The sequence below is a fragment of the Atractosteus spatula genome, chromosome 3 (assembly GCF_055471065.1).
Source record: "Atractosteus spatula isolate fAtrSpa1 chromosome 3, fAtrSpa1.hap1, whole genome shotgun sequence".
Classification (NCBI taxonomy): Eukaryota; Metazoa; Chordata; class Actinopteri; order Semionotiformes; family Lepisosteidae; genus Atractosteus; species Atractosteus spatula.
The window spans coordinates 23,860,389-23,932,477 of record NC_142708.1 but is presented as its reverse complement, the minus strand read 5'-3'; the positions used below and the strand labels follow the sequence as shown (position 1 = coordinate 23,932,477).

At 35.7% G+C, this 72,089-nt stretch overlaps 1 protein-coding gene across 2 annotated transcripts; it reads left to right on the top strand.

Annotated features, from left to right (window-relative positions):
• The first annotated feature begins 15,422 nt into the window (after positions 1 to 15,422).
• Positions 15,423 to 65,322, top strand: znf608 (zinc finger protein 608). Of its 2 annotated transcripts, XM_088912002.1 has the most exons (10): positions 16,583 to 16,980; positions 17,442 to 18,408; positions 36,686 to 36,938; positions 55,558 to 55,645; positions 57,116 to 59,552; positions 60,781 to 61,195; positions 61,967 to 62,121; positions 63,049 to 63,199; positions 63,970 to 64,051; positions 64,421 to 65,322. In XM_088912002.1, exons 2-10 carry the CDS (start codon positions 17,605 to 17,607, stop codon positions 64,425 to 64,427), a joined length of 4,392 nt encoding a protein of 1,463 aa, XP_088768128.1. In that variant the 5' UTR covers positions 16,583 to 16,980; positions 17,442 to 17,604; the 3' UTR covers positions 64,428 to 65,322. The 2 variants fall into 2 exon arrangements, with proteins under 2 accessions (XP_088768130.1, XP_088768128.1); XM_088912004.1 differs by lacking the exons at positions 16,583 to 16,980; positions 17,442 to 18,408 and adding an exon at positions 15,423 to 15,583.
• The last annotated feature ends 6,767 nt before the right edge of the window (positions 65,323 to 72,089 follow it).

Here is a 72,089-nt window from a genome sequence, read left to right as displayed (position 1 = left end):
AAAAGCAGCGAGATTCAGCAACTGCAGTTGTTAATTTGACATGCTTTCCAACTAGAAGATGTGTCGAGTCATATAGTGTGACATCAGCTTAAGTGGCATTTAGTTTTGTAATTTTAATATAATTACTATACAGCACTAGTGTGGTCTTTATATGCATCCTTTTCAGTTTATATTTTTTTTAAATGCAGACTAAATATAGTATCTATCTGTAATTTTTCTCAGTGCTCTATAGAGTGCATTAGCAAACATTAGCTAACAAGTGAGCTTTGCATTTTGAGAGTGATTATTCTGTACAATAGTGCTCTTTTTACTTTTTAACAAACATTCTAATAGTGCTTTTAATAATTTAAAACTCTATGTGTGGTGAGTCAAATGTTTTTAAACCTTTTGCTTTAGGAAGACAGTGACATATGAGTGTATTAGCTTCAGGTTACATTACCAGAGGTGAAAGCAGAATATAAATAGATCTTGTCAAAGACCAAACCTTTGTTGTGATAAATCCTTTCATTAGTAGACTTTTTCATAGAAAGTAATATGTATATTTTACCTTACAAGGAAACTACAGTGTAAGCCCTTTTGATACTAATGTATTGATATGGTCAATTAAAAATAGTGCTTTTATTCCAACATGTTCTAAAACTGAAAGTTTTTTATTAATATTTGGCTTAATTTGATGAATATTTGTTCAAAGTTAACACTGCTAGGTAGGAGGCAGTAATATTTAAGTATGCCTCAGTTTGATTCAGGTTTAGTAAAACATCAACCTAATATTTTTATTGTTGGATATATGTCATAAAAAGTGTCAAAGCGCAATAAAAAAACATTTTAAAGTAACATATTATAAGATGTAATAATTAACCTAGGATAATCCCTTCTCTCTTTAAAACTTAAAAAAAAACTTTAAAACTTTGTTTTGGAGATTTAGACACTGTACTGAAATAGCTCTTTTTAATGTAGTTAATAATTTGCTGATGACTTCTGACTCTGAGTCATTTAATATTCTTCTCCGTATAGACTTAAAAGCTACTTTTGATACATACTATCTACCATAATATCTTACAAGAGCACATAGATATTTTTCTAATCAACACTCGTACTTCCATTCACTTATTTAATTCTCATTTGCCTGACAGCAGCCAATTCACAATTCTTGGCTGTTATTGTATTTACTTTTATCCAATTTATTCTGGGTGTTCCACAGGGTTCTATGTTGATTCCTGGTCAAAATATTTGCCCACATGAAGTTTGTATTCACTATTCTTGATTAAATTCAGATTTTCTTGTAAACTAAATCAGATACTACTACTGCTATTCCTGGACTGTGTAAGTTACCGTACCTGCCTGATGTTAAAAAAGGAATTCAACTGAACTTTCTTAAACTAAACTGTGACAACACTGAGGTTATGCTTATTGGCTGCAAATATAAGGTTTACAAAGATACAGTGTTAGTCCTGTGTTGTCATGTGAAGCTTGTGTGAGGATCATTTTAGAGTTATCTTTTTTTCACAATATCCATAACATTGCGTGGTTAACATCTTTAATTTGCCTGATGGTGAAATATGAATCAATCCCTTTATTTAATTATTTTTTATCAAGTCTAATCTTAATTTACTCAAGATTATAAAGATTAGACTATTGTAATACCTTACCTACAAGGGTATCTTCTAAGGTACTAGATACAGAAGGCATGGTTATGTCCAGTATGCTGTATGCTAACTAAACATATCATTTATCCGTAGGTAGTTCTCACAGACCCTGCTCCCTGAGAGATTTACATTGGACTTAAGACTTTACTAGTGACGTATACCTTTTTGGTAATTATGCTGACATACAGCATTCCCTGTATAATTTTGAAATACACCAAAGCTTTTTCACTGATGGCAGTCCCTTCTAAATCTAGCTGTTACTAGTTGCAGGAAGACAGAGACTGATTGTTTGTATAGTTTGTGTATTGTATTGATTCAGCCTATTGAGGGTAAACACAGATTTCTTCTGTCTCTTTAAGACAGCTGACAAACCTCCTGATAACAAAGGAGCTACTTAGGTTCTTAATTACACAACTGTTAAACACTGTCTACTGATAAAGGAGAAAAGTGATAGTTTTGAACATGTATGCTTGTCCAGTTCTTTAGGATCTTTCAGAACCACAATGAAAAAAATACAGCTTGGCTATTCAATATTTTGCAACCAAAATCTCAGAAACAATATCAGAGATGTTGAATTAGGTGTGGTAAATCCATGTCATTCCTAACATGCCAAGGTTTATTTAAAAAATGTCATAGAACAATCAAAAAATAATGAAGACATGTATCTCCAAGTAGAATCATATATATTCCTTATTATTCTGCAATGTTTTCGTTACAATGAACTACAATTAATTGCGGTCATCAGAAAGATTGCATTTGTCTTATGTTAATGATCAGTCAGAAATTACATTTTCACTTGTATTTGGATTCAATTCTATATATTATTGGGTTGTTCCTTCAATATTGCTATATAAATGCAATTATTATCTTTGTTGGTGTTAATTAGCTTACATGTCGCAATAAATTATTCTTACAGAGAAAATACCAAATGGCATTGTACAAATGTGGTCAAGATTTTTCTTGCCAAACATATTCTATATTCTAACCTATTTTAGGAAACCTATGCCTTTATAAGTTCTGCCTCCACAGCCTGATACGATATACCCATGTCTTGAACACATAACAACCTCATAACATTAGAAAGGTTAGAAACATGAAAAAGCCATTTAGCCCATCTTGTTCCACTCCACTAATTATCCCAGCCTTGTTAGAGTTCTTTCCACTTACTGTTATTCTGTTTTCTGCTCATTAACCAACTCTCAATTCATGCATTTATATTAGCATGGATTCCCACAGCTCTTATTTTTTGTGGAATGTTACCAAACTCCTTTTTCTAGATCTTAATACATAAAATACTAAAGCTGCTCTTTCTAAATCCATGTTAAATCCATATTATCTCCGATAATGTTATTACCATACATGTAATCTCCTATTTTAGCTCTTAATAAATTTCCCTAACTTTTTAGGAAATAGCTATTGATAGGCCTGTAGTTTCATGGTTCATTTTTTTTCCCACTCATTTTTTACCACATGTAACAATCATATGACAAAGTGGCATGTTTTTTTTTTCTTTTTCCTTAGTCATTGTTTCATGATGTTTTATTTTTAAACAACAATTTACCAAGTAAATTGCAACAGGGTGGTTTAGTCTATCCACTTTTGACAGTACCACTGTAGTTCTCAATACCTGGTGTGGCTGTGTGACAAAAATAATAGTAACTTTATCTATTCACAGTTCCAAAAAAAGCAGTGCAGTATTACAGTAATATCAAAAACAAGAAAAACAATGGGATGTTGTATTTTGGGTTGATTTGATACAAGCACAGACAATTCAGAGAGAATCAAAATCTCATTGAAATCCTTAAGCAACAGTGCATAATCGACAAAGTTCCACTAAGGTAGAGCTGGGCTTTGATTTCTCTTAGTTCTCTGGCAAACAAGGATTTCTGTAAGTTCTTGTGCTGCTGCAGGCCAGCAGTGACATCAGTGAAAATCACACTGCTCCTTCAGTTAGTACTGACTCTCCTGTTAGGCCTGTGGAGCTAGCAATAGGTCAACAAAGGAATATCTCAGCAGGTTAGCATGCTGGTGGAGTATGTCTGCTTGTCTGAATGTCTCCCAGACAAGTGCAGGAATAGCTGCTACAGAGCTTAGTCTTGGAAATAATTGCTAGTTGCAAATTGGGTGAGTGTATAAAAAGAACAGTTATTACCGTCTAAGCTTTAGGCAGAAGCACTACTCACCTGAAGATTGATCTCATCAGATTTCAGAAGCAGATTTTAGCTGCAGGACCAGTAGGTACACTCTTTTTTCTGAACCTGAATTTCCTAATGCCCAATGTTGGTGGCAGATTAGAGATACTGTGCTGTACTCCCAAGGCAGGATTTGAAAAATTAAGGGTATAAACCCTGGTCTCTTGGTTAAATTTCACTCTGGGCCCAAAAAATAAAAAAACATATGATCATAATATCATTTTTTAAAATTATGTTAATTAATGACAACATATTTATTTGAAATTCAAGTGCCTTATATTCAATGTACAGTATGTATGCAAGTCTTCGCTGATCACAACAGTCTTAATTTTAGTGGACATTTATTACAGGGTACATTTCCTGGAAAATGTTCTGTTAGTCTGTAATCACAATCTGTCAATGAGTGCCCTTTTCAGTTCTTAACCTCTGTTCTTTAGAGTTTTTAGATAATAATGTGACCTTGAAACCTCAAATGGAATTTTCTAGGCTTTGGAGGACAGAAAAAAAAATGAAACTATGAATAACAATTTGATCATCCTCCATACTCAGAGAGGTTAATTAAACCTTCCTCTCCACAAAGTATCAAGGAACTGTTCTTTTTAGCACTGACCCAGTGGAATCTATTGCATTCACAATTCTTCCAGCTTTGCTATGAGACTCAATTCCCTGGCAATTAACTGCTATCAGCTGAAGCATCAGAACTGCTGGAGACTTTCTCATCTAACAATCTTGACAGTTTTCATTTACTAAAGTTCTTGCAAAGCTCCTGGTTATTTACTTATCCAACAGAAGCATTAAATTATGTAGAAGCAATATAATCAAAAGGTGGCTTGCTCTATATCGATAGACTGCATTACAATGCAACTTATATATATACTGTATATCAGTCTATCTATTTTAGATTTGTGTATCAATAGCGTTTGTATCAATATGAGTCGGAAAACTTAAATTATGTGGTTATTTCAAAACAAAAACACAAGATGTTCTTTTACTGAAACAGTTTTTAGGAAATTCAAAATTTAATGTGTATGTAAAATACACCTTCTGAAGTCATGCACATCTGTGTTATGTTATAAAACAATAGTGAAAATAGTAAAAAAGGAAAAAAACACACCAGCTGTAAAACATTCTTTTCATAAGGCTGATCAAACTGATAATTGTACCCCAAGCAAACAAGTTATTCTTCTTGAGATTTTGGAAGATAGTCTCTATGTCTTTTCATTTTTGTTTTCTGTGTTTATAGAACCTGAATTGTTTCCAGAACTAACAGCAACATCCAGGAAGTAGCCAATTTCCAAAACAGAAATAAATTTAAACTTATAACTGAAATATAAACAAGCAGGTAACATGTAAGTCCTCATTTTTACTGCTGGCAGTCACTTGGACTTCATTCTAATCTTGGATAAAATCAAAATATTCTCATGGATCAAAATCATCTTTCAAACACTAGCAGTGCAGTGACCCACGGATGAACTTGTATTTTGCATTTGAGCATATAAATTCATTCGCCCTCAGTCTTTACAGTTCTGTAATGCATATCCATCCAAATAATTCCTTTTCAATGGAATAAAAAAGAAAGATCTGTTATCTTTAGCAGAGATTGTGATGTACTACAAGCAAAAGGAACTGAATGGTATTCTGACACTGTTTATAGCCCTTTTTTTTCATGGTGTAACATCCACGGAGACACATTCTCACGCAGATCAAGGAGGCCTTTTATACATTCCTCTGTACCCTTTTCTATAATTTTGCTTCAAGGGCAAGAGGAATCCTGCTGTAAAAGGAGAGCAATTCTCACAGGAAATACAGCAGATTTTAAACTATGACAGACTGTTGCCTTAAACAAGAACATTTCATTTTCATACACTGCACCAAGTTTTTGTACAGGCTTTAGGCTAGCAACAAATGTGAAAAAAAAAATCAAATAAATTCAACTTTTCTAGAGCAGAAACACAAGAGGGGTCCATTTACCAACTATTTTCTGTGGGGTAAATGGGAAATAAGTGTTGTGTTTATGGAAGTATTCCTCTTAACAGAAGGAAAAGCCACCAACCTAAGCCATTTATAAAAGGACTCGGGATGAATGAAACGAGTAGGAGTGTTTTCTTTTGCTTTTAACATGCTTTTGAGCACAGATAAGAAAAGGTCAAACAGCAGAATAAAGATTGCACATCTGTTTACCTGATATGGAAGAAAAAAAGACATGCAAATTTAAATGGCAGCACAGAATGGGGAGAAGAGTCTTACATACATGACAAAACCAGACAAAAGAAGGTGAGTCTTTATCTCTAAAAACATTCATCAGTTACTGTGATGAGTAAAAATATCCACAGAAATCTGTCAGATTCTTTTCAAAGATGAAACATACACAGATTAGCATAAATAATTGCACTCTATTTTTATATCTATGAAAAAGAGAGACCAAAAAATACGTATTGCAGATGAGACACCTTGAATACGTCTATGGTAACTGTAGAGTCAATCCCTTCTCTGCAGGCACTGACTGGTTCACTGGGTCTTGTTGACCCAGCTGCAAGTGAAATTGCTAGAGCCCACTGGTCTGTTTAGCCTGTGGTTTTAGTGTGAGAAAATATCTTTGCGAAAACATAAAGACTTTAAGAAAAATAATGTAAAATTAGATTTGTAAATTAAGATAATCATAATTTATGAATCAGAGTGGTCTACAGAGTACCCTTAGCAGTTTATATTTTTGTTACTGTACATTCATCTGAAATATAACATTTCATAAAAGTCAAGACAAGACAACATAATTACATTGGCAATATAATTTAGGATTTTAGGGCATTACCTATCCATCTGTACATTACCAAAAAGCCTCTAATGTACAAAATATATAACATTTAAGAATTATTAAAGCTATTTTAAAGATAAGTGGATGTTTATGCATTTTTATTTTTAATATAAAAAATAATTAGCAACGATACCTGCACATCAAACAGCATAAACACAACCTATGCTTCTAAAAACCATCTCTGTCATAAACAAAAACTGATATATTCTCTCTAACCCTTTTTTGTGTGCAATCTGTCATTGCAAACAGTCTGGCAGTTGACCAGCTCTTTTCAGAGAGCAATCCTATAAAACAAAAGCCCATTAAACACTCTCCTTGTCACAGAATCAGATTTCCACTTCAGCTCATTGGGGTGAAAGCTACTACAAAGTTTCTGTCTGAAAAACCACCTATTTTTCCAATCAATGTGAATTGTATAAGTAAAACAGAACTAGGGAATAAGTAACTCAATAAAAATACTTTTTTTTCTTTAGTAACGCATTCTGATTCTTTTTATTGCACCACTGAAGTGTTTTCTGACACTAACTTCATTAATATATCAAAATTATAAGAGTAAATAATCACATTTTGTAAAAAATGATTCTCTTTTTTGGGTTGACAAAACGTAGCGATCATGATTTCTAATTAAAATGGTTTGCTAGTAGAAATCCTATTTTCTGCTCTGCTCATTCTTTGCAATTCCATCAGAGTTACAAAACAATGTAAAAAGAACAGGGGTAATTTTTCTGAGCTTAAATGGTGTTGCTGTTTTCTCCAAGACAATTATAATGCATTCTTATGTATCCACAGGGGAAAAGACATTATGTGAAACTGCTAAAATTTGAAGGTCATATTGCATGTGTTGGAGACTTTCAAAAGGTCTCTTTCTTGTCTGCCTTGTTTGTTATCCTGAAGATTATTATGTCTGCTTCAGAAACATCTGTGAAAAACGTAATTCTGTGCCAAGTGCTGTAACAATAGTACATGAGTGCTTTATGAGTAATAGTGGCTTTGAAACTGTTTCCCATTCCCCCAGTGGAATTGTCCCTTGATTTTGTATTATTTCAGTCAGGCTTTGCCTTTCAAATGTTTAAACAGCATTTTCAAAACTGAACACCATCAGTAAAAAATGATTGGTTTGTCAAACAGTACCTATTAATGCAAGTTGCAGGTGTTCTTTTCTATTAAAACTATAAAGATTCTTGAGTAAAAAAAAGGAAAAGAAAGATAAAAAACATGATTTAGGAATATTTGTAATGTTTGAATGTCTTCTTTGACAACAGTATTTGAGATTACATGCAATTTGGGTTGAAGTTTAAATAATGCTGCATTTTGAGGCAAATAAAAAGAAACAACAACAAAAGGCTTTATAGTCCTGGAAAATAGGTGGTCCTTGAATACAAGTTGTTCCAGGATAAAAAAGCATGAGTTAAACAACCTTAAAACGAGCAGAGACTATAATGCTTTGATTATATAACAATGACAAGAAAAAAGGAAGAAGACACACTTGAAATCACCTCTGCTTGTCTGTTCCTAGGAAGGGGGAATGAATACTTGCATTCTCAATTTGCACTTCAGCACTACCTCAATATTGCAGAACTGTGCAGTACATGTCATCGTGAATTCTATTTTACTTTAAGGTTAGCTTTTAGTCATATTTTTCTCATTGTACCTACAACTGATTATGATTACCTGAAACATTTTTTTTTAAATATTCTTTTTGGTTTGGTCACTAAGTTTAATGTTTCTTCTAAAAAAATCCAGTTTCTTGTGATTTTACTTTAACTGACTTTATTAAAACCCTTGGAGAGCAGCATTGCCTTTTGAAACGATTTCTGCCATTTCTGTTAGTACCACTGCCATTTCTCTTCCATTCCAGAAACACAGTGTTCGGATTCTGCGCATTAATAAATTCTTTACACACTCTTGCGGTTTGGGTCTTGTGAGCATTGAAAATCTCAAATATCTTAATTTTTAGCTTACAGCATTATGTTCAATACAGTTTTCTCACATACTGTCTACATCTGTCTGTATCATGTATGTATTTGAGACTATTCAATAAATTGTACTTCAGGAAAACAAATACAAAAAAATAAATATTTGACTTTCTGTATCTTTCTAGGGCATAACATCATAAATACAAGCTGCATAAAGCTAGTTATTAAAACCAATATACATTTGCCGCAAACCGCACAAGTGGACTTATATATTGAAAGTAATGTTTTGGCTGGGATATTTCACCCATGGAGTAATTTAGGTTTATATAAATGTATTTGGAGTATTCTTAATGCAAAATTAATTCATCGGTGATTAAACTAATAATCATGTTTATGCACAGCATAAACCAAACTAATGAGCTTTGCTTATGTGAGGTGCTACACGCCTTATATCTTATTTGTACAGCTTCACTGGCTTCCCATAGCCCTACATTTCCAATGTGTCATCTCCCTTGCAGGGAAACATGCCTCTTAATCTCCCTGATTATTTTCAAACATTGCTATACTTTGCAACAAAAATGAAAAAAAAAAGACTTTTTTATCTCCTTAGCTCTTTCTTCTCCCAAGTCTTTGCCAAAGCTGATGTGAAATGTAATTGCTCTTTCGACCTCTATCTTCACTCTCTCCAGCTCTGAGGAAGAGCTGCACTGGTTGATTATTGAAGGAATGAAAGGCACTATGACCTTGTCGACCAAACGCCTTGCTGCTTTCAATGTTGCCCATTATGCTGAAGGCAGCCAGCTCCTAAAAAGACTGGAATCTACAGGATAGCTGCTGTCTGGGAAAGCTGCCAAGCAGAGGCTTCATCATCAGCAATTTAGAAACAGCCAAACTGCCTGGGCAGCTAAGGAAACAGAAAAGTATATCAAAACACTGTCAGTACAGAAAATGAAAGTGCTTTCAGTGTAGATCACATAATGCAGCACCACAGTGCTGCAGGAACATGTTGTTTCCAGAGTATATAAAGCTGAAACAACAAACAAATGCTGCAGAGTAAAAACTGATTTTAGCACCTTTGAATTACGATTGGTTCACATGTGCTATTCCTGTATACAAGGGTTTTGGATGTATAATTAAGTAAATGGCAGTCGTCGGGAAGCACTAATGTTCATAAAAATGCTTCTAATTAGTAAAATAATACAGTGAAATACCACAACCATCCAGTTGCTAGGATTCTATTAATATATGACTGTTTTGGGTTGTATTATTGAAGTTTTTGATGATCTCCTTTTTTTCTTTTATTTTAATGTAAAATAAATAAAATGACATGGATAATGATTTAGCAGATGGGATTTTTTTCCCTCTCACTCCATTTTTTAATTGTATATCTTGTCCCCAAAAGCAATGCAAAGCAATAAGCCGCCTAAATTGTTAAGCTCGTTTACATCCCTCCTTCTCCCATTCAGTTGCAAACAAGTTAATTTGTTGTTGCATAATCAAGCAAATGAGTGATGGCAATTGTGTAAGGTCAGTAGGGGATAGAAGCAGAGACCTTACGTACTTTTTCAGTATATATCTTGCATATTTCAGTTTCAAGCTGATTTTTTTTTGTAGCTGAGGTCTTGCTGTCTGCCACATTCAATATGCACATTTTTCAGTGATAACTGATTTTCCATGACAGATAAATACATTTTTCTTTAGAATGGTGAACACTACTCTTTCTTCTAATCACTAAACAACGGAGGACTATTTATCTAGAAGACTGACATTATGCAGGTAGATTTACAACAATAAATCAAAAGGATTAGTCTGCCTTTTTCATGTTGAACACGAATACAATCATACTTTGAGCAAAGACATGCTTTATAAATATTTTCCGCATTACTTCTTCTGCATACAGACCTTCATAATCTGCAATACAATTGTTTATATTATTTATGATTTATTTGTGATAAATTCATATTATTGTAAATGAATAATACAATATTACGTTTCCTTTGGCAGACAGCTATATCATAGTAGAGCACAATGCTTTTCTAAAAATATCTAGAAAGAGCATTTTGTTCACTAATGTTGATTATACATCAAATGTATTCTTTTGAAATATAACATTTTTATTTGCCAAAGGCCTTTAATAGAATAATATATGTCTGTGTTTTCAAGACCCTGAAATAAAAAAAAAAATCTCACTTCATGTAACATTAATTACTTTGCCAATGTTCAGCTAAGGTCATTGCCACATTCTTTGCAGCATTAAGTCGAGTCAGTATTAATCACGTACATTAGGCTCTGCAAGGAGAGCACGTGAAATGGATCCTAAATTAGACACTGCTCGAGAGGAAGAATTAAAGACATCTCTTCCAGTGCAGGCATAATTCATAAGACACATACACCAGCCTGAATTCTTTTTTTTAAATAATCATTTGGAGTGTTGGTTTTTTTTTGGTATAGGCTAACCATCCTGTAATTTTGTTCATATTTGCACTCAGTCATTCATGCAGCTAGAACAACAAGGACAGACTGTTTAAACATCTGAAATTGGAATATAACATAAATCCTTCTCATGAGGAAACCCCTTCACAACTCACTTCTTCCTACAACCCACAAGAGTCACTTCATAAAGCCTTTTTAACCTATTGAACAGATGGTATCCCACACAGACATCATTGCAATATACTTAGTCATTGTATTTTCACTTTCTTTACAGTTTTATACTAAGGGTTGTAATCAGCACAAAGAATTAAAGCTGCAAACATGGCCTGAAATACATCCAGCTTTTTATCATGCAAGGCATGTACTTTAGTCTTTCATTGAGCAGCAAAAGACTGATCTGTACTGTCTCTGAACGCCTGAGCACATCTAACATGCTCTCTGAATGCTGTCTTCAACACTGAAAAAGAACAGCCTTTGTTATCTTTTTCATCTCTCTGCTAATGGAAAACAAACAGATAAATCAGACTACTGGCTCTTAGAAGATCTGAGGTTTGTGATCAATTGGTATTCAAAATACAATTTTTAAGGAATAAAATGACTTTTCATATTGAGAATGCAGGCAAAGCCGTAGGCAAAGAAAAATCTTTCACCAATTACAGGCGTGTCAAATTCCCATCGGGAAGGGCATTGTCACAGAAGAATTGAGACCATTAGATTTATTTTTTTCTAATCTTTTGTCTCAGCATATATGATAGCCTGATGCCTGCTATTTATGGTTGTCATTCCTTCAAATGAAAAGTAAATTCTCTTTTCTTCTGTATAGAACAAATCAAAGAAATATGATTACCACAACAATTACACTGATGTATGCATAGAAAAGAGAAACAAAAAAGGAAAGAGACTTTTACTGTGGCGCAAGTTAGAACACAGTAATTTAAAATGATAATTTACTGATACTTATTCAACTGTCTTTTGTGTGCCAGCAACTAAAAATAAAAATGATATAAATGATACATTTGATATTTAATAGTGTCAGTCTCATAAGCTGAGCAGATAGCTTTACAAATGCCTCACAAGAAAAAACAAATATTACATTTTAAGTGTAATCACAAATCTTCAATATCTATTAAAACATCTTTGATTAAAGATTTTATCAGAAATCAATTGACTATATACAATTATGACCCTGCTTTACAACATAAACGATAGACTCACATATTAAATGTCAGAGAAATAAAAATCCAAGGTACCTAAATGCAAGCTTTGACTTATGCTACTTCATTACGTGAAGGAACACCAATAACATAACCCTAACATCCTAAATACAGCCTGAAGTAATAAAATCTGCAATGGGGTACACTTTATCTATTTTATGGATTATGAATTCAACATCAACCATATTCTTCACATAACAGTTATTTACAGGTGCCATTATCCCGTGGCCTTTTGGGACATCTGTGAATTTAAATCTCCTTTAACAAACACTCCAGCACGTCTTCCCAAGGCTTTTTCTAGACTTCCTCGTGTAAATAATACTTGAATATATTTCAGACATAAAAAATGGAACAGAACTGCTATGTACTATTAATCGCAGAATTTGGAATACTATTTTAGCTTTCTTATTGTTCATGCATTGAGGCGTCTGAACTGTGAAATAACATTGTTGTTTAAATGAAAACTACATGGTTAAACCTCACAAAAAGAACCTCCCTCGCTCAAAAGCTCTGTACAGTACAGTTCGACCATCATGCTGCTCAGCTTCGTTCAAGGCAGTGAAAGAATTAAAAATCGAACTGACCTTGAAGCACAAACCCTTTGGCACGGCTCCCACATAAGACAATTATCTGTCCGTCATGAAAGTGACGGTAACAATGCCACATCCTTTAAACGGGATACTGCACGTAGGCTAGGATTTGACGCTGTAAATTACAGTTTTATGTGACGCCCTTCGCCCCGATTTCATTAGAGGTGTTTTTAGCAAACGTTATGCAAAATGCCTTATTTGTATACATGCGGTATATTCTGTAGACAGCATATGGATCAGTTCAAGTAGCCTTTATAAACTGCCGTATATACTTATGGATTTTATATAATCAACGTGAAAATGTTTTAATTGGTTGAATCGGTTTTTAAGAAAAATAAGAATCGTTATTAAAACCTGTGTCCAGTATCTCCATTATAATGTTGCTTCTGACCTTGTGTCACTGTGCAGTTCTGACAGGATGATTCAAAATGGTGTAAAATAAACTTTCCACCAAATTTTGTCACGATCTTTAGACACACTCATAAAAAAGTTACGTTTAGAACTCAAATAATCCTACTGGTTTGGGACATTTTTTAGAATATTTCTAATTGTTTTGTAAAATTGTGTTTCAAAACAAAGGCAACCGTAACATTAACATTGCACGACCTCTGTCTGATTTTAATAACATAGGGAATTTTGGGAAGTCCAAGACACGGTAAAGGTACAGAGAAAAGGAGATGGCAGTTTTTTTTTCAATGACACACTCATTCCTTTCGACACTGTCCTTTCAGTCTACACAGCATTCCAGTCCAGCTGTTAGCCAATCACAGTGCGTAAAGACATATTTCCATAATGGTGATTGGCTGAACTGCTCAGGGCAGTTGGGAAGCGCAGCGAGGTGTAGCACGCCAAACCCAAGATTCCAAAAATAATTTTAAAAATCTAAGATTTGTCTGTAATCACGCATGAGTGTAAGTTTATAAGACCGTCTTTGTCGGACCGTGACATCGAGGAAAAGATGAAAATTAGTCCAGTAGGCAAATTATTAAACAAACCAGTTTATTGTTTGTACATAAACGGCTTGAATCGTTTAAACTTTCTTTAGTGTTCAAAGGTCTACCTTTAGGGGACTGAGTTTAATAATGACTCGTTTATATTTGGATTCCAGTAACCTAAGCAACCGTAAAATTAAAACGGCAGTTTAGTTTAAAGAATTATTTAAATTTATCTGTGTTGTGTTTTTTATGTATATGTAGAATGATTATATTTGCAATAGATCTGTTTGATTATTTAAAGGTAACCCAGCCTCAATAATACAAACATGAAAAAAATAATAACAGATAAATTGAAATCGCAGAGATTGAAACAGACTTGTTAACCCGCCAGAAACAGGGATTGTTCACAGGGTAATAATAGATCAGACGAGCAGTTCCCAGCCTTAACCGCCTTAGTGTCTTTTAAAGCCCTTCCCCCCACCAGCAGGGCTAATAGTCTCTGTTGCTGTAACAACACTGTTTCTGTTAGATGCTGTAGTCTATTTAGCAGGAACCCTGCACGCCAAACGACCTTTAAACCAAAATGATATGCTCGAATAGGAGACAGTTAATTGATCAGTCACAGAGTGTCTCAGATATGTAAATATGTGTATTTTGTATAGATGTTGCAGTGGAAGGCAATAGTTCTGTGGCTATCGCAATGAATTATTATTTTTTGTGTCTCAACGGGGAGGCAGTAACACTAATAAGGACGTCTTCATTGACGATGCAGAGAATTGCTTTTCAGTTTTTGTCACAGCTCGGGTCTGTAGAATTTGAGGGGGTTTAAAGGATGAAGATTTCTAGAGGTGGAACACAACCCTGCATAGCACGTGCTCTTTTTGACCCACGATTCCCCGAAGGGAGGGCTGTTTTAATGATATATAATATCGATCGCAAAACTGGGTGACATGCTCTGTGCTATCTGTATTCCGCAGTGAATGCAAACAATTGGCTCTATAAACAAATTCGTCTTTTCTCACCGTCACAGATCATGTTAAGTGTGCAGCGTGGGGGAGGGGCAACACAAATACAAGTTATTTTACATTACTGTGCTCTCCTCTGCTAGCGGTTTCATCGTTAATTTGCCGAAAGACAGTTTCACTGGGTTTCTTTCTAGATAACGTCATGTTTCAGTGCCTATTATGTTCTTATTAAGTTATCCCCCCCAGTTGTAGTTCACGTTCCCCTCGTGTGAAATTCGTGTCTAATTTCGACTATTTCATTTAATAGAAAAATGACAGTGAAGGAGACCAAGAAACGTGGCTTCAGGGAGATTTTATTGTCTCGTTATTCCATAAGTTATTTGTGATATGAGCTGACAAGCTAGAATGTTTCAATATCTTACCATTAACGTTTTCAAAATTAGTTTATGTTTTGCACGTCGTGCATTGTGTGTGTTATTTGGTTATGATTAATATGCATCAGTATTTGAAAGAAAGTGCACAAATGGCAAAGTTGTATGGGTTGTGCTCTGCTTGCTTGTTCACTTCTGTATGTGAAAAACGCTTTCTTTCTAGCAGAGGAGAATCTGTTGACCAATAGGAGGTCTAGGTTCCATAAAAGCATGGATCTCATTGGCTGGGACTAGAAGGGCATTGGGAACAAAGAAAAGTCCCTTCAGGTAGAAGCTGAGCTTTTTCTCAGTTTGCATTTCTGTCTTTGGCAGACGTAGCCAGCGTGTGGGATTTTTTGGGGGGTAAATGGCTGACGTGTGTAATTTAAAACACTTGGACTAAACAGCTTTGTGTGATTAAACTTTCAATGAAGCCAGGCGGAAAAGACACACCCGATCCAATGCAGATCGTAAGTATGATTGTGTGGACAGCTCTGTCCACTTTCGACAAGGCTAGTGTTAAATGATTTGATATTCAATTACTCTTGGTCAGGTGAAATCTACAGCCGCAAACATATTAGTGTTCACTTTAATCGCACAGCTATTCCCGAGGTGTGAAGTCAGTGCGTTTGCATTTTTTTTTCAGTTACACTAACATCTTTTTAAAAACATAGTTTCAGTCACACTTTGCAAAAACAAGTTAAAAAAAAAACGTGTACTGAAAAGGGTAACCAGTATATAAAAGGTGTTGGCATGTAGTTTAACTAGAAAACAGGTTTCTCAATAAACATATTGTAAAGAGTGCAACGTGAATATTTTTATCTTCTGTGTTCCGTGAAACACATTAAATGTTTAAGTGGGGGCCTTAACATTATCTTAATGTGTGTGAGAAACAGCTCAGCCGGAAAAAAAAATGTTGTCAGCAATCGGCAACCAGTTGAGCCCTATATTCTCACGTGATACTAAGGCATGAACTGTAACAAAATAGCTGCTTTTAGATGGTTGGTTGAAGTCTTCCCTACTCCCATCCCCCACCCAATCCGTCCAACACACCACTCTGCTTCCATCAACAATTCATTACAGCTTTTAGCTGGATAGCGCAAGCTAATTAAAACTAGTGAGAGATCTCCTAAGCTGAGCACATTTAACAGTCTGATTGGTAAACATTGAGAATGTGTGCTGCCTACACATTATCCATTGTATCTTTTTCATCAACATTTTAACGAAGATACTACAGAATCCTGTAAAGAGGGGTGCTTTGTGATCTAATGTAAAAATCTTGAGTGACTCCACCGTATTAGGGATTTTTTTTAGTATTCCCAAGAAAGCGTTTAAAAAACCTATTTGGGGTAGCAGTCGAAAAGGGAAAGGAAGCGGTGCCAAATCCAGACATGCATTAAACTCCACTCCAGATTTTTCACCCCCTTCATTTTTCTCGGTAATTTATCCCAGGGTTAGCAAAATTCTGTCTTGTTACAAGCGGCTGCCTGTAGGTTTGTTTCATGGTATCATTACCACGTACTGATCTGGATTGCTGTGAAGTCTTGGATTGAAGGCGGAATGTGAAGTTTGAAAACTTTGTACCTTTGGTGCTTTCTTGCCTATTTTTCTTCAGCAGAAGGACTTAATTCTTGATAACCTTGTTTGGTTGTAATTTATGGTTTTCGTTTTTGCTGCTGTAAAGTACGTGGATCTTATTACAGTTGCCATGAGGAATATTATTAACTGAAGAATTAAATCTGACGGTGGCATTTTACAGCAGTTTGGTTTGGCTATGATGTATTTTAACAGTATGTGGCAGTGTCTGTGAGAGATCTTTTTACGAGTTATTAACCCTTACTTGGAGAAATGATTTGAAGGATTAAAGGTAAGGACTAACAACATCTCTTGGTATGGATTTAATTTGATTTTAATTAGTTTTGTGGTCCTCAGTTATGATAGTTTAAATAGATACTGTAAGAAGCAGTTAATTGCTTGACCCGCCTTGGATTATGCAATAAAAGTGTTTTAAACAGACTTGAATTAACGCACGTATGACAAGGTGTTCTTTCCTTTCTGCTTAAAATAAAACATAAACTTAAATAGTCTAAGATCTAATTGAATGCGACAATGGGATTGTCGAACCTGTGTGGTTAACGTGTTGTGTTTTTTGCTTTTATGTAAACCTCACTAGTTTACAATGCATAACTGGTGGTTTAGAAGGTTAGGGTTTAAGAAGAATGTAACGCTAATATGACAGAAGCAGAGCTTTAGCGCATTCATTAAGTCCGCTAATAGCATAAATTACTGACTATGGCCATACAACTTTTTTCCTTGCTTTTGCCACAGGATGTGATGGATCTGAACATAAGGGTGTAGAGCTAAGGATTTCACTGTAAAATTAAAGGCAAACACAAAGACGGGTTAGATACGCAAGGGAACAACGAATGTCCTCTCATCTTCAAGTCGGGGGATTTCATCCACGTTTTCTGTCCGAGATCTTACCTTCAGGATGTCAGTGAATAGTTCCACAGGTGGAAAAAGTGTGGATCCAAACGCAGTTGATACGTATGACAGTGGTGATGATTGGGAGATTGGAGTTGGAAATTTGATCATTGACTTGGACGCTGATTTGGAAAAAGACAGACAGAAATTGGAGATGAATAATTCTACGAATAACGCCAGTTCTAAGGATTGTGGGGGTCTGACATCCAGTGGTGCTAACGCAACATCAGCCTTATCGGATGGCTTAAAATTTACATCTGTTCAGCCCCCTATTCCCCAGGGGAATTCCAACAAGGAGACTGGTAAATCCAAAGTGAAGAGGAGCAAAACTTCTAAGGATACTAATAAATCTCTCTCCTCGGCAGCATTGTATGGGATTCCCGAGATCAGCGGTGGTAAAAGGCAGGAAGTTCAAGGACGCCCTGGAGAGGCATCTGGCATGAATTCAGCACTGGGCCAAGCTGTTAGTAACCCAAACACTAGTAATTCAATTGCTTCATGTGCAAAAGGCAAAGAGGAAAAAAATGGCAAAAATCAGAGCAGAGGGTCTAAAAGGGATAAGGATGCAAGCAGAGCCAGGAAAGAGAAGCATGATATTGGACATGCAAACACAAATGCCAGTTGCACCACTGGCCACCTTTATGGATTTGGGGCCAAAGGGAGTCCATACCATTGTGGGAACGTCGGGGTGGGAGACATTAACAAAAGTGGTTTGGATTCAGGAATAATGGGGAACTCTATTGTTGTAAAGAAGGAAGAGAACGACGAGGAGGAGACCCACAGACCAGCAAAGAAATTGAAAACTGAAAAGGTATGACTTAATTTTAAGATTTCGTTTTTATTTTATCCCAGACGAGTCGTGTCTCTGAATATATCAGTTGATTTTATAGTTGGAAATTGCCCCCAAGGTTTTATTTTTTTCCTGTTTGTTTTCTAAATCATGCTTGTAATGGCTCTCTCTTTGGCTTCTTGAGGTTACATGACTTATTTGAAGAATAGACCTGTGGGAAATTGAGCTCCTTCTCCTCCAGGTGCTTGTTAGTAGGGAGCTACATTCTGTAGATGGTAATCACAGATTGTTAAGAGCCCGCTGCGGCAACACAGGTTCCATAGTAAAATGTTTATTAAATGGAGCGGTTCTGTTTGTACAACAGCCGGGAGTATGAACAGCTACTAAGGAATGACATTGTTATTGTAATCGCCCCTGATTTCCTTGTGTGTGTGTCAAGAGAGGGAGGGTGCAGGGGTTGTTCCTAATAAGACTGTTAAGAATTCACACAACCTTTCCTGTGTAAGAAATATGTGATAATTAAGTTTCAAGAAAAACAAGATGCTGACTATAATTACAAATCTTGTACTCATCTTAGGTAAATCCTGACAGACGCTGTGTTGCTAAGTAAGGTTTCTCAAGAGGTAATGACCTATTGTTTGTTGAGTAGTTAGAGGTCAAATGGACACAACTGTAAGAGAAGCTAGATTGTTCAGTGATTATAAATAGGTTTTTGGTTTCCAGTAGCTGAATGAGAAACTACTGGATTCTTTTTTAAATTTCAAACATTTTTTTCTTTTCAGTGGTATCTTCATTTAGGAGCTTACATAGGTCAATATTCATGTAATTATTAATAATTTTACCTGGATTTTATTTGCTTTGATATTTCTGCAAGGGGTAAGTTTTTACCAACTGGAAAAGCAGGAGACCTAAAATAAAATTAATATAAATGTTCCATCACATCCAATTTTTAAAATCAATAAGTAGCAGTTAAATGTATTAAAAGTCACATACTGAATTTAAATGTTACTTTGCTCCTGAAGAACACACTGCAGACTGGAAGCTCTTTAACCAGTGAGATAAATGGCCTTAATCTGGCCATTACAATGACCAGGACTTAAAATTCAGTGTTATTTGATTGAATTCACTGGATACTTAGAATGTGGGAGGTACTGCCCTTGTGCATCCTCTTAGTCTTTTAATCTTTCAGCCAAATGTTCACATTCAACAATTTTGTTTAACTGGCAGTCTGTACATTTCAGTGTCTCAAAGACTGGTGTCATGGCAACAGAGATTAGTATGCGGTGTGGTTTCCTCCATGTTAGATTATATTGAAATCATTATTTTTAAATAGCAAATAATGTAATTCAATAAACCCTGGGACGCTATCTGATTTGTATTCCTTATAGAGGATCTATGGAGAAAAGCATTCATTTTAATATATGATTACAAATGGAAACTCATCTATGAAGTTAATCATAATGAAAAATGTATATAGATGTATTGCTTGCATTCCAAAGTAAGTGAGATTGTGAATTTGCTATTAAAGTTATGCTTTCTTCTTGCACATCTATATTTGGCCTCCTTACACTTTCCACAGTGCAGCAAGGCATGTTAAACATGATAAATTGGAGCATAAGAAAGCCTATTAAATATCCTGACTGTGTTTCTGCAGGCTACTTTATGCAGTAACCACAAGTATGTTGTAAAATACTTACCACTCCCTTAATGTGTGGGTCAAGTTAAAACAGTCTATAATTCTAAGCTGTTTGTGCTATATTCATATGGGCCATTTTTGTGGTTAAACTGTTTCTGGCATGTCTGAATAAGTAGAGCTCAAAAAGCTAAATAACCACTCCTACATATTTTCAATTTTTAGTTGTTTTTGGTATAGAATTACATAATAAATTTTGTCAACATTTAGCTTTTCAAAACTCAAGGAATAGTTTAAGAAGATTCATAAATTGACTCTGATTACATTTTTGCTTTACATGCCTTGACGACACCATAAGACACATTGATACGCCAACAAGAAAAGAATGATTTTAAGTACAACTGTCTGCCATTTCATGTACTTCTGCTTAAACATGAAACCAAAAAATAATCCTGTGTATTTTTTTTATTTCGTGTTAGCAAAGTGTGTTAAAGTGGTACATAGCCGATTTTAAAAGCAGTGCATTCCTTTAATTCCAAACTGCTAAAATATGTTAGCTGTGTATCATATATGAGGAAGATTTGTAGGCTCATAGGAAATTCATCCATTGTGTCATTAAGATCTGATGTGTTTCACACTTGAAAGTGTGTTGAATTTATCCATGTACTGTCCAAAGTTAATTTTCTCTGGATTTTGTTTTTGTTAGCTTTGTTTTACTAAAATTTATAAATTTAATAAAATGATGTCTTACGGTTTTACTACCGTTTCAAAACAGTTCAATAAAAATATGTAGAGCTGATTTTCTTTAGCATTTAATAGCCATGAAAGGAAAAAAATGTACTTTCTACTAAAAGGCTAAACAACTAAAGTAGTTGTGCCCTCAGGTCAGTGAAAGCTTTCTGGGTGAATGCTGTTGACCTTCCTAGTGTGCATGACCAGACATGTGATTGAACTTCTGTTCATGGATGACCTAATTTTAAGACATGTTTTTGGTCACCAGTTATGGTTAATATACCTCACAAAAGGTGTTTTTATTTAATATTCTGCTCTCACTCTAAAGTTAATCCAGTTAGGTAAGATTCAAACAGAAGACCTCATGCGCTTCTTAAAATTGCATTCCTTTGTCAGCACATTAACAGCTGAATTCTTAATGGGTTTCTAAGTGGACGTCTTTGTTGAGCAACCAAGGGACAACACAGATGCTGTTGAGGTCAAACATATGCTGCTTAAACTGTGTTGTAGAAAATGTGTTCTGGTTTGCTCTAAAGTCCTGGAACAGTCTGCTCAGTTTTTTTTAAGTGGTCCTATACTTTTCTTCCCCCAAAGTACTATGAAGATTAAAATAATAAGACGACCCTGCCAATTAGTTTGTTTTGTCTGCTTGCTTTTTTGGAGGTTATTGTGCCTAGTGCATCTTCTGTAGAGTAGTTATTTTAGTTTTTTTTAAAATTTGCATTTGTCAAATGTCAGTCTTTATATCTTTGCTGTCATTAAAGGATAAATCATTCTCGTTCTTCAGGAATACCATACACAGAATTACACAGGCATAGATTTTAGGCTGTGTTTGTTTAAGATTTCTATCGTGTCTCTGGCCTATTTAAAATACAATTCCATGTTTTTAGAGTAGAGCTCCTGCTTTAATTTGTTGTTCTATACAACAATAATATAAACCTCTGTTTTGATAAAGTTGTCAAAATTCAGTTATTGGCATGGCGGCATGCACTGTGTTAATCGGTTAGCTTGTTGGTTGCTGATTCTGAGAATTTGATAAGACATCATCCGGCCTTTGTCCAGGGCTTTTATTGAGGCTAATGACTGGTCTTGTGCTGCCTTGAGATAAATGACATTATCTCTTGAGTGGGCTGACAGGAAACAGACATGTTAATGGTAAAGCTCCAGGGAAGACCTACTGCAGTTGAGATGAAGGGGGGGAACAACAACAAAAACCTTGGCTTGCAATCACTAAGGCATGATGCATTCTTGTATTTCCCAGGAGGGTCATGAACATTATAACTAGCATGTGGGGTACATAGTCTGGAAACCTGCTATTTGCATGTAGGTTTCAAGTAGTATGGTTTTATTTTTAAGACTGTAGTTTTCGTAACCTTAAACCCTATTGTAAATGTTGTAGAGAACTGCAATAGCTAGGTTTTTGAACTGTAGTTCTATTTTCATTCTTTAATTTAAGCTCTCTGAGAATGAGTTTTGTATTTTAAACTTATTTAGCAAGGGAACAGCCAGATGTAAATCAACCATAGGAAGTTAAACTTGAACTAAAATATTGGGTAGTCTCATGCGAAGGCTTTTGGGTTCACAATAGAAGTGCCATTTTGTAAAGCACTGAAATAACAGAAATGTGTGCTTCTTCTGTTCACCCTAGTATAGCTCATGTTAACACCCAAGACAATCAGCAACTGTTTCTAGCAGCCTTTAAGTTACTGCAAAGGCTTCAGATTTTCTTTTTTACGCTGAGACACACCCATCAGTTTAAACACAGGATTCTTATCAGCTGGAGTTTTTAAATAAGACAGATCTTTCAAAATGATCCCTCTTGATATAATAAGTGACAATTTTTAAATGTAAGTGCACTGAAATTGCCGCTGTGTTTATAACATAGGATGCTTTGTATGGCCTGCAGTTACATAAAATGTTCATCTGTCCTTTCTCTTTAATTCATGCTAAATGGACTTGGCAAATAAAACAAAGCGTTTGCATGAGAAAAAAGAGTTGTAAAACTATTTGGACATTCATGTGAACATCACAGTGTAGATTGACAGACAATAGGGCTGTTTGTCATGTATTTAGAAGCTGAAAAGAGCTTGAGGTAGAGAGACAATTCTCCCACGTAATGTATGGATTTTTTTTTAGAGTTTAAATACAGACACTTAGCTAAAAGAGGAAATAGTACATTAATTATAAATTTCTTTGTAAAAGCTGACATTCAAAGAAAAACATAAAAACAAGTCAGCGCCTTTGTAGTGGCTTTTATGGTTTTAAAATCTGATATGGAGGCTATGTGCGGGTATATTATTACGATCAAAAAGATGGCTCAGAGCCACAGGGGTATGCTTTTACTTAACAGAACTTAGAAGGTTTTCTTTTTTCCTTCTTTTCTTCAGATTTCCCCGGTGGCCTTGTTTTTATTGAAAAGGAAATATAAGGAGACCTGGTGGCAATTTAGTGCTTTCCCATGACACTCTGAAATAATAGCAGTCTTTGGTTGTTGTGCACTTGCGCTGTTGTACACTCTGACTCAACCCTTGCCTTGAAAAGAAAAAAAAGGATACATCTTTTATAGCATAAAGCATAATAGAAATGCACTTGAACTCATTGCATTCCAATTTACATTTTCAGGTGCCTTCTTTTAATAATAGATCTACTTTCTTTTTATTTTTTGTGTCATTAATCTTTATTGGGTTCACAACCTGAATTTTGCCGTTAATTTTTCCTTTCTGTTCGGAAAATTGGCGGTACCTGCCATCCTAGACTTCCAGATTTATTGGGTTTTTTTTATTCCCTAATGTAACATCAGAAGCCGTACTTTAAATAATTAATCTAAAACATGTAACTTGGCTGGTATCAAGAGACATCACAGGGATTGGTGTGTTTATATATCCTGGCCATGTTTTTGGAAGTTACAAAATGTGATTAGATTTTGTTGCTGTTGTTTGCTATTTTTAAGTGTGGAAGTCTTCCACTCCTGTAATTTTACAAACAGAAGTGGTTAGCAGCCTTCAGCTGGATAACTGTCAGTGTGCTTGTTCACTGCCCAGAATGCCCTGCCACCCTTTCCCAAGATGCCACAGCAGATGTCAGACAATTGAGTACAGCTGCTTCCATTACACCATCAATATTTTTTTCACAATCTGTTTCCTCAACTTAAAAAAAAAAAGATTCATAAACCTATATCTCTATATCGTCTTGGAAGGTGTCCGTCTCTGAATTATTTCTTATTTTTAATGACCTTTGTTACACACATTCAGATTAAAAAAAACAGCTAAAATGCAATTTTATACTGTGTGCTTGAATTGATTCCCAGTGCTTTTCATTCTGACAGCCTAGCTTTTTCCTCTCTCTTTGCAAAGCACACTGTTTCTAAAAATATTTTTATAGCTTAGTTGCGTTATTCCTGATATGCAACTATGAAAGCTGCTTGCCCTTGTGGAAGTACATTTATTTTAATCTAGTTCCCATTTATTGCCTTGAGCATTGTAAATCTGTCAGTTCTACCCAGCATTTTTTGCCTCTTTATTTGCTCCATTTTCTGCTCTTGACATCATTCCCCTGAGGCAGAATCCTAATCTGCTTTCAATTAGTTGCAAAACTAGAACGACTAAAATGGAGTTGAAAATTAGTTAATGCTGATATAACAATTAATGAAGTTTTCCACTTGCTATCATTCAATGTATGTTAGGATTTTTAATAATTCATTTAGCATCTACCAGTCTTAAATCTAAAGTGATTAAAGTATCAGTGTGTCTTTGCAGTATAACTGTCATATTGTGCCTCTTAAAGGAATTGTTTGCCTTGGTCTATGTTGCACACTTATGACTGACATTGTTTTTTTTTTTGCTTTAAAGTTTTTAATAGTAATGGAGCAACACCTAAGAGCAGGTTTAATTTACTAATAGGTTTAATGCTGCAGTAGCTCTTATCCAATTCTGCAGATTGATGCTGTAAGCCAAAACCTGGCTACAACAGGAGAATTGAATGTAATTAAAAAGTAAATGGTTGCAGTTGATCTTAAAAAGCTCATTGTCAGGAACACAGGGTCACTAAAAAGCCAAACTCAATGCATGATGGCAAATAGACCTTGACAGAACCAATTACTGAGGAGGTGCCTTTACACATTTCCCAGATTTTATAACTGTGTCATTGCTTCAGCCATTATATTTTAAACTGTCACCTCTTTCTATTTTAATATCGAAGGGAGTAATATAAAATATTTTAAATTCAATACAATCATTTAGTCGGTGTAGTCGAACATTCACATTTTCAATTCCAGTTAGCTCAACTCTGCATAAACAGTTTTAAGACGGCCACATTGTTCTTGGTGAAAAGATTCCATGGCCATGATAAACCAAGGTATCAGCTAACATTCTAATTTAAATGCAATTAAACAAGATACTGCTACAAGATTTTCAGTTGGAACCTGGCCGAGGAAGGAAAACAGTAGGTCAACATGTTAAATTCAAGAATAATTTTTAACTGATATCACAGTACAATATATTGAAAAATATATTGCAAGTACATAGAAAGATTGCATTTCTGTTTTTTTCATGCCAGAGAATTCATTTAGCATATACCTGACAATGCAAGCTGCTTGTTAACTGTTGGGTGCAAATCTTATTGATTATATTGGTGCATTTGTTTGGGGACACAAACATAGTAAATCTAATGATATGTGCCTCTTCTTGCCCCCTTTTATAAATGGGGCTTACTGTGCATTCAGGAAGTGTTTGAAGAGACAGATTAAAGAAAGATGTGTGTGTAAATCAGCCTTTGTTTGAGTGTGCTAATTAGTGATCCATGCTAATGGTTATTGCACAATTGAACAGTTTAATTTTGGGCTTTTTGCTTTCCAAGGCCATTGACCAGCATTAAAATAAAATACATTTGAAATCCAAATTTCTTGACCCTTTCGGCAAGGCATGTGCATAAGGAGGTGGTAGAGACTATGACTGCATTCTATTGTATTAAAATCTAGAGTTGTGTCTTAAATGACATGTTTGGTGCTTCTATATTGTCTTGCATTCTCTGAATAAAATGATCACATAATGTATGTGTGAATGTATGAAAATTTCTCTTCTAACAATAGGTGACCTGACTACATACATACATGTACTATTAAAATGTATATCTGTAAGACCCTTTAGAGTAAGAAAAATGTGGAAATATTGATTGCATACTTGTTGTTTGTGCCTGAGGACTCACTGGATTAAAGTTGGGAGAGTCAAAGCTTGCAAGTCTGTATGAAGACACTTGATACTGTGGTTTCAGATGTTGTAGTACATGGTAAAAAGACATCAGGCCTGTAACATAAGTGGATGTACAGCTCTAAGGAGATGTTAAGCTAATTACTTGCTTCCAGAATTTTTTAAAAATGTTCTTTTGAGGACTGAGTTTCGAGCACATTTGTAAAAATTGTATGGTCTTTTCAAGAGTCTTCTCTTCAGCAAAGGAGTCTTAAGTCACTGTATTAGTTAATCCTGTTTTTTTCTACTAGACCTAAAATTAATGTTTGTCCTTCTGTGTGGGAAATATAGATAACCTTCAATAAAACTTGTCCACCATTTCCCTTGTGAAGTGAGTTTGAGTTTATGATACATCTTGATTATTCCACAGGAGAGTAATGACAGTTCTCATTTTAGTTTGCTCCAAGAGTGTATGCGTTATTTGGTTTAGCAAGTGTTTGCTGTGGTGGATGTGGTTCCAAATCTGTGTTAGGCAGCATTTGCTTTCTCAGCTTACCCACAAGGTCTGTGACTAATCTAGTCACTGTGAGGATTTTGTCCATATGTTGGCTTTAATCATGGAAATATGATCTTAGTGTGGGCCGTAGCAAAGCAAGACATTTATCAGCTGTGTTGGTTGGGAAGGGGGAGGAGGTGGTTAATGGCAGTTCCATTAATAGGCTTTTATTGTTTGGAGATGTAGGATAGTGTCGTGGTATTTGTATGGAAATCGATTTTGCTTAACCTCTTCATGTGGAGTAGGCATCTTCTTTTCCGCATTCAAGTGTCTGTTTTAAACCGAAAGATATTTTTGGATATTGAGATCTGCCCCTTTTAAATGGAATTAAACTTTCCGGTCTTCTTTGAAAAAATTCCAAGAGCTTTGGAAATTTACACTTTTGAATTGAATAGTTTGTTTTTTCCTCATAGGCCTGATCAAGACACTTTGGAAGAAATGGAAAAAACATGAGTACGGCAGTGGCTGTATTACACTGACGAGCTTTCTCACTGCACTTTTCTATTATTATTCCATTTGATGTGCACTACTAGAACAGAGGATAGGCTGTTAATCTTTTGGGACCACAAGGGCCCTTGGCACTTACCTATAATTGATGTGCTCTGATGGCTGCTTGCATACTAGAAATGTTGAGGTGAGGGGCACAGTCTTCTAAGTTTCCTTTGTAATACCTTGGTAAAATTGCTTCTTATTCATTCATGTTTCCTCAATAAAGATTTACATTTTCAGCAGCCTACTTTAAGTGAACGCAATTGTAGTCTGAACTGCCATATATGCATCTGAACTGAAAATCAGTACATTTCTTCTTGATAGAGAACCTTAAGAGTACAGAATATTTTATTTTCAGATACAATTGAGAGAGGTAAGTTCAATGCAAAATGCAAAAAGCAAACTCATGGGTGTTGCCGTATTGAAAAAAAATATTCCATGATCACAACTGCTTTCAGAAAGTTGAATCTACATAACTTCTGCAACTTATTTTTAGCTTGCGTAACACTTTTTAACCCAGCTGGAAATCTCAACTGGTTGCATCTCCAACATGTTTTCGGTTGTGCTGTCTATTAAAGAATACTAGCTCCTTTTAGCTATTTCTTTCTTTGTTGTCAACAATACAGCACAGATGTCATCAATAAATATACAACAGATTATAATGTTTACTTAATGGAATTATATTTCAGTTCCATAATATTGCCATCATGAGGTTTATTAGATACAATGCTCATGCTGTGCGCTGATGGCAGAAACTCTGGAATTCCAATTCATATCTTTTTTTTGTAATAATGTTATATGAGATCAAAGAACTATTTGTACTTATCAACAATAAGTTTCAAGTCATCCATCTTTGAAATGTTTCTGGAGATAAACGTTTCCCTTCAATTAAACAAGATCTGGCACATGGTTTTTCACCTCATTGTTTGCTTTGCCCATGACCTCATCAATGTCTCATTCACTTTTGCCACAGGCTTTGAAATGACAGCACTGGGGAAACTAGTGGTATTTGGGATGTCCAGCACTTGTGCAATCATCCTATAGTTCTTTGGAGACTAATGAACCTATGGGAAACCAAAAAGTAGATATTTTTCAATAATGCAATCTACATTTAAAAAAGACATGAACTGTATATTGTAAATTTACTTAATGCACACAGAAGCACATTAATAGACTTGAAGAAAAAGATATAGGGCGCAGAGCTTCGCTCTTTGTGGCTCTGATGACACAGTGCACACACTGAAAGTGTAGACTCAATGGACCTGGAACAGAAGAGGCAGATGGATGTCTGACATGTAAAAAACTGTCAATAACATGGTGTAGATTCTTATTAATAACAATTGGGTGCTGAGATGATCTCAGACCCAGTTAAAACGGAATACACCGTTATATACCACACAGTGAGCAAATATGAAGTTCCTGGCTACGTCTACAGTTGTATTCAAGTAAAAACAGATCATTTTATAAAATTCCTAACAATTAAAACTTTAATGATTGGTCACTTATTGTTGATATACTTAGGTTCTGGATCATCCCGTATTCCTAAAAGAATACGCTAGATTTGCTCTAGCGAATATATTTGGATAGATATTTGGCAAACATCTTGATCCTGGTAGGTTATGTTTTCCTCTTTACAAAATGATATCGAAACCAAAAAGTAGTGAGGATTTTGTAATATACAAGAATTCACAAAATATAGTTACTTTCAGAAGGACTCAGACCCATCCTATGTTGTCCCATTTTGTGAAGTAACATTTATTTTTTTTCCCAATTTCTCAATATGAAGACATGTAAGGCTAAGGAAGTGTTTGACATTTGCTTTGGCAGATTTGCTCAAGCCCTCTCAAGTTGCTTGGTGATTGCTTATGGACAACCGTTTTCACATCTTTCAATAGAATTCAAGTCAGGATATTGACTTGGTTGCTCAGGGATGTATTTCTAAGCCACTGTACTATGGCTTTGGTCTTGTACTTTTGATCATTGTCCTGCTGAAAGGTGTCTTAAGTTTTTGTCTAAATTTTATATCTGAAGCAGGTTTTAGTCTAAGATTTTTCATGTCTTTGCTCCATCTATGTTACCATCAGTCTTAACAAGCTTTTCAATCCCTGTTGAAGAGAAACTGCCACCAGTATGTTTGACAGTAGGGATGATTTTGACTTGAGTGATGCACTATGTTGGGTTTGCTTCAGATCTAATACCTTGAATTTCATAAAAATATACACTTTTTCTTATCAGACCACAAAGCCTTCTGCCATATGTTTACTATATCATTTAGTTGCTTTTTTGCAAACCCCATGTAGAATTTGTGATGTTTTTTTTCAGTTCTATACATGTCCCCTTTCAGGAGTAACTATGATATGGTGCCTTATGGACATTTTCTCCCATCTCACCCACTGAATTCTGTAACTCTTTCAAAGTCACTGTTGTCCTTGCATCCTTAAGCAATTTCCTCCTTGCCCAGCTGCTCCATTTAGAGGGAAAGCCTAATCTAGGCACTTCCACTACTCAATTTCACCATGCACAAAGAGATATTATTAAGAGTGTTTGAAATGTTTTATATGCTTTTCCTGATCAGTGGCTTTATATAACTTTATACCTAAGTTGTTTAGAAACCTCCATGGTCTTTATGATTGAATCACTACCTGACTGAAGAACCTTACAGAGTTAGAAGTAAAGGTTTATTCCATGCTGAAGAGAGGCTCCATTGCCAAAACTTTGTGCCTTCAGGTCGTTGTGTAACTTTTTTTTCAGCATGGAATAAACTTTTACTTGTTCCTTTGCAGCCTAAGCATGTTGATGCAGCTACCTATGTGAACTTCTTACAGAGATAGATGTATTTTTTTCTGAAAACAAATGACCCACTATTATTATACAGATAGAGGCCATTCAAAAAATTGTGTGGCTCGTTAAGTAAATGTTGTGCACCCACATTATATCAGGTTTGCCACATCAATTGAATACTTATGTAAACTTGGTTTTTCAATTTTTTTCATATAATCTAATTTTCCTTTTTATTCTTTTAACGTGTTGCGTAGGTAGTGTATGTATCAGATATAAATTGCTTCTTCAAAGTGTTAAGACTGCAAGTTTTAAAGTGACAAAATGTGAACATGTTTGCAATGTGATTAACTGTATATGCAATGTTACAATATCATTCAGATCTCATGTTCCATCATGAGAATGCTGCTTATTTCTAGTAAGAATTATTTCAAGGTCTATCTCAGATGTGTGGGGTGTAAAACAGAACTATACCTTGGACAGGAAAACAGTCCATCATAGTACAGGATTAGATAAGTTCCATTAAATTCTATATAGTTCAAGTACGTATTTATAAGCATTACAGATTACTTTTACCAGGAGCCTACAGGGTTTGCATAAGGATATAGGAAAGGATACGAAGAGAGGAGGCCATTTAGCATGAAGTTTGGTTGGTTGTTGGTAGCTGACTAATCCAAAAATATCATGTAGACATTTCTTGAGAAAGCAATGGTATCAACTTCAACAATATTGGCTGGTTAGCTTTTTCCCCTTCAATCCTTTCTGTGAAGTGCCTCCTGTTTTCATTTATAATGCATTACCATGTAGTTTTCACTTACGTCCTCTGGTTCATGTGTCACTGCTGATTCTGAAGAAGTCTGGATTGACTTTGATGATTTTGAAAACTTGAATTGGATTCCCTCGTAGTTTTTTTGTGGCTTTAAGTTTGTGGCTTAAAGGTTTCAGTTCTTTTAGCCTATCTGTGTAGGGCAGTCCTTTAATCTTGAGAACATATCTGGTTGCACTTCTCTGGATTAATTCCAGAGCAGCAGTATCTTTTTTGTAGTGGGGTGACCAAAATTGGACAGTATTTAAAATAAGGTATTATTAGTGCCTTGCTAACTTTTGCCTCTTTAAATTTAAATCTTTGCATTTACTTAGGTTGTAATACTCTGTGTTTCTGTTTCCTATGCTGTCTAGAAGATTAAAACAATACATCAATATTTATACCAAATTCCTTTTCAGGGGTTTTTCCATGAAAATTAATCCCCAAATTTTAACCAATCAATATTTGTTTTTAGTACCTCCATGTAATGCTTTGCACTTATCTACATTAAACATCGACTGCTATCTGTTTATCTTAAATGGTTCTAGTACTTGTAAAACCTCTGCCACAGCTATGCTAATACTGTTTGATACAGAGTCAAGCTTTCCTGATGTTCACAGTAGATGGTAAATTTGTGGGATTTTGTAAAATATTTTCTGAACCTTTCTTTTTATTGTATTGGTATAGTTCATATCAGAGTAACTGTGGCAGTAATTGAGACTTGTTTATATAAAATCCAGGGGTATACTTATGTTACATGTTCAAGTAAAAACAGATTGTGGTAAAATACCAACATACATTTTTGAAGTAGATGTGCATTCTATTTTGCATTTAAATACCTAGAAATGTAACGTTATCTTTGTATTGTATTGACTAATTCAGTACATACAGCATACAGTCATCCCCACAACACCAGAAACCACTTTATGAAGTTTGGAAATGAGGAAGGGCCAGATGGGGTACATACTTTAGACGCAAAGATGGCCAGGAATACCAGCTGCATGGAACGACAGTCCATTGCAAAGCACAGAAACTGACAATTTAGAGACCTCGGTTAATCTGGGTAGCATGTTTTTGGGAGGGAGACGCTTTCAAACCCCACATAACAGCCACCCTAGGCCAGAATCAAACTTATGACCTTGGGTTGCATGCCATTGAGCCACCCATACATTGTACCCACTGTAGAAATAATTTTTTTAGACCAAAATAACTGCCAGGCTTAAATGAATCATTGCTATGTGAACCACATGTCCACACATGACCGTATAATGTTTATTTATAGAAAACATACATAGTCATGTAATATCCTCTCAGCCTGAACTTTTAAAGGGCTACATCCAGGCCAAAATTGCTATCATTAAAATTAAATAATTCTAGCTAGCTGTTTTTTTTGTAACTTTAATGTACTATGTGAGTTATGTTTGTTTCCACCTACAGGAAAAATAAATTTGAACATGTTCCAAATGGTTCTGGAGTGGTGCAGTTTTGAATGTTGTTCAACATGAATTCTAGCTCTTCCAGATGGGATTCATGTAGCATCTAGATCATTGTGTATGATGCTGTGTATGTGCTGAAGTCTAAACTGCTTCAGCAAACATAAGAATAACTTAAATGCTTTTATCATGGGACCCTGAGGTAATGAAAACACTCTCCAATCCATGGGCATGACCATATAGCAACAAATGCTGAGTGTAGGAATTTGGAAAGCCCTTCTATCAAAGGAGCTAATACCACTGCAATTCAAATAATATTATTTTTAAAATACTTTAAGAATGTTATAAAAATATTGCCAAAAACAGAAGTGGTCAATATAGTAAAACTACATTCTCAGAGTTTTTACCGTCTATATTGAGATATTGACAGTATTTGCCTGCACTGCAGTGCATCAGTATCTTGGCATTTTCAAAGTGTGTTTGCAAGCAATTATCATCACCATCATCTGCAGTTACTCATAATGAAACAAGCTTGATCAGTTCTCGAGAAAGATCTTTCCCCTTGCTCACCGGTGTTATACTGCATTCCCTGGGTAATCGCCATCTGTGTGATCAGTTCCAGGTTATTTTCAATTAGTAAGCACCTCCATCTGCCCTAAAGCCACGCAAAAGAATTTTCAAGAATCTGATGAGCCCAATTTAACCAGTGTATTTTCTGGGTCTATGTTAATCTTTGTCCAGATCAATTTGAGGCAATCTTCATGAAGCCATGAATGGTCTATACCAAAAGGAATTCATTTGTATTTTGTGCTGCACTACATTTTAAACAAGATGAGCTTTGTTCTTTGTGTAGCACTGTGGGGAATAGAGAAAGTAAACAGTCTGCATATTTCCCATGTTTATGTATGGTATTTTCACTCGGTGGTCACAGGTGTCATGGATTCCATAATTTTCATAGTGTCTGTGATTTTTGTTCAGGTTGAAACTTTTGTGAAATGTCAGTGGTATTCACTCCATTAATTTCTGATGTAAAGCTATTAATCTGTATCAGTGCTAATTTAAAACAAAATCAGTTTAATACAGTATTTCACAAATCAGCAAGACAAATTATATATGTTTTGGACTCACTTACCTTTAACGGCTGCTAAAATGAAACTAACCTTGTTCTAACCCCTTTACTTTACCATCTGTCATGAAGGCTGTTGGCAGTTGACAAAATTGACAAAATTACTTCAAAATTCAAATTTGCTTCAAATGACCAAGCTCAGCAATGGTACATAACCTGTACAAAAGAAATTTGTGAGAGAAAGAAATTGGCAGGGACAGCGGTGTAGTTTTTGTCCTTTACACATAATATTGCAAGGAATGTGAATTTTAGTTATCTTACTTTTTACTGTTCTAAAACACAGCTATGTAAAAATAAGACATGTATATTAATTATCCTCACCCTTTAACAGCTCTGCAAGTTTTATAGGCAACTTGAACCTCTCAACAACTAAACACCTAGATAGAGTGGTAATTAAGGCCATTGGAGTCAATGATTGATGTAATTATCCTTCCTTCCATATTTCTATACCACTTTTCTTGAAGAATTCCTAAGTGTTTTGTATATAGGAGAAACCAACTTCATCTACCACTGAAGTGCAGTACCCACCTGGATTACATGGCAACTATTATGGGCCAGCAGTCCCACTAACAGAAGATCAGGTGGAGAAGAGACTTAAATATTTTACCAGTTGAATTAACAGGGAATTTTAGGTAACCTAGATTGTATAAACCCAGAGTGGAATTTTGCTGTAAAAATGGTGTTAATGCCCATATTCAAACCCAGCAGTTTAACTGCTGCTGTTAAGGGTGCAATGAGCCTGTGTTTTTATGTATCAAATCATTAAATCTTTTAAAATAAGAGGCAGAACATTTGTGAAGGCCAATTTCTGGCTTATTCACATACAATAACATTAAAGTGCTGTGTGTAAAAATATAGACTACAGATGAATGTGCAAAACATCCGATTGTATCATGTTTTGTTAATAGATTAATTTTTTTTTGGCATTAGCCTAACCGGTGATGTTTAAAGGTGATACCTCTGTTCCTGGTCACCATTTATTCATTGTATACCATTATTTCATTGTAATCATTTACTATGCTCTTATGGTTAGATATGTCATAGGGCACTGTTATTGTTAGACTGACCTTGATAGTATCGGTGTTCAGTGACTTGACTGCAAAACTTACAGATGACTACAAGGGGTCTTTATAACCGTCTCTGGTTCAAACTATAGCCTTAGAGATGCTATTTGCCAACTAATTGTCCACTTTGGTTAACAGTCCTACACATAAAGATCTCCTAGGGATGAAGAGTTGTACGGCCTAAAGGGCTTTTATTTGGTAAAGGTTCTTTGAACTAAAATAGGTCTTCTCTTAATTTTTTAAAGTTTTAATTTAAGTTATTGTGTAACAGTTATAAAACAAAGGCACTGGTTATTTTGTTATATGTAATATTAATGCCAATGCTGTCATCTATTTAGTCTTTCAAACAATAAATAAAAACAGCTGTTGAAGTGGTCAGATGGTATGTGTTCACAAGACTCCCGGGATTGAGGTTTTTTGGCTACAGCTACCTGGCACACTCTAATTTGCCAGTAATACAGCTAATTCTGCGCTGTTCAGCAGGATTTTAGAGGATAAGAGGATACTGTCTGGATTATTTTAAGAGCATAGACTGATGGGGGGGGGGGGGGGGGAGGTATTTTTCTTTATCTATTCAATATGGCTTATTTGTATAAAAACAGACATGCTAATTAAAATAGCTGTCCTTTTCTCCAAAGATAAGATGTATTATTTGTAATTTGCATTTGTCTAGATTACAAAATCCATTAGTACAGAGTCAGTTGTTTTAAGACTGTTACTGGATTTAATATTTTCTTTTACTTTTAGGATTATAAAAATATGCCTAAATTTGGAGTGCTTGTTGCATCAGTGTAGTTTTTATTATAGTTTTTGGACCTCTTCAATACTGATTCACACATCATACAAAGCTGTGACATCTGGAAAAATGGGGTTGAAATGAGTAAAGTTTGGTTTTGGGAGTCATCTCTTTAAATTTAATGCGATAAAAAATATTTTTCAGCCATTTAATGTTATTATTTCTTTTTGATCTTGGATTAATAGATACAGTAAATGCTTTATTTGAGGCCATTAGAAAAGTAGTTAATGAATGACCAACTGTTTTTGACTCCCGTTTTAGTGTCACTGCCAGCTGTTAGACTTGTGTGCTTTTTTTTCTGCTGCTGCCTTGTTTTTCTTCAAATAATGGTCTGAATTAATATATTTTCTACTATTTAAGTTAAATGGTAGAATAAATAAACATAAAATAGCATATTTCTTTCTTTATACAAAATCTGTAATATTTAAGTAAATATACATTTAAGTCCTACATCCTCAGATCATTTTTCATGTAACATTATTCCTCATTCCTTGACCTTGCATAGCTCTTTTTTAATCTTCGCTTTGGAATTTTGTATGTGAGTTGATGAATTTTACTGATTGTTTTCTCATTTTGCTATCTCGATCTTCCAGAATGTCTGCTGGTTTGAACTCTTTAAGATGGGTTATTCGTCTGATAATGCTTGCATAATTAGTCCTTTGCAAATTGATTAATGTGGAAATCTCTTGGCTGCTTTAAAAAAGGGGCTGTTGTGATATTTTTGAGTTGTTTTTTTGCTGTAGTCAATTATACTGCATTGTATTTGTAAAAAAAAAAAGATGGCTTTCTCTTCAGGTGCCAGCTAGGTGACTAAATAAGGAAAAAATATAGGACCATTCACATTTCCGGTGCTACTATTTTTATACTTCAGTTTGGCTCCTGGATTTGTGCATTATATATGATTTTAAATTAAATTGTTTGTCTTTATATTTGCCGTTTAAAACAGCTGATTTTTATAAAGAGTGTTTTTGACCTACAATGCCCTGTGATCATTTTCATCTCCTAGTTTGGATCATTTACAAAGATTTCATATTTGTGCATTTTCTTGCCTCTTCTGCTTATTCACCAGGACAGTAAAGAGCCTCTAAAGCCAACAGCCGCGCTAAATAAATCGCAGCGGGTTTACTGCTTCAACAGCACTTGTCAGTGTTGAATAATGAGCTTTGCATTATTAGTCCTCTGTCAAGCTGGAGGCATCTATACTTTTTAATTAAGGAAAAAAAAGAAACTTGCCAAGAATGACAAGGTGAACAGTTATTTCCAGTGTGGTATTTACACATTAGGCATAGTTAGGCAGTATGAACTCTTAATGGTCCTAGTTGATCATGTGCAGGACTTGGTTAGAGCATGGTCAACAATAGTGAGAAAAGAAAGAAAGTTTTAATAAAAGCTCTTGGATGCATGTTTGGTTCGGCACAACAGCATAAGCTGTGTTTATTATTAAATGGTAATTCTGGCTGATTAGTAAAAATGTAAGTCATTGGAGTGTTTTTAAATGTGTGTATATATATATATGTTTAATGTTCTTGGTAGTGGTTTTGTAAAAGAAAATGCAAAACTAAAGTTGAAAAGTGTTTTGGAATATATACTGTCTTGAAGTTGGAGACACTTCCAAGTGTTCATTGGTGGGTTTGAAGCAGTTTTAGTTCACCTGCTATTTGCTGTACCAAGAATAATCAGTATTCTTTTTTTTCTTTTTTCAGGTGGATCCTTTGTTTACAGTGCCTGCACCCCCTCCACCAATTACTACAAGCATACAACCACAGATTCTGCCTTCCTTCTTCCCTCCAACATCAAACATTTCTGCTCCCACTGAGCAACTGTTAGTGAGAACTCGATCAGTGGGAGTTAACACTTGTGAGGTGGGAGTTGTAACTGAACCAGAATGCCTTGGACCTTGTGAACCTGGGACTAGCGTGAATCTGGAGGGCATTGTGTGGCACGAGACCGAAGAAGGTAAGTTTTGTCCTCTTGTGAAGACACATGCAAATGTTATTGCTGGGATGGATAATTCTTTCATGAAAATTTCTATTGTTGGTCTTCCCAATGTAATGCTTTGCTTACTGAATTGCTTTGTAATTTGTGTACATTACACCCGTTATGTACTGTAGCTCTAAATTGAGAGACCAGGCAAAATTACATGTTGGGAATATTTAGCTAAAGTGCAAAAAAATAAAGGGTTATACACAATTATACCTAATTGTTATTTGTGAACTACCTTAAAAATTGACCTAAGTGATCAGTCTTCAAATGCATATTGCATAGAAATGTGTTAAATTGCATTTACGGGGAGTGAACAAAACAGTGGAAACACCAAGCAATATTTTGAATATTTTTTTTAATTAAAAAGGAGATGGCCACCCTTTGCCTTCAGAACCGCTTCATTCCTTCTTGGAATACTGTTATACTAGTTTTGAACTCTCTTTCTAGTGGAATATTGGACCGTTCTTCAAGAAACCAAGCTTCAAGTTCTTTAAGAGTCGAAGGAGGTGGAAATCTGTCCCACACTCCGTTCCAGAATTTCCCATAAAGGTTCAGTGCTCTTGAGATCTTGTGATTGAGAATACCACGGTAGATGGAGAACAGGCAGTGTGGCTTGAAGGCTTTCTTTGGCTATCTCCAAACATAAACCTGTTCAGATTTTTCCAGATAGGAAAAAGAATTAAAGACAACTCATGAGACATTACTTTCTTCCACTACTCAGAAGTCCAGGTGTATTGGACTGGGTTAGAAATGGTTTCTGAATGGCAGCCCTGACATAGATTGAGTTCTGTTGGAATTTCTGTGGCTGTTGTTTTGTGTTTTTAGCAACTATCCTTATCAAGTGTATGTTTATCCCTGTTGGTGAGCTTTTACCTGCGACCACTGTTCTTCTTTTCTGATGCTATTTTCCCTTGTTTGCCGACACTGTTCCCATTGACACATAATGTATAATTATAATAAATAAATAATGTTGCCTTTTCTGTGACAGATGTACCTGTGATTCGGGCCTGAACTATTTCAGCTCTTTCAGTGTCTGTTAGGTCTCATGTTGTTTTAGAAACTTGCATTTTAAATTATTAGTTTGAAGACATCTCTTCTAGATTAATCATATTGGTCATTAGTATTGAAATTAATGTGAAACATGAGTAGAATCCTTTTTAATTGAGGTTTTTCATTAGGTGTTTCCATTATTTTGTCCACCCCTGTATGTGCTATTAAGACTATATATAACCTGTTCCTACACCTGTGATAGATCCTTACTTAATAATTTGGAATGCACTTAAAAAGGGTATTTATCTTCTTTATTGGTTCAGGACTGTTCGTGCTAGGATTTTTCTTGCTCCAACAATTTGTTAGAGTTTAGTTGCATAATGCATGTTCACTAAGGGTATTATACCCTATTGTAAATAACTTACTAGTGTTCTATGTTTTAAGATTATGGCAGTGATGGAGTGGGATCCAAAAAACTATTTAATATTGCGTTTGTGAATTTTTGCCAACATTGGTTTTTCTACCATCCTAGACTTCTAATCCTAGAAGTCTTTGTGTTGAGTACTGCTAAGCTGCTGTTTATTGAAATGTTTAACGAGCTTTGGAATGTGTGTGTGTGTGATGGGGTCTTATGTGGTAGAATGAAAGAACGTTCAGTGGCTTTTGGTTGTAGCTCATTGAGAACAAGCTGATCTTTTGACCCCAAGCACATTTTCTGCCTGACTGGCAACATTGCCTAGCACTTGGATTGGTTTACAATTTATAATATTTATCCATCTTCGTCCATCTTCTTTATGGATAACAGTAAATTATTAGTTTTGTTTTTAAAAGATGCAGCTCACAGTTTCGTTAACCCTAGCCACTTTTTTTGCTCTGTCTTTTGCAAGTACTTTGAAATATGCAGCATTGGCTACTCAAAGCATGGAGATAATTCCTCCGAGTTCACAAGACTTAATCTCTTCAAATAAAATATAAAAGCAAGAGAAAAAGGGAAGTGATACAGTATTGAAACATATGACAAATTGTACAATCTGAGCATTTTAAAAATGCAATTCAGATAAAAAAAATCTAAGAACCCATTGTTATGATTGTTATTAACTATCTTTACAATTGTTTGTGAGTGGCAATTGTGGATGTATAGCAAAGCTACTGTATCTACTGTATATAAAAATGAATACTGTAAACTGTCTTCAGCTACTACGACCTCCCAATTTATTTATATCCTAAAGCATAAGTATAAAGACATTATACATAGTGTCCTGCTAAAAAATAAACTCATATTGTGATCTAAATGTTACTGCCCCAAGCGAATGCATGTATGTCGTAAATAATTATAGTTCAGAAAGCACAAGAGTCCCATTTATTCACACACACTATTTTAGTAATGTTAAAATATTTTTTTAATTGTTAATATTTTGTAAATTCTCCCCTGGAACATGTTATGCATACAAGACGCCTCTTATAGTTTGCCAAGAGGTTCCGGCACTTGTGATGGGGGAATTCGTGACCATTCTTCAAGGAAGAATTCCTATAGTCCTTCATGTAAACATCATTAAATGGTTTTTTACATGTTGTGTTCTGAAGTTGCCAGTTTGTGTTGGGAGATATCTAGCTACCTTCGGATTTTTGATTGTCTCCCAAACGACTTGGTGGCAAGATACACTTCTCTCAACCCAGTCAGAAAGAGGACAGTGATTACAGTGAGAAGATTACAGTTGTAGAAAGTGGTAGATTCATATTTTGTAAATTGTTTAATTAGCCATTCCCCAGCTTTTGAACGTCAATTACCATTTTCCTGTAGTTTTAGGAGAACTCTGACTTTAACCACTTGTGGTACCTCCTTTTACACCCGAGGGATACCTTTGAGCGTGTATAAAGTACTTCCAAAGAGCAGAATGTTATTGTTGATTTTAATGTAAAATAATACTTGGAGATATGTATGTGACCCTCATATTTCCAGGAATTAAGTAAATTTATGATAAGTACGAATTTGTTCTGTGCAGTGTTCAAATTCTTTTGAGCAAAACACAGTATCCAATCGATTAACTTATTGCGTCGTCTGAATTTTTTTTATCCTCTTTCATTCAGTAGGGGTTAATACGTGTGTATGTCACCATATACATGTTCCTTCAATAGGATTTGCCTCAGGAAAGAGTGGGGGCAGTTGGATGTTGATGGAATAAATGCATAAAAACTGTTGTCATGTTTAGACTATGATCTATAATGTAGATTTAATCTTCCCTTTGATTTTTTAACTACTTTTCATCCACCATCCATTTTCAGATTTTTCTGTATAAACACAAAATGTGGAAAGTAATGTGCATACGTCATGTAGATGTTAACAAGGTATTCTGAACTCTAAAAAGCATGGTGCCTAAAGCATGCATTTTATCAAGCAGATCATGTCACATTTGAGACCTTTCTACTTCTGCAATAGCAACTTACACAGCTTGCTTAGGGAGTATTGGGCCACTGGGCAAATGCATGTGGAAGTTGTCACTCATAATGCATTACGGATTGCCTCAGGAGTTGAAATGAAAGCTGATTTTTTTTAAAGGTTTATACCCATAATAAACATCTTGGTTTCCTATTGCTTTGCTTTATGACTAAACTCTTAAATTGGTTATACTGACAAAAACGTAATTGTACAAAGCACAGCTATACTTTGACATGTTTAAGAAGCAAAACCCTGGGCTCTGGTGTCTTTTGTTGTCTAGAAACAGCTGCTGTTTTAGCCTTCTGTTTTATGCCTGTCCTTGTATTCATTGTGTCCTGCCTTACGTGCTCAGATTGACATTATTATTAATGCCACATTAGTGTAATTTGCTCATATGATTGCATTATAGCTAAATGAGCGGTGATGTGAAAATGGTAAGCTCTCTGTTTATAGCACAGGGTTTAAATCCTCAGCTAGCTGCTGCTGAGACAGAATACTTGATGAATTAGTGCAGAAAATTGAGCCCTTTTCTCCCCCCATTGAAATGCCCCACATCCCTCACCTGCCTTTTTTTGGTAATGCAATTGTGCAACCTTAAGGCATACATATAGTACAGATAATTAAATCTCTTTTCCCCCCCAATCATTATGTAAAATGCAGTTTTAGACAGAAAAAAAAAAGAAATACAACATCTCACCCTTTGTTGACTCATTTTTTTTTATCTGACAGCTACACTGTCACATTTTAAGATTACACATTTACAGTAATGATTTGAACTGAAGCCAGTGTACTGCTCTTAAATGAGGTAAGAAATGCCTTCATTCAAATGCAGGATGTAGATTGGAGTTTAAGCCTTGGCGAGCCAGGCATAGTTTGATGAATAAAGGGACTGACAGTGCTATGTGTGAATCTGCATGAAACGCAGCAATCCTACATTACAAACATCCTCCCAGCAGAACAGAGTGCTATTTTGGGTCCCGAGAGCTTCTTTCAACATGCACAGTAGAGTTATTCCTTGTGTAAATAAATATTGGCAAACTGAGGAGGAGGTGGTTTTGACTGAAGCACACTGCACAAGTGCTTGCAGAATTTGAAGCAGTTTGCTGCAGTGAAGACGGGGGGGAGGGGCACTGCTGGGAACATATTGTACAGTGTGCATGTGCAACTTTAGATTTTTCTACAGCAAAGCTCATAATGCTTAGAGGCACAATGTATTAGTCAAATCTGCCATTACTTTGGTGCTTTTTATGGAAGCATTTAACTGTAATTTAAAAGGAGGAGACATGATGTTATTAGTTGCAATATTATTTTATCACAGTCACAGTTTTTTCAAGAGAAATCACTAGCTAGTACAGTAATAAATTCGTTTTTTTTAATCAAAAGCTCATTTTTGGAAATCCCCTTCTTTGCGTTTTAGTTTCCAAAACAAGTAAATAAGAATACATTGGGAACCCTGACTACATGTACCGTTACATAGCTTAATTAAAAAAGGTAAAACAAAGGCTCATGAAAAAGCGGCTTAAATAAAAACAACTGTGAATATGAAGGGGTGGAATGGCCCCAGGCTCAGCGTTTGCCTTCGATATAAAGTAGAAGACTTTGTTTTAATGGATACAGCAGTATTTTAATTAACTTCAGTGTTGCTACGGTAACCTTTTTCGGTTGCTTTCAAAATAAAATATGGAGTACAAAGCAACAGCAGTAAAAGCAAGTATTTTTTCTTATGAATTTAAATAATGTCTGTAGTTTTTTAATAAACTAATTTGCCAGTTTGGTATTTGTATTCAGACTTCTTTATCCATAGCTTTCTTTGTCTCCCACTGAAAGGTGCAAAAATACTGGGAAGATAGGTTGGCTGAGAAAAGTGGCTAGTACATTGTTCAGGCTGTTTAATATTGAATGTCTAGGGTTCTAGATATGTACTGCTTAGTATGAGCCTGAAAACCAGACATATTGTTCATAGACTATTTTTTTGGTATTAACTAGTTTAGTGAATCTTAAAATGATTATGCATTGCTCCATTGCAGACCGAGTAAACGTTTATTTTGCAACTGTGACTGTTCTTTTTACATCTTAAAGGAGATTTCAAGGATGAAAAACAGGAAAGCCTTAATTTAATTTCTTATGTTATCTGATGAATGTCTTGTTTTTTAGCAAGTTTTCTGTCGATGGATTTTTTTTTAGCAAAACAGGGACTTTCACAGCAGCAGGAAAGTTGGGAATCATAAAAGCTGGAGGTTGTGGAGTAAAAGTGTTAAAAGATTGCCAGTCTGTGTTTGAATATGCAGTAAAACCCTAGGGACTCCTGGTGAAAGATTCATTGAAATGTAGATAACGTAGCCAGCAAATGAAATGGCAAATGGTTGGAGGGGTCATCTGCAGGATGAGGTCAATTACACTCTCCAGGCTGTTTTCAAGGATTTTCTTCATGCTTTGTCCAGGGAAGCTGGTCACTAGAATTCCATAGTTTGCATATTGTTTAAGCGTATTTGTAACATGAAAATTGAAAATCTTTTTGTAATGAAATGGAATGGAAGCCTAATGTGTATTTACTTGTCCCTGGTATAATATATTATATAATAGGATTTATGACTATAGTTTCACAACTGAGACTTTTATCCCAGTAAAATTTAATTTCTGATGCAGTTGGCTTTTGTTCTTATGCATTGTCGGGGGTTAAGAGATCTTTTTTTCTTGCATAAGACATGTGTTTTATACTTTTACGATGTGACAAATGATCTTAAAGATTTTAAGGTGAAGTACTTTGATATTTCAGCAGGTTTACTATATTGTAGTATAAAAAGTTCCATGCCCTTGTCATTTTATCTGAAGCTTGTTATGATGTTAGTAAATGTATTCTGTGTTTAAAAGTGACTTTATACATGGCTTAGTTGTAAAGCATTTCTGTATGAAGCAGAATCTTTTAAGCCAGCACAGAAATAGGATATGAGCAATTTGTTTGGCATGTTCCATCTGTTCTGAATCAGTCTGTTTTCTAGGAGAGGCCTGTGTAAGAAGTAATTATATTCTAAAATTGATTGTTACATTTGACTAAAGCCTTTAAATAAACTGTTAAAGTGTGTCTTGGTAGTGGTGGAGTAAGAATATTAAAGTAATGAAATACGTGTGACACATTGTTTAGAAAGTATATCTAACCCCTTTCCATACTAGGTACTGTATACTTACTAGGTAACACAGCACAAAAAATGCTTCTTGTGTAACAATCACATTACACTCCTCACAGTGACCCTAATGGAATTTTCATTTACATACTATAAATCTAGAAAAATGTTGATCTTAAATTTAGCACTGCAAAGAATGAACTATTTTAATAATGGATGTTTTTTTGTTACTTTTCAGTAGTTATGGCATAAAGAACAGACATTTTTTAGTTTTATACACTGTAGCAGAGATAGTTTTAGGTTTTTGCTTCTGTAAGCATGGGTTTCTGTGTTTTTTTCTAGATGTATTGTGATGTCTGAACATTATTTGCTTAAGGGGTAAAGGTAAAGCTGGAGATTGACAAAAATGCTGTGCCAGTCTAGACAAGAAAGTGACAGGAAATAAGCTGGAGAAAATGTTTTTGTATCCCTGAGGTGCTGCCTTTGAAGCATGCAGCAAGACAAGCCTTTGTGCAAAACAGCCTCTATTTGGACAAGAACTGCAGTGTGTTGCAGGAAAAGCTGTTAATTTGTTTTTTGCTTCTGGGAGTGTTCAGGGTTTCTTTTTCTGTGCTGGTAGTTCAATAAAATTGTTTTTCCTTCCTTTCAATCTTTGATATGTGGGTGTGGTGTTTAGATTGTGTTAAACTATGTTAAATTTCTCCCAACAAAGTGATACCCTTTCATTATCAAAATGTTGCTTATTCCTGGTAAGGGTTGTAGCAACCTCAGGCCTTTCCTGGAATTACAGGGAGCAAAAGGGCACAGAACTACATCTTCGCTGAGGTGCCTGTCCATTGCATGTCTCTGTATCCTGCAAACACATAGGGATAATTTAGAGACACCATTTAACTTAGCCCCCATGTCTTCGGAATGTGGGAGGAGCACTCAGAGAAAACCCATGTGAACATGTGAAGAATATGATAACATGTGAAGAATATGATACAGAAGGTGCGATTGTTGGGGATCGAACACTGCACCCAAGAGCTGTGAGGCAATAGTGCTAACTGCCAAGACAGTGCCACCCAGGGCGATATCCATTACAGCAAATTCCTTTCATAGAAAAATGTTTCCTTCAAACTTCAAACCGTGCAATCCACTTTGTGACTCAAACAGGAGTGTTCATTGCTTATTTTTTGTGTATTTACATTAGTTGGCAAGTTCTCAACACATTAAATTGTTTCTCAAACTTTACATCAATTAGTTGCTTACCCTTATTGATTTTCTAAGCCTTCGGAATCACTTATTATACATATGGTAAGTTAATTTGAATAGGCTGTCTGTTCTGGGGAAAGAAAAAAAACCTGGACTGTATCATACTTAGATTAAGCTGTTTGGGCAGCTCTTTGACAGGCACCTACAAATGGTGTCATCTTCTCAAAGGAGAGTTCTCAGTGCCAAGTGGTTTTTGTTTGCAGAGGAATGAGTTTGTGAATTAATGTTTTGTTTGCTTGGAGACACCCTGGATACTCAAGAAGTTCTGTACTAAGCTGGAGGAGACAGCCAAAGTCCTGAACTCGTTCTGAAATTAACCACTTCTTTAATGTCTTTCCTTTTAATGACAGACTACCACCACAGTGCTAGGAGGAATGTGCGCTGCGAACAGTATAATTTTATCAAGAATTTACAAGCTGTAGTAAATTAATTGCTGCATTTTGGCACAATAAATTGAAATGAATTAAGTGCGACTTGGAGTTTACTATCAACGGAGTCAAGATAAAGACCTTTTCTTGCCCTGTGATAGGTTGCTGGCAAACTGCCAGGAAGTGTGTTGCTTGCTCTTTGTAAGTGCTATAAATCATCCTGCTCTACCTTGAAAGCTTTTTAGAATTAATTCTTATGGAGAGTTTGTGCCATTAGAAGAGCTTGTCAGTGATTTCACATTGCATCCACGGGTTGTACAGTAGGTAATGCAGTGAATATTTTATAGAATAACACAGTACTTAATCTTTATACAGCAGTATTATCACAGTACCTGCGGTGCCAAAATTGTTCCGATATGGTATTTTCGTTTTAAACTTTAGACTTGCTTCTTTTTTTTTAGTTTTGACTTACCTGAACGGATAGTAAATGATACCATTACATTTTATTTTCCATGTTCTCATTTGTGTAGATGAAACCAGTCCCACACCAAATGATTTATGTTCAGATAAAAATTCTATAAGCACAGGCCAGGCATTCGAGTGGGGAAATTCCTCAATTGACTGTTCACTCCGGCAGAGAACACTTTGGTTTTTCATGGGAGCAAGGACTGAGCTTGAAGTGACTGCATTCCCCTCCCCCACTCCTTTCCACTCTGCGGTTGCTCGGCTTCCCCTTTTCTCTCTTGACGAATATGTGTGTTTATGGAAACCAATCCTCTCCCAGTTACAAGCAATTACTGTTACAGAGTCAACCTTTGGAATCTATTTTTGAAAAGCAGCTTTTACTCTAATCAGTCTCTTTGTGTGCAGGTGACTCCTGATAGCTTGAAGCATTCTTTTTCTGTAACCATAGTTTCTCTACCCTGCTGTGTGCTGATGTGTAGATCTATGTTCTGTTGGCTATTAAGGTGCTGAAGGCAGTGTTTCTGTTGCAATTTATGAGAAATGTCAGTTGAAGCCAGGGCATACTGTACACACTACATTTTCCCAGCTGGAGACTGTTCGTGAACAGAAAGCTAAAATGTAAATACATGCAGTATTGTCTCACTTTTTCCGAAGAAAAGAAAATGGAGTGAGTGGCAGGGAAAATTGTCAGTGTGTGTGGGTGGTCTGAGACCCATACTCTCAGATGTGAATGTTTTTATTTCTTATTTGTTTCTTTTACAAACAATTTGCACGTACAAGTAATGATTTTTCTTTATTTACTTTAACGTCATAAAGCTACAAATCTTTGCCATATAGGGGGATGTTTAATTATTTTTCTTAATCCACATGTATCCATTTATAAATGTAACCTACTTTAATATTTTTTCCTAGTATGTGTAGCAGTATTTTATTTCTGGTTTGCGAAGGAAATTTGTGTTCAATTCCAGTGATTTACATGGCTTAGAAAGTGTTTGGTTTTCATCTGTATTTCCTTGAGAGCTCTCCTTAACATATCCTAGGGCTGCTCTTTTAGCCTCAATGGTGTAATGAGAAGTAATATTAAAAGTCCAACTCATTTTTAAATTTGGAAAGAAAAGGGATAATGGTTTAGTTTTTAATAATAGTTTTTTGACTTTTTATAAGTAATGGTAGGACAGTTGTGATATTCTGCAATTTCCAACTACATATGAATTAAATATACATTTTAAAGGGTTTTTCAGTATAATATTTTTAAATTGAATGATACATACTTGAGAATAAGTGATATTGTAATAGGACCAAAAAGTCATCATACATTTTTCATTTTTATTGTATGTGAATTAGTACCTCAGGTTTTAAGTTTAAAAAAAGTATATTTTTCAGGAAAGGCTTACAGCAGCCTTGATCTTTAATCAGGGACCAAAGTAATCCTCTTTACTGTACATTATGTCCTGTCTGCTTCCAGCGCTAATAATATCTGTGTAATATTGATGATGGCAGTGCTGAAGGATGGTGAGGCTCACCTCATGTGACAGAAGTCATGAGTGGATTAGCCACTCTTTAACTGGAAGGGGTCCTGACAGGGATCATCGTGTGCAGATAGACCTGTGGTTTTTATATTAGTAGGAAGGTCAGGAAATGTATGCATTCGGGATTTGCAGTGAGAAAACATAGCAATCCCAGGGGAACCTATTGGCTTAGCTCATTGAAACTGGCCTTCCCAGACTAGCCAAAGAAAACCAGAATGACTATAAAACACTCCTTGGGGAGCCCTAGAATAATTGTGAGCCTGTTCTGTTCTCAGAATAATGAATCGCTTACTCCTTTTACTGTTGAGCTTTGAGTAAATAACTGTTCGGGATTAAAATGCTTTTCTTTTTCTTCCCGGAATCCACATTTCGACAACAGATCCTCAATTTCTTGAATATTTATTAAAGAATAATGTAGTGTTCTGCTCCTTTTTGTAACCATTTACATAAGTAAGGTTTGTGAAATGGCTACTAATTCTTTTATAGCATAAAATGGATTACCTAAATGTCCAGCTTCATATTCTTAGGTATATTAAGGGGGTGCAGTTTCTGCAGTTCTACTTGTTTAGGAGGCTTTTTTGCTGTAGAATGTAGGTAAACCATGATAAAAGTCTCAGCAAGGCTTATGCTATCTGATAAGTAGCAGTGCCAGGCGACAGCAAACACCAACTGCTGGCGAATCTGTTTGCTCATTAAAGCAGAGAATGAAAGTCAGTCTGCAAAGCCATTGCAAGCAGTCAGGTCAGAAGCTCCACTGAATGCTTATTGATTGAACAAGAGCTAATTGCAAAACATCTTAACATTTCTGACAGCATCAGTCACAGTCAATGAGCAATTACATTTAAAACTCATGCCCTTCTATGACTGAGCAATATAATTTCCACTATGTAGTTAAGAATTATATGGACATGTTCAAAGGGAGCACTAAATGTACAATAGTGTGAGATGTTACAGGAAATGTTATTGTATGTGGTAATCAAATACAGGGAGTTTACGGTCTGACACTGTTGTGTCTTTGATATGCATGCATTAATGTTGCAACTTCTGATTCCTTTTTTTAAATAGTGTATGAGAAAAAAAATCATCACAGAAGTGTTCATTTTAAAACGTAATAGAAAATGGCATCCTGGACTTTCCTTGATTTGAAGAACATGATGGCGTGTTTATGGAACATTGGAGGGGGTGCAGCAAGTAGTGTTTACAACCTAATACAATAAACTGCCGTAACAAAATCACTGAAGGTTACATTTGCAATACGGGACATAACGGGGAGCCCAGAGAACTGTGGTGATGGCAGTGCATGAGAATGAAGCCTTTGAAATATCTGTAAATATGTACTTGGCTTTCACAGTGTCTAGCAGGGCAGAGCTGGGCTGCTGTGAGTGACAGCTGAAAGGAGTAGCTGCTGTATCAGGGGGATTAAACAGATGGAGGCTGCTGTTCTCTCAACCATCAGCATTCTGCTAAGCTCAGTAAATATCTTATCAGCTCCCTCCAATCTTCAAGGAAAATACTCCACTAAAGACACAAATGGAATATTTTATTTCACAGAGAATAGATGTCTGGGAGAATAAAAGGGGCCCTAAACACATTTGAACTATGAAGATTGTGTCTTAATACAGCCTTCATATTTTTGTTGCTCTTTGTCAACCTGTTATTATATTTGGCGTGTATAAAAGTAATTGTAAGGGGTAATAGCAGGTCAATAAAATTCTGTGCAGCATGTGGGGAAAAAAATGCTTCACGTTCTTGCTTTTCCACCCAGCTTTTTTCCCCTATTGAATGAGCTTGTGTTGATTTCCCCCCCCCCCCCCCCTTCTGCATCAGACATATTGTGGCAAAGATTCCTGCAATTTACCCATCGACACAGCTGAAATGCAAGAGTGCACGATAGGCAGAAGAGGAAGGAGAAAAATGAACAATAGAATCTGAGGAGGCTGAATTGGGCTTGCTTAAAGAAGACTGTGAAAGCTGTCAAGAGGCTTGATTGATGGGCTCTCACAGCAGTCCCCTGTGCAAAGCAATAATGTTCCTGCCTTTTGTGAAAGGGTTTGATGTGCCACCAGGGTCAGAGCTTATCAGCAGGAAGGGCCAGCATTTCAGAAGAGGCCAAAGTGCAGTCGATAATTTATATGGGAATCTTACACCTTTACTCCCACATTGTGGGTTTTATCTGAAGACTGCCTGCCTAATAGTGCAGTATGAATATGCAAATTATACCAGTGGAAGATATTCATTATAGCCGAGTTCTGCCCGTATCTCTGTCAAGATGTGATGTAATATAATACCGTCAATGTTATTACTACTTTCAGTGCATTTCAAATGGCGGTGCTGAGTGGTGAGAGCAAAAAAGTGAAGGCAAGGGGAATACTGTTAACTAGACACGGTGAACTTCTGAAGGCTGAGGAGATTCAGGCTATTCAGCTCTGTCAGGAAGTTAAATGCCAGTTTTGATTTCCTTAAACATATTACAGTGCAGCAAACTAATTTTAGTGTTCTGCGATTGCCATATTCGTGATGTTACAATTGCAGCATGTATTGAACCATCAAAATTGTGCCCACATCTGCTAGTACAAACCTAATAATTTGCAGGTTTCTGAAAAAAAAATTAAACACTTTTCCCTTTTTTGGCCTCACGCAGCAAGTGTAATTACAGAGCATTTGTGGGAATGTGTGCATGAGCTGAAATTCCAAACCAACCCATTTGTTAGGCTGCTGTGTGCTGTAGGTATTCATGTAGTTGGAAAAGGAGAGAGTTTTATTAGGGAACCTTAGTCCTGCTTCCCTCACCCCTCAAAAAAGCAATGAAAAATGGCAAAAAGAAATGTGCTTCAGTGAGTGCTGACAAAGACTCTGCTATCTTGCCATGCTCATGAGGAACACTGTTAGTTGCACTCCATTAGTCTTGTTTAGTGGAGAGCTCTGGCCTCTAAGCACATGACTGAGCTGTAGTTGACTTTTTTTGTAAACTTTAGCTGATAGGAGTGTAGGATGGAATGTCAGTCAAATACGTATTTTTATGAAAAAGCAGTATTTTGTTTACATTTTTGGAAAAGTAGGAAACGTATCTTATCTTCAAAGGTTTTGTGCCTCTATGTAAATATAAAGAATTATATAATTGTGGTGTGTTTGAGATATTGCATTTATGGCTGGTAGCTCTCAAAATATTCAAATTTGCATGCAAGATAGATTAAATATTTTCACAAAAGGGGAGTTTATTGAGTATAACTGATGTTATTTTCCTGGACATTAAAAACAAAAAAATCCTTTAACAAAGATATATATATATTTGGTTACTTATGGGGGAGAGAGGGTGAAAAAAGAAAACCTAGAGAGGCTTGTTAAGAGGCTGATAATTTATGGATACTGCAGCTGCCTGCCAACAAGGCTTTATGAATGCTTTTTGTTTGGCTTGGAAACTGCAGATGAAAAGAGCCTGAGGTTGGCACAAATAGTGCAGCATTTCCAAAACAGGCTTTAATAGGCTTTTAGGCATTCTACATGGCATGAACCCGTGTAGCTGCAGACCTATAAACATCTCTGTTTTTTAGCATTTATTTAAGGGAAGGTTAAAAGGACAAAATTAAGGCTAGCATAGCATTATAGCTCATATTGGTACATGATATGTTACAGAAGGGACTTCTGCTGCCTGTTCCTTATCTTGGAACATTTCTATATTTTGTAGGATTTTGTGTGTGTGTGGGGAGGGGGTGTTGATTGTGTACCACATTGTAATAATGGAAAATAGTATAAAAAAAAACCTTTAGAGTGCATCTGCGTTGTATGCATAGATTTTGCGATAATGATATCTGAGACATAATCAGCAATTCTCTTATTTGAATATATTTGTCATATTAACATTTGGGTGTATTTATCATATAAACAGCCTATCTGTTAAGTTTAGTTAATAAGTGTTGATTTTTGAAAACAGAAGTGAAGCAAAAGACACAAAACCATGACTATTTGTGTTGCTGCTGGTCTGCTGCTCTTTTTATTCTGGCGGGGGTGGTAATAAACAGTTTCAGTGATCCTGTAATTAAACTAATGGTGGAAATGAACGTGACAGGCAAGATGAAAGCCCAGAGTGCTAATAGCTGTGATAATCAATGTGCAGCGATAAAGAGGGATGACAGCCTTAAAGAACTGTTGGCTCTTGTCATTGTAATGGTGATCAGAACCTGAATAGCTGTCACAGAATAAAAGCTTTTTTTAGCTTCCATATCATAAACCCACTAACATGTGATTTAAACTGTGTTAAAGTCTCCTACGTTTGCGCACATTTGTCCTTCTGAATAACATGCCCCTTTATCCTTGGATATACATTTCTGAAATGGTGTTACCAATAAATAAGAGCTTCATCATTTCAGCAGTACTTAATGCAAGAATCTCGTTGATATAAAGGTACTGTACAGATTCGATTTCTTTGTTGAAACCTCTTAGACCAAGCTGAAAATGTAAAAGGCTTTGTTTCAACACAATTATTTGCTGTAAAGTAGAAGTACTTGGAAACATACCTGAACTGCTTGAGGTGCTTTCAAAGCAGGATTCATTGTTATTGTGTTCAGTAATATCCTTCGTGGCAAAGCTCTTGATTTAGTTTTGCTTGTATTTGTACTGAAGGTCAGGAAAAGAACATTTAGAGGTTAATTCCACACTGTTTTACTCTCTCTACTTTTCAGCATGGAATTAACCTTTACTTGTTCCTTTGCAGATTGCACGCTGACAAAGCTCACCACTGTAACCTCTAAAAGGTCAGGTTTTGTTCAACATGTGGAAATAAAAGCATGTTATTTTAGGGACTGCACAAATGCAGCACAAAATCCCATATAAACAATTATCCTGTATTTTGTTGCCATGGCATGATTGGCAAAATAAAAATGTTAACTTTTGTTACTGGACTTTGCATGGGTTTTCAAGTTGTTTCTGGGTCAAAGTTCTAAATATAAATTTACATGACTGATGGCAAAACTTACATGACGACTAAGGGCTTAATTAAATGACTCAGTTCTATTACGAGTAGCCTCACATTATCTTTACTCTTTTATTAATGTGAGACATTAAAGGTGATTCACTTCACAATAAAATAAATCGGGTGATTTGTAATGCATGTGTACACCTGCTACTTGGCTCTTTGTTTCACTGGGACAGCCATAAAAGAACCACAGCAGTCCATGTGCTGGTCCTTGAGCAAAACTGCAGGACCAAGCCAACCTCATTTCTAGTCGAATCTGCCAATTTGAGACATTTAAGACATTTAAAGGAAATGAGCATTCACATGCCTGGCCAAAAAATAATAAAATGTTCTATTATTCTGTCAAAGGAAAACTGTTTTCCCAGTTTGTCAAGCCTGTATTCTGTACTTGTATTCTGTACTTGTATCACACACATCAAAACAGCAAGATCACTCCTGCAGCATTGGGGCACACTGTGAAAAGTGAGCTCATGTAGCCTCAGGTACTGTAGTTTTAGCTGACCAGTCAATTGATTATTGATTAAGTGTCTCTACACAAGAAAGAAATGGATGGTAATGAATAAGCCTGAGTCTAGTTTTCCAAGAAGCTTTCCTTGATCAATACATCTCATTGGGCTTTAGAGTAAAGGCAACAGGGAATTTGACACTGATGGAAGTGGCAGTATTCTCATATATTGGAACACACAGACTCTTGGGTAAATGGTGCATTATTTTTTATTCTCAGATCTTGTATATTTTGTGACACCACTAAGTAATAAACAGCCCATTATGCATTTATACTATTGGAAATAAGGGTATTTAGTGTTTCTTTTTAGTCTTAATGTTTTGTACCGTTTCATAACATCTAGGAAGCTAAGCTGTAATGCTCATATGACATAAACCTTGTTTTGTTGATGGTGTTCTTTCAATTCCTTTGTTTGCACTGAATTTAGGATTTAGGGAAAGATTTCTTGGCTGAAGGGATTAACTTAGTCTATCAATGGCTATCAAGTTTCAGAATTTTGAATGAGTCACAATGTAGGTATTTGGGAAGAGCATTGCACTGAAACCAAGCCCACTCTTTTTAATCACAGTGTTAATCTTATTGTGAAATGTATCCTTGAAAGAAGACACTTGCTTTGAAACCTGAGCTATCCAAGGTCACCTGTCTGTAAGCAGTGTTGATTTATTGTTAGGCCTGTCCCATAGAGAAAGGGATAATTTGATGTATGAGATTCACTAGCAGGTCTCAATTGATCAAAAATCCACTTTTCTAAGCAATTGAAATGCCTAATATTATGCCCAATTTAACAGTATCGTATTTTCTCAGTAAATTCAGGACGGGTACAGTCACTTGTGTATTGAGTTCTTTTTACATCCATAAAGTCCCCTTTTGCTGAAACTGTGTATTTAATAACATTTAAGATATTTGTTTAACAGTGAAAGGTTCTTTGTAACTGTAAACAAGATATGGTCAGACTCCACTTAGTACTTCTTTCAATGTCTTTAAACTAGCTTTTATTTTAGCTTAGACATTTTATATTCTTTGTGCTGTATTGTTGGAAACATCTGATAGCTACCTTTTTGTATGTACTCTGTTGCACCAGGCCTAAGACTTATTTAGATTGAATTGGTTGTGTTTTATTTTTCCTATTATGACATGTGAAGCAATTCAGTTGTAAAGCTTTTCGTTTTGGTAACACGTCTTGTGTTAACCAGTCTTCTTTTTGGTAACCAGGATTTCTTTTACTCACTCCAGGTTCCACCCTGACCCTGGCTTTGTTTTGCTTTTATGAACCTTTTGCACACACTTCTCAGGTCCTGCATCGTTTTCATTCTGTTCATTTATCCAAGATACTTGCTCTTTGTGCTTTCTGGTGCAGAGCTCGAGACAGCCAATCAGGGTTTAGTTCTCCCAGCTGGATGTGGCCAATCAGACTGCCTGCTTTTGTTGGAAACCTGAAACCCTCTGGGAATTAGGTCTAACAAAAGGCTTTCACTGCAGACAAACGTTAAGTGTCTGTGCTGACTTTTCCTGTTTTTAATTTTATTACTTTAGCCTTGAATGGAGGAGTTAGTGTTTCTTTCATGTTCCCTTTTAAGCAGTTTTAATTATGTATTTTTCAGTTGCACATGAGAGTTTGCTCATACAAAGACTCAGGCAGCTTGTTGAGAACAAGAAAGGCAGGAATCATGCTGTTTTTAATGCTTGTTGAAATTATAATTAGAAAACCATCTTTTCACAAAAAACCTAGCGATATGCAGTGCATGCTTCTGCGTGATTAAGTCCAAACGCATAAAATCAAGCGGGTATACATTAAAGCACTAAAAACATGCATTTCCCTCTCCTTTTCAACATTGAATTACTTGTTTATTTCTTGTGTAAACAGGGCTATATGACCTCTGCATGTTATTCTAAAGGACCACCCTTTCCATTTTAAACAGTCTTTGCTAAAAATGAGATTCTTCAGAACCAATTAAAAACTAGATTTGTGGAAATCTGCCAGTGTGGTTGGTGTATATTTTGTGACATTACCCAATGTCTGTAATCCAGTACTACAAAGTAATGAAAATGTACAAATAGTGTATACTTATATAAAATAGTGCTAATAATTGAGATGTAATAAGTGATGCCTCGTGTTTCAAAATTGAACATTATTCAAAGTAAGGTGAATTTAAAAGCTCTATCTGCATGTTCATTTCAGTCATGAAAAGAAGCTGTTATTCATTTACATATATACTATGCTATATTTAAAAAAATACGTATTTTAACTCTCATTAGGTCCTCATACAGTATGTAGGCTTTCTCAGGTAGTGAACTCTTTTTTTAACAGTCTAAATGGGTGATTTTTAGCTACAGGGGAATGATAAATGCAACGTCTTTGTGATGCAGATCTGTAATGCAGAGAGACTGTAGGGCAAGCTGTTATGAACCCATTTTTTAAAAAAGTATATTGAATTTTTCTAAATCCCCTTTCGTCTGGTAAGAAGGGGAAGATAAGCTTAGTGGCCTCTGAATGCTAGCTTTGATAAGAGACGCAGATGACAGCCTATGTAAATCTTTTTTTGATAAAGGCAAGTTCCTCTTGGTTGCTTTCTCTGCCTGTGGAAGCAAATGAGAAGATGGACTCTGGTCATTCTCAGCCTTTAAGCACCACTGACTAGTGCACAGCATATGCTGGCTGCCTGCCAAGCAAAAGCAATTATGTGTAATAATAGCAAAATTAAGAGGTGAGTGTTGCTGTTTTACAGCAGGACGTGGCGAAAACCCATTTCCTTCTGTCAGCTGTATCTCGATTACACACTAAAAAAACAATTTCCTGTGGGGCTTTACTTGAGGTCACTGAAACCAAAAAGGAGGAAGAAGACAGACCGCAGCCTTTGAAAATGGAATGAGAATAAAGTGTAAATCTTAAAGACGGGCCACTTCTGTATATTCCAGCTGTAACTGTCTTTTGTTTGTTTCTGACTCACAGGTGTCCTTGTGGTGAATGTGACTTGGAGGAATAAAACCTATGTGGGGACACTATTGGATTGCACAAAGCATGACTGGGCTCCTCCCAGGTAACCAGATATCATCATCAAAAAATAATTTTTCCTTGAGGATTTTTTTTTCTATTATTAAGAGTGATGTTTTTTCCAGCACATTAGTTGATGCCAATTTTTGTGTACTTTTATCTAGTACTTCAGCAAATTGTTTATTTCATTTAAGATCAATTGTTAAGGTATTAATTTGTTATTCTACATATAAACATTTGTAGAACAAAATCTTGTCACAAATGCACAGGGTGCTTTAAACAGTCTGTTTTTCTTAATGTCTTATAAATGAGACACTTACAGAAGATTGCCAAATATAAAAAAAAGATTGTATAAATACCACTACATACTGTAATTTATCATTTGTCATGCAAAGGGTCATTCATCACATTATTGTGCATTAGGTCCATTAAAATTGTTCTTGTGTATGTTTGGCTTTGTGTTTTAGAGTAGCCATAACTGGCCATAAGAAAGACAATGGTGGATGCCAAGCTCACAAAACAAAGGAGATACTGAGTGAATCCAATATTATAGAATTAAAGAGCTTGAGCAAATAGCAATACAGAAGCAGTTACAGGGTGCTGTAAGACATTTCAGGTCTTCATTAATTGAAACATTTATTAAACACAATCAAGCCACATCTTCTAACCCATCTATAATTTATAAGGCAGCATTTGGGTGTAGAATGTGTACATACCTGTTAAATTGATTGTTGTTTGAGAGTTACACACAAAGATCTGACATAGGATCAGATTGAGTGTGCAGTGGCCTCTTGGTTTTCTTCATTTATATTTTTTTCTGATAGCCAGCGCTGCCTTGGTATATAAAATTCCTTCATAAAAGTACGTGTCCTGCATTTTTTCATGTTTTGTTCAAAATGTTTTCAAAAAGCAGTACCCGCAAATACAACTACCTCACGTTTTATGAGAATATCCTTAGTATATTTGAATTTAATTTTTCTCTAATGTTCAGGCTGAGATGCTGTCTTTTCATGTTAAGAATTTGCTTTTTTTTTAATTGAATCCCCGGTTATTTGTTGTCATATACACATCGAGTCTGGAATCATATAAAGTGTTTTTTTCACATCTTCACTCACCTGCCAAACTTCAAGCCATTTGTCTTTTGACATTTCTCGGGCTATGCAGCCTTGTGCAGTAGGTGTAGTGCTATTTGGAAGAGCAACTCACAAGACAGCAGGTTCCTAGGAGTTAAATGGGATGCTGTTTCACATGCCAAGAGAGCTTTGGCTGACTAATGGGATCGCCCAGTTGTGCGCTACTACTTTGGGAATTCCAGTTACGGTCAGCTAGCGACATAACCCAGGCTGAAACCTGCAATTTTTGCTCATTCGGCATTCAGGCAATCTATTTTACCAGTTAAGCCACTTGGGAGCCCTCTTGATTTGCATGCAGTACTGAAAATATGTCTAACTCCATTTAACGAAAATGGAAGTGTAATCACATGGATAAATCTAACACATTTTTTGTTTGCCTCTAGGTTTTGTGAATCCCCGACAAGTGACCTTGACATGCGTGGTGGCCGGGGTAGAGGAAAGCGAGCAAGATCAGTTGTTGCTAATGCTCCTGGTATTGAACCCAGTTTTGCGGAGGCCAGAGGTCTGCAGCACAAGAACCGCGGTGGGGGTGCCAATGGCAAAGGAAGGCGGGGAAGTCTGAACTCTAGCAGTGGCCGTAGGACACCTCCAAATTGCACTCTGGAGGAAATCAAGGCAAGCCCGACAGCTAATAACAAACGTAAAAATAAGCCATCTATGGAGCTAGATCTAAATTCAAGCTCAGAGGACACTAAGTCTGGAAAGCGAGTTAGGACAAATTCAAGGAGTACTCCTACCACTCCTCAAGGAAAGTCTGAGGGTTCTTTTTTGGACCAAGGCTGCTCATCTCCGGTGCTAATAGACTGTCCACATCCTAACTGCAACAAAAAGTACAAGCACATCAATGGGTTGCGCTACCACCAAGCACATGCACACTTAGACCCAGAAAATAAACTGGAGTTTGAGCCAGAGAGTGAAGACAAAATTTCTGACTGTGAAGAGTCCCTGGGAAACGTGGCTTTGGAATGTACAGATACAAGCTTTGGGTCTTTAAAGGGACCAAATTCTCCTGGGAATTTGGGCACAGCAGGGACACCAAAGGGAAAAAGGGAAATGCTAAGTAATGGCCAGAGCCCTGTGATGAACTCTAAAATGGGCAGGAGTTCTGGCAAAAAGAAAGGACATATACACGATATGAATAACCTGCCCATCATCTCTAATATGACTGTGGCTTTAGAAAATTGTGTGGTCTCAGATGGTAGCTCGGTTTCTGAGATGCCAAAGCTGGAAGCTGAGGGTATAATTGATAAGAAGGGTGTGTGTGAGAAAGACAAGGGGAAAAAAGCAAACAATGGGAAAGTGGATAAATCTCTATCCAAGCCCAAAACTACCAGGCCTATAGCACCAGCCCCTCCTCCACCTCAGCTGATAGCAATTCCAACAGCTACCTTTACAGCCACCACCACTGGAACAATTCCAGGCCTTCCCTCTCTGACAACTACGGTTGTCCAGGCAACACCAAAGAGTCCTCCTTTGAAGCCCATTCAACCAAAGCCTACAATTATGGGAGAACCAAGCACAGTAAACCCAGCTCTTGCCTCTCTTAAAGACAAGAAGAAAAAAGAAAAGCGCAAGTTGAAAGATAAAGAGTGCAAAGAGGCTGGGAGCCCCAAGATGGACAGTAAGCTTGCAAAGATAGAGGACTCAAAGAGTGCTGGGAAGGAGTTACCCGGTCATTTTTTAAAAGAACACTTGAACAAAAATGAGGTGCTACCAAATGGTCTTTCTGAGTCTCAGGAGAGTCGAATGGCCAGCATTAAAGCTGAGGCCGATAAGGTTTACACGTTTACAGACAATGCGCCCAGCCCTTCAATAGGGAGCTCCTCTAGACTGGAATGTGGTACACTTGTAAATGGACAATCTCCCATGACCCCATTACATGTCTTAATGCAAAATGGAAGTGATGGCACTGGCACCAAGACAAATAGTCCAGCGTACTCAGATATCTCAGATGCTGCTGATGATGGTGGATCTGACAGTCGTTCTGAAGGAGTAAGGTCCAAAGCTAGTTCACCCTCAGAGATCAATTCTAACAAGGAAAGTGTTGTCAAGAGCCTTCCTGCTACACCTGCCCAAGCAGCTCCAGGAAAAGAGTCACATTCTCCTTATTACCATGGATATGACCCTTATTATTCCCCTAATTACATGCACTCTGGACAGCCCAGTACTCCTGCATCTGGAAATGGTAGCAATTCCCAAGGGAACAAGTCCAAAAAGGAGGGTTCAGAGGAAGAGGGTGAAAAGAAAGAAAAGGCAGAGGCTTTAGCTTTGGATGCTAAAAAGAATGAAATGATCAATTCAAATTTACAGGCCCAGCACCAATCAGTGATCACACAGAGGCATCCTGCACTTGCTCAGTCACTTTACTATGGACAATATCCCTATGGGCTTTACATGGACCAGAAGTCATTAATGGCCTCTAACACTTACAGACAACAATATGAGAAGTATTATGAGGATCAGCGACTTGCGGAGCAAAAAATGACCCAAGGAAATCGAGAAGGAGAGCGGAAAGGAGACCTTCCACAGAAAGAACAATCAAAAGAAGACATTAAACAGAAGACAATCCCATCAGCAACAGTATCAAAAGCTCCACCCACCCCAGATTCCAACAAAAACTGTAACAGCAAATGTGGGCCTGGGATACCTGCCAAAACAGAAGAATCTGGGAAGCAACAGATTCTGACAAATCAGCAACAGCATCTTCAGTCAGCCAAGCAAATGGAAAACCATCAGCTTATCAAAGAGGCTGTAGAAATGAAATCTGTTATGGATTCAATGAAGCAGACTGGAGTGGATCCTACATTACGGTTTAAGCAGGTAAGCATTTACCTTCTGTTAGAACCAGACATTCCTCGATATAGATTGCATGTTCATAGTTCAGAGGTATACCACAAAATGTGTAGCACGTTATTTAGAATTTTAGTATGTATAATTTTAACATTAACAAAGCTACCTTGAAGTAATTCAAAAAAGTGGATAAAGGCAGAGCCCATGATTTTTAGGATTGCCATATATGACATGGAAACTGGATATTAAAAAAAGAAATGTCATGCAGTCGTTTATTGGGAGTATTGTGGATGGGAAGTTAATTTTGGAGTACTAATTCTTTTGACAGATTACATGAGACTTAGGCAATACTGTAACTATTCTGTTGCTCGATGCTGATTTTATGTGCCATGATTTCACATTGAAGAAATCAGTCTCAATGGCAAAATTATTTCAGAATAATGTTTTAAACACAGAAGGGGCTACAGTGATTTCTTTGTGTTTGGAGGAAAATGGTCTTTTGCTGCATGTTTTTGTAATCTGTTTTTTTTTTTTCCATTTGTGCTGCTGCTGAAGTAATGTTGGGAATTAAATGGTGCCTTTGATTAACATTTAAATATAATCTTATTACTGCTATAAGCAATTTATGAGGAGCATTATTTGTCTCTTTATAACCAAATAGTGCTGTGAAAAGGTTTGAAAATCTTATTATAGCCCCAAGCAGTGGTACCAAAGTCATCTTATGATTTTAATAAGGAATTTAAATTGAATTTTCATGAGAAGAGGTCCAACATCAGCAGATAATACCCAGTTGTGTACTGTGCTTAGACAAAGCTCTTGATATAAGGATATTGTGTACTTGGGCAGTTTAAAATACGTGTTCTATAATTGCTAAACTGTGATTGTTATTAGGAAATTGTTCTGTGCAGCAGTGGTTTATATAAAGTGCATTTTATGATTTTATGTTTTATGCCATATGCTTTTGTATTTTTGAATCAACTATCTGCCTCTTACATATTTCTGTAGAACCAACAATTTAAAAAGATAGATTGTTGAACATTAACAATTTTGTTATTGTTAAAGGTACAACCCTTGGAACCCTAAAGTCCCCTGTAACATGGGACTGTAACCTCTTTCAAAAGTATACTTTTACCAATCTTTGGATTTTAATAGTTTGTTTTCATCAAACTGATGGTCTCAAAAAAAAATTTAGGATATTGTTTTTTTGAGGAATTAAATCAGATGCGACTCCTGACCAAAACCTTTGATTTTCATTCAGGAGTCAGAGTCCCGATCTTGGCACCATTATCCATATCAGGCCAAATACATGGAGCAGCAAAAACCAGAAGAGCTCGAAAAAAAGGCCAAAGATGACTGTCCCAGTAAGGCTGGAGGAAAAGATATCTCTGGCCTCAACCTTACAGTCTCAATGACCACTGTCAAGGATGAACCCAAGGACCTTAAAAGGCAGGACTCCCACTTGGGCTCTGTAGAGGACTCGAAGAAATCCGATGAGCGTGGGACACCCGTCAGTGGAAAGGACTCACGGAATGCTCGGGTTGCCGTGTCCTCGCCTATGAGCCAACACCAGTCCTACATTCAGTACCAGCATGCCTATCCTTATTTGCAGATGTATGATCCCAACCACCCAGCTTACAGAGCTGTGTCCCCTGTCCTGATGCACAGTTACCCTGGTAAGCACCCAAATGAAAATTAGCAGACTGAATGCTGTTGCCTACAAGTACCTAATACTTCAGCAGTTTGTTGCTACCTCAATGTTGTTGAATGTACAATCATGACCTTTAGGTCAAAATTTAAAAAAGTTATTATAAATCTGCTCCTACAGGTTTTGACTATGGCCTAAGATTCTTGCTCTATAAAACAACTGTTTTGGGGTTATAGGTTTAGATTTTAGACATACAACTATGGAAGAGGGTATTCCTGTTTGTACTTAATTGAGATGCTCACTGTGTAATGGTCCATTTTCCTGTCTGTTTCTTAAACATGTTTTAAATTATGAAGGAAATCATAATATTGCTTATTTAGTCTGTGTAGCATTTATGTGGTCTAAACTTTAATGGCACTTAAGGCCAATTTAATTGATCCTGTTCAAAACTGTGGACCTGTGGGGCTGATTTTAATCTGTCAATTTCCTTTTGGCCGTGACACTTAGAAATTGAAACCAATAAGTGTATTGCAGTGCTCAGCGTGACCCAGAATAGAGAACACGCATTACAAACAGTGTAAAATGTTTAAATAAAACCACAAATACTGTGCTTTTTTAATGCTTTTCTATTTGTCTATATCACATGAAGAGATGTGATGTTAAACAGGCTCTACTTAAGAAGAGGGTGAATTATTTTGTATTTTATTATTAGATACATTACAGTCCTTGTTAGGGTTTTGTGTATCTGCACAGATTAATGTAATCAATACTTGGATTAAATTACAGTCTGTTTTTTCAGGTTTCCATTACCCTATCTATGGGAAGATGGCAGGCAGGGATGAGGTGGAGAAAACAAATACTAGTCCAAGTATAAGCACTAAACCTGCTTCTGAGTCAAAAGCACTTGACTTGCTGCAACAGCATGCCAATCAGTACCGCACTAAATCTCCTGGGGTGAGTGTAACCAGACTTTTCGTTTTCCTTCTAATACTGCTCTTTTTATTATAGTGTGGGCAGGTATAAAGCTGCAGCTCGCATCAGTTTCCTTAATTCCTACCTTGTTAAATGGAGTTAGTGTCAGTCTTGTGTCACAACATGAAGATAAGAGCTAAAGGCCTTAGACATGGGAAATTTTCATTTTTAACTGCACTCTGTCATTTAAACCAGCTATCTTCCAATTTTTTTAAAAAAGATTTTTAATAGTCTTGACCAATTGGCAATAGGGGAAAAGAATATATTCTGACTGAAATTATGGTATTGCAAGTTTTATAATAAAGATGGCAAACTTGTAAACACCTTAATTTTTTATGAGCCAGTCAGATTTTAAAGTTATTACTAATAAAATAGAAATAAAAGAAACTGGGATATTTTCCCTTCATCACCAGCTCCTGTGCTTCATGGAAAATTGTCCTGCTCTTTTGTTTTGCTGATCAAAGCCTTCTTGCAGTCCTCACTCCTGTAATTATGTGCTTATCTTGTAACTTACCATGTTGATCTCTGAAACCACCAGCAACACCTCCCTATCCCCCTCCCCCTCCTCCACTTAAGTGTACAACGCATATCCCCCAAATTCAAGTAGACAATGAAACCATAGTCAGTGGGTGGTTTACAGTACCCTCCCTCATTCTAAGAAAAGAGCCTCAGGCACAAGGAATGCAACTGGAGTAGGAGTTACACAGATCATTTTGTGACATTGTTCAAAAGATATGCATTTGTATGAAGCTGGACCTTTTAACAATGCAAAACGCTGCTAAATGTTGTCTGGCTGTTAGACCCACTCGCCCCCCAAAGACGCACCACACCTTTATTTTCTTAACTGTTCTGAATGTAAGTAATTCGACTAGCATTGGAAAAAGTGACCAATTTTGATTTTCTCTCCAGCCTGCAGAGAAGGGTCCTCCTGAACGGGAGAGGGAAACAGAGCGAGAGAGGGATCGCCATTCTCCATTTGCCAGACATCTTCACACACATCATCACACACACCTAGGAATGGGCTATCCCCTAATACCTGGGCAGTATGATCCATACCCAGGTAAGGGCAAGGGCTGCTTTCGGTTTTTAAATTAAGACATGCAGTGGGAAACAAACTATAACATACCCTCATATGAAAATGGGAAAAAAGAATAATTTTATATTTTGATTATCACAGCACACAAACAAATTCAGTGATCACACTTAAAAATAGATATGAATGTCTTCAGATTATATTAGACCATTATTTGAGTCATGGCTGTAGAAAATAATTCTTAAAAGCTGAAATAATATTAAGATCCCATCTTTTCCTCCGTGGGAATTTCATGTAGCTAAAGTCCCTTGATAAAAAATAACTATCTCATATATGTAACTGTTAGTTATGCTTACATTAGGCTGTAATTGTTGTCAGAATTGTATGGTGTCATAATCGATCATTACAGTTTCTGTCTCCTGGGCATAAAAGAGTGTTGATAGTGCACTATGTAATGAATACATCCCACAGGCTTTTTATCAAAGCCTTACACTCAATCCAAAGACATGCTGACCAGCAGCCCTGTCTCAGAATTGAAGGAGACTTCTAGATTTTATTTTTAACAGATAATTAGAGGAAGGTGCAATTAATTCCCATTTATGTGACTAGGTAAGGGGGAGGGGGATGATAGATAAGCCTCCTAAAACAAACACTGTGGATTACCAGGATAAGGAAGTTTGTCAGGGTCTTGCTAGGGGAAGGCGGCAATTTTCTAGGCTTGCTCTTTGATATTTGTGAATTTGCACACTTAAGAGTTGTAAGGATATTAACCAGGAGCCCATTTTCCCTCCCTGCAGGTTTGACCTCAGCAGCCCTTGTAGCCAGTCAGCAGGTGGCTGCTCAGGCTTCTGCATCTGGCATATTTCCTACACAAAGGAGGTAAATACCCTACTCATCTATTTTATTCTGAGGCCAGATTTGGTCAGAGGGAGGAGGAGTGATTTGATTTCATTATTACAAATTAATTTGCATATGTGATATATGATTATCCTTCGCAGCTTCATTTGTAAATTATTTGGCAAATTCATAGGAGCCCATAATACTGCTACTGTAGTGTACATTATCAAAGCATTTTGATTATTCCTAGCATTCATATCAATAGGTTAATTTTGTTATATTTGAAACTCATAAGTTTGTACTTCTAAATCACTTTTAAATAAACTTGAATTCATGTGACATCAGACAGTATTCAGAATTACCATGTAATGTAGTATTAACATAAACATTTGTGTTATTCCTTTTTTGCAGGGAATGATTGGAAGACTTGTACATAAGAGACATGTGACTGGATCACATGAAGATACACTTTAAATATAGACATCAGTTCCATGGTGTTATTGATTGCCTTGATGGCAGGCAAAAAAAAAAGTAATTTCATTTTTTTTAATTCAAGATTTTATAAGAGTTACCAATGTTGCTGTAATTAAACTTTTGTTGAAATATATATTCTTAACTCTTTATTTTATAACAGTAACCAGGCTCACACATGCAGGATCAGCTGCTAGTGGCAACCAGAGAAAAGGAAGTGTGTTTGCCACAAAATAGCCACTTTGTTAAAAAAATGTATAGAAAAAATATTGTTCTGTATTGGTGTGCCTGAACGTATGTAATATTGTAATATTCCTTACATGCCCTCAGAGAGGCTAGCTGTTAAAGTGACACCTTGGTACAATGTAAATGTGTACTATCTAGTGGCTCCTTGGCTTTGTATTATTTAAAATTGCATTTGTATAAATTTGACTGTATTCATCTGTTTGTTAATGTGTCTTGTGAAGAATCTTCATTTTGAGGGCTCTGGGTGCCAGTACCATAAAACTGTGGTGTATATACTGTATAGATTTTAAATGGCAGATTATAATGAGTTTATGTAAAGTATCTAGTTTTTTTATGACTTTGAATGGCAGTTTACCCCAATAGCCTGCATAGCTGAAGACATTTGTGATTGTTCTATTACTTGAATAGTCCTGCGGTCTTTTAAATGTTTACAATTATCAACATTTAGGAAGAGACTTTAATGTCGTTGCCTGGTTACTTGTTTCATGCTGTAATCTAGTTAATTTTATGTAAAGTGTATATTGAATGCTTTCTTTTTTATACCTGCCTTAAAAAATAATTTGGCAATCAGAATAAAATAAGTTGTTTTTTGTAAATCAGCCTAGTTTTGTGTTTTTTTTGGTGCGAAATACGAGATTACACAATTTGGGAATGTGGACCATTTTATCTTGTTTTTATTCTGTCATTTCCTTTTGACATTTAATATTTTAGACATAATAATCCTATTTTCTTATGACTCTTGGCAGGCTTGTGCTGAAATCTAGATGCAGAGATACAATGCAGTGTGTTTTTTTATCATTCCCAGAAGTGTATCAAGTTAACATTTGTTTTGACTTAATAAAGAACAACATAACTTGATTTATTTCTTAGAACTTCCTTTTACTTCTAGCATTTTTAATTGTTTAGTAGATTAAATTGACCATTTTTTCAGAACTTTACAGTGGTTTGTTTGACTGATATTCTACATAAGCTGTTAAAATCGCAGAAAATCAATGGTGCAATACATGAGATACAGTATTTTAGATGTAAATCTAAATGTAAAGGCAACATACTGTAAGTGCTACATTATTGTATCTTTTCATTCTGTTCCATCTGGAAAAATCTGAAAAGGAAATTTCCTGAGATGGCATCCATCAAAAAAATGCTTCAAAGAATTAAAGTGAATTGTATTTTGTTGCATTACAGTTGACTTTGGTATAAGTTCTGCTGTTTTTGTTTTGAGAATTTACTGTACGTTATGTAAAATCCAGTTAAGACTATATTTTGACAGAATTACTACTTTGTTGAAATCAAAGACCAATTCCACTATTTGCTCATAGTAATACTGCCATAATTCATGGGGCCTGATACATTATATTCGAATTATGAGATGATAATACACTGACAACTGTGTCATTTCCAAATGTAAAGGTTAGAAGACAAGAAAAGCCATTCAGCCCATCTGGGTCATTTTGGTTGCCAAAAGCTCATTGATTTGTGGAGCTGATCCAGTTAGTTTTTGAAATCAGGGTATCGGCTTCAACAACATGGCTGAGTGGCTTGTTCCAGATTCTCAACCCTTTGTGTAAAAAATACTTCATGCTATTTTAGATTTAGAAGCACTTCTGTGTTGTTTCAGTTTAAGTCTTCTGATTTGTTTTTCATTGGTGACTCTGAAGATGTCCGTCTATTGCTTTGACATTGTCAATGTTTTTGAGGATCTTTAGTATTTCAATCATATTTTTAACCTTAAAGCATATTTTTCTTTTCATTTAAAGGTATATACATTTCAAAATGACACAAGACAAGTTGTAGAAAATTCTAGTGAGACTTCTTATTTCTCAATCACAGTCCACCAGTACACTATATCAGTGTTTTGTCAAAGAGAACCAGATGTTATAGTGTGCACATTACTGCAAAAATTCAGGCTACCAATAAAATAGTTTTTTGGTAGCCATTACCAATGGGCTAATGGAGCAGAAATCTCCCTGGCTGCCACTATGGGTCTTTAAGACCCCACAGCAGTCAAAGTTACAGAAAATAAAATACAAGCTATATAAAAATTTTGTCTTATATAAGTATTGTAAACATACATTGGATTTTCTCCATAGTTAACACCTAAATATTTGACTGTGTTGTGAAAATGGTTTAATACAAATGTAGTCAAAAGTAACTATTTCCTATTAAATACAGTGCCTTCTAAAAAGATTGGGTCAGCAAATGCAGTCTGTCTCAAGATGAAACTAGGGACTAATGATTTCAGCAGCAGAATGAGTTGAAGATTACAGAAATACATGGTCTACTTTTGTAGAAGGGAATGCTTCAGTACTTATTGGGTGGTGCTTCACCAATGCAATGACTCAAAACATAGGGCAAATGCAACCAAGGAGTTCAGTGGGAAGAAAAAATATTAGTTTGCCAATAGTTGTAAATCCAATTGTGTATGCATTTTGTATTATTTTAGAAGAAAATGGAGATGAAACACCTCAAAACAGACACTCAAAGTGACAGAAACAAATCATCTCAAATGATTATGCACTGTCTGGTGGGCTCAAGAATTACAAAGTTATGCAGTTATTGCTTCATATATATATGCAACCAAATACTTCTATGCTCTGAAATTTACTTGAGTGAGTGTGTCCCAAAATGTATTGTCACTTAAAATCACTGGGTTGATTTGTTTTCTAGTATGATCAAATATATGCATGGAATTTACCGAAATAAATGTTACATTGTACTTCTTCATATTAATATAATCACAAATTCAAATTGACTATAAAGCAATAATAAGCAATATAGCATTGTTGTGTTGCCCCAATAATTGTGAATTAAATGAGATTGTTTGTCTTGCAATCACTTTATAATTATCATAATTAAGGGAAACTTTATCTCATCACAAAAAATCACTTTAGTTGTTTTATATTTTATATAATATTTGTGAAGCAATCTGAGCACATGCCATATTGCTTGCTTTCCGTGGTTTCTGCTAAGCTTTGCAAATGAGTTGAAATTTGTGCTTGAAAGACTTCAATGAAGGCATTTTGCCTTTGGAAAATAATCTGTTTTAAAATAATCCTATCATTGAGGAAATATTGGTCTAGTAGATATTTTATATAATTATTTTATTTTCGGATCCATAAAATACAAGCCCACATATTTTGAATTAAGATACTATTTTTTAACTGTTTTACTCTTAGGCTAATGAAAGATGCACCTGAATGTTCCCCTGCTAATTCAGGAACTAGAGTAAATATTTGTTCTGAACTAATTAGAAATGAATACTAACACAAAATACTGCAATACACATTATCATGTAAATCATTATCTTTTATAATGCAAATCTTTTCACAGTATAACTGGCAGATGATCACTTATTCCAGAAACAAGAAACAAAGATACTTGAGGTTACATGAAAGAAGGATGAAAAAAACACTTTATATGGCCTTTGACATTATTGTTTTGTATTGAAGTGTTGTACAGCAAGATAGATATAGAATAGTATAGAATTTCACATGTGTATCAATCAGTATACAAATGATATTATTGTTCCATATATATAATGTATTTCTGTATTAACAGAAATGTGATGTGTGACTAATCTGGGTGTCAGCCTGTCTTGAACAGATCTTGGAGACTTAATTACCTTCTAAACCCAAAATATGCAAGGGAGCTCTGGGTCAGAGTTGATGGACATTAGTATGAGAAGATTGTGTATTTCAGTCTTCCACAAGGATGTCAGGAGGAACAGGCAAATTCACTTAGCAGAGCTGTCAGTCTCTCATCCTCCTTGAGTCTAACATTACCAGATGCATGAGTCCCTTATGAAATAAATAAACTACACTCACAGGAAGTGAATTCAACAATCCCAAAACTTACGAAATAAGATTTTATAAAATACAAACTGAATTGCTTTACTGTTATGTTATACATAACACATTGTACAGCTTTTCTTTGTTCATATAGGACACACAGCTAATACAAAGAGAAGAGAAGGAAGAGGGTTAATACAAATTTAAGTGTTTAATACATATTGGCTCTAAAACGTCTTTTAAATACGTTTTTTTTCTTTTTACTTTCATTTCAGACGTTTGAGAGAATTAACTGAAGATATGGCAGTGGGAATATTGAAGACAAAAATAGATATGAAATCATTTAATCTATTTTTATGTTGTAATAAACCTTAACTATTACATTTACAAGATACTAAAATGACTAGATTGTAATCAGAAAAAAATATCTAAATTACAGTATAACCTTTTTTACAGGTTTTAAGGCCAGCCAGCGATCAAACTGAGCCTTTTATTATTACCTCCCAGTATGCAGCCACTGTGGGCACATGATCATGCCTTCCAATTACAAGTCATGTTGATGTCTGGACTTCACAGCTGAACACTTAAATAGTGATTGTATTCACTAGTTATGAAATCCTCTTTAAACCAGATGCAGCCTGTCACATTTAATATATCAGCACAGCTTTAGACATTATAGCAATCATTGCAAGGATGCTAAGCTCCCACATTTGTTTCCTTTTCAAAATTACTGTTTTCATTAACTCTTAGCATCCTGTCTGTCCCTTAGTTATATTTTGAAGAACTGTACTTTCACTATAATTTTGCTTGCGATTAAAAAGAGCACATCTTAAAATTCATTTTTAATTGTATATATACTATAAATCCTATATAATTATTTTGAAAGTAGTAATTACCTGCCATAATTACTCATCTTCCTTCCTGATTACACTAAAGCATGTAGCATTTTTGCCGGTTAAAATAAACAATTACTGCATGTATTAATGAACAATGAAATGCCTCAGTCTATATTTTATATCAGTTACTCATTGAGCACATCCATAATGCTATTTACATTCTAAAAATAAGTTGATAGGTTAGGCTCACTAAGGGTTTCCCCATTTTCCCTCAAATGTGTATCTCCCCAGAAAACAGTACCTTCAGTTATTAGGATGCTGTACACAAAAAAACACAACATTACCCAATTGCTTGCCCCTTTCTTTAAAGCTTTATATTTGCTATCAGTATTTCAATCTTTTAAAGCCTTTTCCATGGTTTTATATTACTTTGCATATATATAATAAAAATACTACACATTTTGAACAAACGATAATAATTACAATTATAATAATTATTCTGTGGATTTATATATTACCTTCCCAAAGGACCCAATTGTATTTACATATAGGAAGGAACCCATCCATCAGTGAAGGAACACCCATTATTAGGTAGAGAAGTGAGTAATTGCTTCGCCAATTGAATTAAAGGCAGACATTAGGAAGGCCAAATGGTATAAGCCCAGTGGAATTTATCCAGGATACCAGGGTTAACACCCCTACTCTTTCAAAAAGTGCCATGTAATCTTTTAAAACTAGTCAGGATTTTGATTTAACTTCTTATATACTTTCTATCCATTTATAGATAGATAAGAAATTGGGTTATTTCGTTGCAAGGATAAACATTGTTTTTTTGTCAAAACGGGTTTTCACGAGAAAAAGTTTACATTTTTTCAAAAGTGCATAATTAGGGTTTCTGCTTTTTTATCTAAAAATAAAAAAATCCTATGAACCTGTTCTACCACACAGTTCTGGGATTGAACTGTCATGATGTTTAAAAAAGTCATTATCAATATCTTGCTTTGACCAGCACTCTCTCCTGAACTGCGTCTAATAAATATATGTTAAACTAACACAATAGTTCCAATTAACGGAAGGCAACCGTGACTGACCAACCTTCATCAGCTGACTTTGTGATGTTTTCATTTTAAGTATTTGTGTCGCCTTTCAAATGAAAATCATAATTCACTGACTTAGGTCTCGTTTTCTGTGATTTTGTTTGAAATGTGTTTAAAATGTTTATTTCAATCAAAATGATCTGATTCTTATGTCTTTTGCACCTAAGCACATATGCGGTGCATATATTACAGTTGAATATATTACTGCTGGGTTTGATTCATCTTCTTTGGATGCAGTCAGCATGTCTGCTCCATGTTTTTTTTCTCCCTCCCTCCCACTTTCCAAAGACAGGATCGTTAAGTTTTTTATCTTATTTTAATTGTCCTTGCATGCTTGTTCTTGTGTGAATGTATTCCCTGCAATTTACTGGCAAGCCATCCAGGTGTATTCTTTCCTTGCATCCTATGTTTCCAGGACAGGCTTCTGTGCCCCACAGCCCTTATCAGGAATTAGTGACTTTTCTACTAAGGGCTGAAAAATGTAATTTTATAGTGGAGCACTAACACTGTCTACTGTCTATGTTACCAAAATTATTTTTTAAAGTCTTTTCCCAGACTGTCAGCAAACACAGGTCATAGTCATAGTCATAGGCAAGTCAGTCATAGTTGACATTTACAAGATTTTACTACAGAGTTCCATAGTAAAAACAATGTAACGTGTAACAAAATCTGTTAAACACAATAGCAATATAATAAACTACAGCACACACTGCAGGACGCTATGCAAAGCCAAGTGAATCCGTGGTGTAATTACAATAAATCTGTAGGAAACTGTCAAAATACTGTGCAAATGATAAAGGAACATCTACACACAATATATCATTCAAGGGAAATCACCTTAACACAATAAAGTAAAACCTCAACTTCTACGAGTTTTTAAGCTAAAAAAAACATTTTGCTGGTGACTTATCTTTGAAAACTCTTTGCTTTCCTTTCTGATTTACTCTCTACATTGTTCAGGAAAATGACTTCAAAAATTAGGTGCATATCTTAAACTGTAATTCTCATAAAAACAAACAGTAAACATGGCTTAAAGGTTGAGCAATGATAATGACATGAGCCCTCTTTTAACCAGATTCTCATGGGAAAACCAGTCAATACTGTCTTCCTTACATTCTGCAATAAATAGCTTTTCATTGACATGCTGAAAGCTTGGCAGTTCCGAGGTTACTGTGGTTACTGTACTGCCTTGTGTGTACTTGTTCAGTAAAGACTGACATCATTAAATAAATGAAATCACCAAATATTTGACAAATAAATAAAAGATAAACCAGTGAAACAATATATTATCATCTACAATAGTCTGGTGCTTTTTGAACAATTTTAGTTCTGCAGCATGAATGTCTTTTGGTATGATTCTGAGCAACAGTGAACCTTTATAAAAACTGTTTTGCATTTGACATAGCATCCCCCCCATCTAAAATATGTCATTTCCTTCAGGCAAAAACGCAACTTTTGAAGATAAAACAACTTACTTACATGTCCTTTTTTTCTGCTGGCAAATGAACAAAAATTATTTTTCATTTGCACATGCTTATCCTCCACCACAGACACTGATAACTCCTGCCACAGACCAGCGTATTCACGTATGGACAAGTGACCGACCCCTACATTATGCCAATATCCCAGAATATGAATCTCA

Bases quoted from the DNA above. Each gene is read 5' to 3' on its own strand.
- znf608 (XM_088912002.1), top strand. From the start codon at position 17,605: ATGTCAGTGAATAGTTCCACAGGTGGAAAAAGTGTGGATCCAAACGCA. The intron at 62,122-63,048 runs GTGAGTGTAACC...TTTTCTCTCCAG, and splicing joins ACCGCACTAAATCTCCTGGG to CCTGCAGAGAAGGGTCCTCC. The intron at 63,200-63,969 runs GTAAGGGCAAGG...CCCTCCCTGCAG, and splicing joins GCAGTATGATCCATACCCAG to GTTTGACCTCAGCAGCCCTT.